The 69,684-nt window shown below is 37.5% G+C and overlaps 5 protein-coding genes and 1 non-coding gene across 11 annotated transcripts; 1 reads left to right on the plus strand and 5 right to left on the minus strand.

Annotated features, from left to right (window-relative positions):
• The first annotated feature begins 3,394 nt into the window (after window positions 1–3,394).
• Window positions 3,395–13,073, plus strand: LOC102614180 (DDT domain-containing protein PTM-like). Of its 5 annotated transcripts, XM_006484902.4 has the most exons (11): window positions 3,414–3,577; window positions 3,775–4,529; window positions 4,686–4,761; window positions 5,126–5,824; window positions 6,075–7,323; window positions 8,238–8,526; window positions 8,624–8,742; window positions 8,884–9,350; window positions 9,445–9,473; window positions 10,934–11,410; window positions 11,513–13,073. In XM_006484902.4, the coding sequence occupies exons 2-11, from the start codon at window positions 3,935–3,937 to the stop codon at window positions 12,508–12,510; spliced, it is 4,998 nt and encodes a 1,665-aa protein (XP_006484965.1). In that variant the 5' UTR covers window positions 3,414–3,577; window positions 3,775–3,934; the 3' UTR covers window positions 12,511–13,073. The 5 variants fall into 5 exon arrangements, with proteins under 5 accessions (XP_024956697.1, XP_006484965.1, XP_006484964.1 ...); XM_006484901.4 differs by having other exon boundaries at window positions 3,415–3,577; window positions 3,935–4,761; XM_006484900.4 differs by having other exon boundaries at window positions 3,417–3,577; window positions 3,775–4,761.
• A 130-nt stretch (window positions 13,074–13,203) lies between these two features.
• On the minus strand, window positions 13,204–28,083 carry LOC102613876 (AP-2 complex subunit alpha-1-like). Of its 2 annotated transcripts, XM_052432204.1 has the most exons (28): window positions 27,615–28,083; window positions 25,150–25,281; window positions 24,602–24,727; window positions 24,121–24,183; window positions 23,946–24,043; window positions 23,643–23,850; window positions 22,765–22,836; window positions 22,591–22,683; window positions 21,597–21,698; window positions 21,326–21,423; window positions 19,823–19,904; window positions 19,596–19,684; window positions 18,409–18,514; window positions 18,245–18,310; window positions 17,475–17,581; window positions 17,294–17,398; window positions 17,079–17,199; window positions 16,753–16,938; window positions 16,386–16,634; window positions 15,793–15,873; window positions 15,469–15,633; window positions 15,259–15,345; window positions 15,038–15,163; window positions 14,591–14,671; window positions 14,440–14,511; window positions 13,891–13,970; window positions 13,727–13,803; window positions 13,204–13,693 (listed from the first exon to the last, which is right to left on the minus strand). In XM_052432204.1, exons 1-28 carry the CDS (start codon window positions 27,744–27,746, stop codon window positions 13,653–13,655), a joined length of 3,045 nt encoding a protein of 1,014 aa, XP_052288164.1. In that variant the 5' UTR covers window positions 27,747–28,083; the 3' UTR covers window positions 13,204–13,652. The 2 variants fall into 2 exon arrangements, with proteins under 2 accessions (XP_052288164.1, XP_006484962.1); XM_006484899.4 differs by having other exon boundaries at window positions 13,204–13,803.
• A 1,825-nt stretch (window positions 28,084–29,908) lies between these two features.
• LOC102612997 (protein RETICULATA-RELATED 1, chloroplastic-like) lies at window positions 29,909–34,047 on the minus strand. Its single transcript, XM_006484896.4, has 7 exons — window positions 33,397–34,047; window positions 32,854–32,952; window positions 32,341–32,561; window positions 31,632–31,701; window positions 31,288–31,367; window positions 30,933–30,997; window positions 29,909–30,402 (listed from the first exon to the last, which is right to left on the minus strand). The coding sequence occupies exons 1-7, from the start codon at window positions 33,880–33,882 to the stop codon at window positions 30,209–30,211; spliced, it is 1,215 nt and encodes a 404-aa protein (XP_006484959.1). The 5' UTR covers window positions 33,883–34,047; the 3' UTR covers window positions 29,909–30,208.
• A 69-nt stretch (window positions 34,048–34,116) lies between these two features.
• TRNAS-GCU (transfer RNA serine (anticodon GCU)) lies at window positions 34,117–34,198 on the minus strand. Its single transcript has one exon. It is a non-coding gene; the product is annotated as a tRNA-Ser (tRNA).
• A 131-nt stretch (window positions 34,199–34,329) lies between these two features.
• Window positions 34,330–38,459, minus strand: LOC102613295 (BTB/POZ domain-containing protein At3g44820). Its single transcript, XM_006484897.3, has 4 exons — window positions 37,684–38,459; window positions 37,348–37,417; window positions 35,334–36,542; window positions 34,330–35,244 (listed from the first exon to the last, which is right to left on the minus strand). The coding sequence occupies exons 1-4, from the start codon at window positions 37,731–37,733 to the stop codon at window positions 34,675–34,677; spliced, it is 1,899 nt and encodes a 632-aa protein (XP_006484960.1). The 5' UTR covers window positions 37,734–38,459; the 3' UTR covers window positions 34,330–34,674.
• Window positions 38,460–41,343: 2,884 nt separating this feature from the next.
• Window positions 41,344–44,844, minus strand: LOC102613581 (UDP-D-apiose/UDP-D-xylose synthase 2). Its single transcript, XM_006484898.4, has 9 exons — window positions 44,394–44,844; window positions 44,189–44,281; window positions 43,935–44,042; window positions 42,913–43,027; window positions 42,689–42,822; window positions 42,493–42,594; window positions 42,314–42,406; window positions 42,069–42,204; window positions 41,344–41,976 (listed from the first exon to the last, which is right to left on the minus strand). The coding sequence occupies exons 1-9, from the start codon at window positions 44,667–44,669 to the stop codon at window positions 41,861–41,863; spliced, it is 1,173 nt and encodes a 390-aa protein (XP_006484961.1). The 5' UTR covers window positions 44,670–44,844; the 3' UTR covers window positions 41,344–41,860.
• Between the last annotated feature and the right edge of the window lie 24,840 nt (window positions 44,845–69,684).

Genomic DNA, 69,684 nt, shown 5'->3' on the forward strand with positions numbered 1-69,684 from the left:
TTTGATATTGAAACTATTAATTGAGATCTTTATTGTGTCATAAAAGAAATATTTTATGTCCTAAAAGATTACAATAAATGAGCTAAGGATACATACTGAAGGGATAAATGACTAATAAGTAGCTAAATATTTGAAAGAGTACGAGTCGACTTGTACTGATAACTTACGTCCAGTAAATTTCAAAAACTCAAGTTGAAAAAAAAATGTATATTCAAGTGATATTTGAATAGAAAGATCATTCACACATTTCAAAGTAGATCTAATATCAAAATTAAAAAAAGAAGAAGGAAAAACTTACTCTTGTAACACATACAGAAACTAATGTGGTAAGAATGTGACAATTTAAGCCAGAGATTGATTGTCTATTTTTCTTTAATTAAACCCAAAATACTAGTCTCTTGAATACTGATGGATAGGTCATAGGTGCCTTCAACAATGTTGAGGGTATTAGTTTAAATCCCACTAGACTGAATGTTTAATATTTCTCCCATAAATGTGAATAAAAATAGACAAATATATATTACTATTCTTGATATACTATAAGTTTGTAAATTATAGTTTGTCAAAATTTAGAACGAGGCATGTTTCCGTTTTTCACAACTAAAAAATATGCAAAATTTTATTATGAAATACTCTATACTTAGGGCCCAATGGCCCATTTAGGATTGTTTTTTTGGAGTGTTAAAAATGATTTTGAAAAGTTAAAACATAATTTTAGTATTTAGTAAATATTTTTCAAAATCATTTTTTTTTTCAAAATCACTTCATTCATTCTACGGTACATTTTGAAAAGTAAGAAAGGCATGACTTTTCAAATTCTAATTTTTAAAATTATTTTTATATTTAATATAATTCCATTAATATCCTCGTATATATTATTAAAAATCAAAATTATTCTTATTATTTAGAAAATAAAATCATTAATTATAAAGAGATTATTTTTTATCAATTATATTGAGATAATAAACTAAAAAATAATTTAAAAGTACAAATATTTATTTTAGTTATCAATTATTATATATAGACAATAAAAAGTACGTTATATACATGTTTATAAATGTGTAAATAAATTTTATTCAACATTATATTTAACTCAATCATTTGTATTTTTAAAGCAGTTTAACAATAAAATTTAACAAATACATATGACTGCTTTTAAAATTCACTGTACTTTTAAAAATAAATTTTATCAAATGTTTTACAAATTCTCTTTTTAGTTGATTATTTATACAGTGCAGCTAAAGACAATTATTTTAAACGTTACAATATTACCAAATTGGCCCTTAATAAATCAGTAATTTATCACATTATAATTCCATTAAAATAAAAAAGTTAAATTATTGCCTAAAAAAATTGTGGAATGACTTTACACATGCAGATTTGTTCTAAAACAATGATTTAATCTAACCTAATTTCGAATCAATCTAATTTAACCACACCAAAAATAGCAAACCAACAGATTCCCAGATCTACCCCCGAGAAAATGTACTGATCTATAAACCATAACAATATAACATGTTACAAATAAAATAGAAAGTGGGTCCATTTATTCATTGCAAAAATAGAAAAATAAAATAAAATGAAGAGAAATTAAAATAAACTCTCAACATATACGGCTAATTGTCAAAAAGTTTTACCCGGAGAAAATAATTTTAGGTTATTAATTAATTTCATGATCGTTCATGTACCATTTCAAATTGCGTAGCACAAGTGGCGAAATATATTATCAAAATTTATTTCCTATATTTTGAAGAAATTGGCGGGTACCTCCTAACAAAAATGAATAATTTTCCCGCCATTTTGTTTATATAATCTGTTCCATTTAGCTTATGTGAATGAATAAATATATCCAAATTTGCTTTACGTAAGTTTCAGCGAAAGAGCAGCTTAGAGCGTCACCCGGATCGGTAACGAACTCTGAGTTCACTCGCTACACAGCGAGTTGGTGTTCCGCTCCGGATATTATTTAATTTTCTTTTTAGGAATGCTTTATTAGTCGTTTCTCAAATACGTCGTTGACTCCTCTGTCGGAGAGGGTAAATCGTGTACAAGTGGACTTTTGTGAAATCAGTTTTGACCAAATGGTGTGGGCCCTACAATCTAATCCGACGTCAATATATTTTATTTATCAAGTTTGATTGGATTTATGGTTTTTGGTTAATCAAAGGAAAGGAAAAAAAAAAAAAAAACTTGTGCCAAGTTACCCCATACTTCATTTTTAAAGTAGATCTTTCGTGCGTCATTCCACCTTTAGGCGAGTGGTTGGGTTGCTGTCCTCACAGTTTAAGCCCCTATAAAAATATTGTGAGAACTTAAGTCTTTCTTTAATTATATCATTTAATCAACTGGAGGTCAATATTCTCCCTTATAAATGTGAGAGGATTATACATCATTCTAATATTAGTGAGAGTAAAAATATAGATAGTGTTTTATAAGAATATATGTAAAATAATCTCAATAATAGTCTCATTTATAGTCTGATTGTCATAGTAGATCTCATGCAAAATAATATATTTTCAAATTAATTTTTATTAAATTCTATTAAAATAGGATCCAATAAATTCTGATACAATTATCAATAAACTTATCACCTGACACAATACAAATAAAATATCATGAAGACAAATAGGTTTAAGTTAATAAATATTTTGATTTTTGATTTTTTTAAAACCAATTATGTACATAAATTAGAAAAATAATGGTTTATTTTTTGCCATTTAGATACAATATTTTAAAATTATTACTATGTATAGTCAGTTTGGACAAGTCCAATTGTAGATTAGTGTTATGAAATGCATAAGTTTGAATCCTCATGAGAAAATTTTATCTTTTCACAAAAATATGAAATAATAATAAATTTATCCATAAATACACTAGATATATTAATCTTTTAGCTAACCTTGGTAAATCTTTTAGAATATTATAAATATATATATATATTTTGATAAATCCCAATTATAATGTATATCACGTTAAAAAAAGAAGAAGGAAGCATCATTTAGATAAAAGTAGTTTTTGATAATAAATATCTCATTTAACTTATTTGTAAGTTACAAATATATTTACAAATAAGTGTGATTATGTTTATTCTTTTGTATTATTTGATAAAAATTAAATTTTTTGTAGGCAACAAACATTAAATTAAAGGAGAAGAATGGAGGACAGAGAATAATAAACTAAAAAAAGTCAAATAACCTATTATTTATTCTTTTTAAAATGTATATTCACTAATCCGTATATTATGAGAATACTTCCACCGGATTATAACCTTTTTCATTTTAATAATATATAGGCAAACGCCTCCATGTCATGTAATTAAAAAAATAATAATAATAATTTCTTATTCGACTCGAACGGGTCGAAATCCTAACTCGAAGATTCCGAGTTTCCAACTCAGTGAGTGAAAGACGAACAACTAATACATATTTAACTCGTTACATATGAAGTTATGGAGAGAGAGAAAGGGAGGCTTTCTTTTTTAGGGCTTCTAATCCTTCTCTCCCCACGAAACACACAACACCAGAAAAATCAGAAGAGGAAAAAAAAAAATCGATGACAATTTATAAACCCTAACTAGGTGCTCTTTTTTCCTCAAACTTTTAAAAATAAATAATAAATCAAAACTTCAATTCTATCTACTTATAAAAATCATTCAATCTATTACTTTATCTCTCCATTTTTAAAAAATACCATGTTTTTTCAAATTTTCTTTTGTCTAATTAACAGTTAGTACGATTCGTTATTGATTTTGTGTCGCGTGATTCGTTTGTATAGGATCTGCACGAACTCTGGATCTCTTAGTTACTTGAAAGGAAGCATATGTTAAAACTTCAGCAAATTATACGATTTTGTGGAACCCTAGAGTTATTTATGAATAGGTGAATCTTGGTTTTTGATTTGATTTGGTCTGATTGGTTCGTTATCGATCTAATAGATGGAGGCTAAGGTGAAAAGGCCAAGGGGTAGGCCGAGGAAAAGAAAGAGACCGGAGGATGAGGATGTTACCGATGGTGCTGGGGGTAAGAAGCGGGTTGTTGCTGTTGAGGCGAAACCAATTGCGTTAGTCGGTAGATATGTGTTGAAAGAATTTGAGAGTGGGATATTTTTAGGAAAAATTGTGTATTATGAAAGCGGATTGTATAGGGTGGATTATGAGGATGGTGATTGTGAGGATTTGGACAGTAGTGAGCTTCGTCAATTCCTTTTAAATGAGAATGATTTTGATGCTGATTTAACTCGGAGGAGGAAGAAGCTGGATGATTGGCTGGTGAAAAGGAGTCTGAAGAACGAGAAGAGTAATTTAGAGAAGAAAGATGGGGATGCAAAGAGTGAGGTGGATCGGATAGAAGCATCCACATTGAGCGAGGTGAGTTGTGGCCTGACAGTTGAGGATGTTGGTGAACAAGTTGAAGGTGATATGGACTCATCTAGTGATTCATGTGAGCATGTGCGGGAGACAGATGCAGGATTGGAGGCTGAAACCCCACTTCTTCCACCTCCACAATTGCCTCCATCTTCGGGGACTATAGGTATGCCAGAGGAATATGTTTCACATCTTTTTTCTGTCTATGGGTTCTTGAGGTCATTCGGCATACACCTGTTTTTAAGCCCGATTGGATTGGATGATTTTGTTGGGTCACTGAATTGTTGTGTTCCGAACACATTGCTGGATGCCATTCATGTAGCGTTGATGCGTGTCTTGAGGCGTCATCTTGAAACACTCTCTTTGGATGGCTCAGAGCTTGCATCAAATTGCATGAGGTAAAATTTTTATTGTCTTTGTTAGTGCATTATGGTGTAGAATGCGTGCAATACTAGAAATGATGTTTTTCATTTGTATCTATAGTTCATCATATTCTACTGGTGGTTGCTGCAAGAAACATGAAAATGGTTAGATTTTGAACCATTTTGTCTTAGGAAACAAGACTGTAAATCTTACTCGATGCAGTTTAATATGACTATTTGACTAATTGGATTTTGTTGTGTTTTTCATTTTAAGTGTGTAAGTAATTTTTTGGCATGACTATATCCTCCCTATTCATATCTATGACGTATGCATGTATGAAGATGCATTTACTTTTTATTTCACTGACATTGCAGAATCATGTTATTTTCTTGTACACAGGTGCATTGATTGGAGCCTGCTTGATACACTAACTTGGCCCGTTTATGTGGTCCAGTATCTCACGTCAATGGGATACATAAAGGGAACCCAGTGGACAGGATTTTATGATGAGGTTTCAGTGAGAGAGTATTATTCCTTATCTGCAGGAAGGAAGCTGATGATTTTGCAAATTCTGTGTGATGATGTGTTAGATTCTGAAGAGCTGAGAGCTGAAATTGACGCACGTGAAGAATCAGAAGTTGGATTAGATCCTGATGCAGCAAGCTATGGTTCTGAAATTGCGCGTAGAAGGGTCCATCCTAGATTTTCCAAAACTCCGGATTGCAAGAATAGGGAGGCTGTGGAATTTAATGCTGAAAATGATCGAATGAAGACTTCTTGTAAAGCAAAACCTTTGGGTTTTAAAGGTACTGAGATGGATGCTCCGGGTGTTGATGTGGATGGGAATGGTGATGAATGCCGCATTTGTGGAATGGATGGGACCTTGCTTTGCTGTGATGGGTGCCCATCGGCATATCACACAAGATGTATAGGTGTCTCCAAAATGTATGTACCAGAAGGGTCATGGTATTGTCCGGAATGTGCAATTAATAAAGTGGGCCCGATTGTCACAATTGGAACCTCACTTAGAGGAGCAGAATTATTTGGGATTGATTTATATGAGCGAGTGTTCCTGGGTACATGCAATCACTTACTGGTGTATGTTTCCAGAGCTTTCTACATCTTACTTTTCTCATTAACTACAATTTTTATTTTAACTTTTGGCTATCCACTTCTGGTATTCGCTCTGTAAAACTTGTGGTACTGAATTTGTAGTTTGTTACTGTTTGCCTTTTGACTGGAAAAATTATCTAAAACTTTGTTTTCATCCTTTATTATAGTCTCTTGGCTTTATTTTCTGGACGATGCCCAAGTGTTTTGACTGATTTTTTGAAATTGATTATTTCAGGCTCAATGCTTCCAGTAACACGGAACAGTATATCAGATACTACAATCCGATTGACATTCCCAAGGTCTTACAAGCACTTTTATCATCTGTGCAACACGTATCATTGTACTTGGGGATTTGCAAGGCAATTCTACACTATTGGGACATTCCAGAAAGTGTTGTCCCTTTTATGGGAATGGAAACTAATACAATAAATGCAAAGGCAGATGAAAAGTTTTGTAGTCAATCGCATCATCCTCCGATCAAGGAAAGCCAAAGAATTACAGATATGGTTGAGGCTGGGAATGCAAGTAGTAACAACGGAAGTAATGTGGATAATGTGGCTGTTTCAAGTCTACACACCTTTATGAATACAATGTCCCAAACTGGTGTTCCTTTTGTTCAGAGCAATGATATAACAGTAACAGAAAAATTACAGGATTGTCTCGTATTGAATGGGAAGCTACCTGGACATGTCAAAATGGAGTCTGCCATGTCTACTGGTTCGGTTAGCCAGCAAGCTGATCCATCTGATGTAACCTACCAAAGCTTGGTTGACAGATCAAGTGCAATAGACTTTATGACTTGCACCTCACAAATCAGCAATGATGGTAATAGCGGGCATGCAAGTTCCTGTTTATCACCAAATATCTCATTTCTGAGCAAGGAACGAAATCATGGAGGTCTTTTAGGAGTTGGAACAAACTATGCCAATAAGTGTGCATTCATGGGCTCTGTTTTCAAACCTCACTCATATATAAATCAATATATGCATGGAGAATTTGCTGTGGCTGCGGCTGCAAAATTGGCCGTTCTTTCATCTGAGGAAAGCCAAGCTTCAGAGATGCATAAATCAGGCAATACCAGAAAAGCTATGTCTGGTAGCATTTCACTGCAAGCAAAAGCATTTTCATCAACAGCCTCGCGGTTTTTCTGGCCCTGTTCTGAAAGGAAGCTTTGGGAGGTTCCAAGGGAGAGGTGTAGCTGGTGTTATTCATGTAAATCCCCACCTTCAAATAGGAGAGGATGCATGTTGAATTCAGCTATGACAGTTGCCACTAAAAGTGCTATGAAAATTCTCAATGGCCTTCTTGCTCCAAAGACTGGGGAGGGGAATCTCCCTACTATTGTGACATACATTATGTACATGGAAGAGAGTTTTTGTGGTCTTATAAGTGGCCCCTTTAGGAGCGTAAGTTATAGAAAAAAATGGCGTAAACAAGTTGCGGAGGCTTGTACTTTGAATTCGATAAAAGCCCTCTTGCTAGAAGTGAGTTCCCCCCCCAAAAACAATAAAGTTTGTTGGCATGTTTATTATCATGCATATATTTGTTTCAATTTGTTTATTTATTTTATTATGATTTGAAGTTCCTGGATTTTATATAAGTAGGTTTTGATTATTAAGATTGGTAGGACATTTCTTTTTCACATGATGTAGCATATGTTTGATTGTTGATTGTTGATTGTTGTAGATATACCTTGAATTTCTTGTATCTTAGTAGCTGATTCTATCTTCTAGATGCATTTAAAATGAAATAGGAATGCTTCGCACTGAATATATATATGGTCTTGCGCATGTATTATCTGTGACTGCCGCTTTTCCATACTCTTGAATGTACTTTAATGTTTTGTCATATCAAATTCATTGGCTATTTGTTTTATAATATGCTGAGGGAATGATACTTTTTGATTTTAGTGCTTCACTCATGATTAAGCTTGTTAAGTGGTCATGAGACCATAAGACATTTTTCTGGTCATTTCTGAGTTCTTCGTTTCATTCCTTCTTGGGTTGAGTTTTAATTAAATGGATCATTTAATCTTCCTGTGTTCACACTACTTCCCACCATTTCAGACCAAACTTTTGATAAACCTTAGATTTTGTTTCCTTCCTCCAGAAAGTATCAGGAACTTGCTGCAGTGGGGGCACACTTGTGTCCGCTTAATTATTTTAGCTAAATTGTATAAGATTTCATGAGCTATTAAAGACCTTGGAGATTGTTCAGGCATTCAGCTGTGGCCATAGTGTTTTTATGCTCTATATATGTAATTATGACCATTTCCTTAGGATGCATACAGTCTTTTATGTTCTGTTTGTGAATGTATGACTTAATTATTACAGAGTTTATCCATATGCTTATGTTATTTGCGTTGCGAGTCTTGTGACCTTGTAGTCTTCATTTTCAGCTTGAGGAAAACATCTGCCATATTGCTCTTTCTGGGGACTGGGTGAAGTCGATGGATGATTGGCTGGGTGACTCTTCTGTGATACAAAGTGCTTCATGCAATTTCGTAACTACCCAGAAACGTGGATTAAGTGGGAAGCGGGGTAGGAAGCATTCTGTTATTTCTGAAGTTACAGCTGATGATTGCAATGACCAAAGTTTCAGCTGGTGGCAAGGAGGGAAGTCAACAAAGCTAATATCTAAGAAAGCAATTTTGCCGCACACAATCATTAGAAATGCAGCTCGCCGAGGTATCATCTATGGTGTATACTTACTGTTATAATTTTTAATTTTAAGTTAAATTAGTTGAAAGGGGGAAAAAATATTCATGATTTTATGGCTCATCAGGTGGTTTGAGAAAGATCTCTGGTGTTAATTACACTGCAGAGATGCCTAAAAGAAGCAGGCAGTTGGTTTGGAGAGCTGCGGTTGAAAGGAGTAAGACTGTGTCACAGCTTGCACTTCAGGTTTGTCTAAATATATTTTACCATTTGAGTTATTATATTACCTTCTTTCTTACACTTTTAGCATATTTTCTTTTTGTTCTGATAATATAATGGGTTTCTGGTTTTATGATTTCTCAAAGTATTTTGAAATTTTTGCATCAGGTTAGATATATAGACCTTCATGTGAGATGGAGTGAGCTTGTTCGTCCCGAGCAGAATCTCCAGGATGGAAAGGGTCCAGAGACAGAAGCTTTTGCTTTTAGAAATGCAATTATTTGCGATAAGAAAATTGTAGAAAACAAGATTAGATATGGAGTCGCTTTTGGAATTCATAGGCATCTTCCTTCCCGTGTTATGAAGAATATCATTGATATAGAGCTCAGTCAAGATGGCAAGGAGAAGTACTGGTTTCCTGAAACGTGCCTTCCTTTATTTTTGATTAAAGAGTATGAAGAAAGTGTGGACATGGTGATTGCGCCATCATCTAAAAAGCCCTTAAATGAGTTGTCTGAGTTTCAGAAAAAGCAGTTGAAAGCTTCCCGAAAGGATTTATTTTCATATCTTGTGTGTAGAAGGGATAAGATTGAGAAGTGTGCATGTGCATCGTGTCAAATTGATGTTTTGCTTGGGTAATTACTTTTTATATTTTACATTATTTTAGTTTTGGGTTTTTGCACCTACTTGCCTCAGCTCATCTGTCTTTTCTCATGATGTGATCTTCAGGAATGCGGTCAAATGTGGTACCTGCCAAGGTATGCTAATCACCAACCTATCAGTTTTTTGTTTTAGAGATGTCTTAGGATTCCCAGTTGTTTACCTCCGCTTTTATGTCAATATCTATGTCAAAAATTTCACAGATAATATAATATTTTTGCGTATCCTGGACTTTGGCTTCCCATTCCTCATGTTATCTGATAATTACTACCCCTTTCTTTTATAGCCGCTTTATTGGCAGCCTAAGTTTCCTTCTTTTGGCTCTTTCAAGACACTTGCAGATGACGTATGCCTACATCCTATAATTGATATTATACCCCCTTTTTTAATTGAGTGTCTTAAGTTTACCTCACTTTCGTTCAACATCTTGTCTACAAAAAGTAAAACTTGTGAACCATTAAAAATTGAGATTGAGAAATTTTTTTTGCAGAAGGAAAAGCTGTCAAATGCATTGTAGATGTTCGTGTATGTTTTAGATGCTGTATTTTGGACCTCTAAAAGAAATATAGAGGAAAAAAGAAACCTGGTGGACAACTTGTCGTACTTGCTAAACAAAATGCCATATATTTCTTACACGCTTGCTCTTTTTTTTCCATTGAAAGTGGCTATTGCTCTTTGTAAAAACTTAAAAAAGTGATCAACCTGGTTAGAATTCAGCTGGTTGCTAAAATTGGTGGGACATAAAAAATGCATGGATAAAAAACAAAACTTTACCAATCCAATAATAAATTAGATTTGATGAATTTCCAGCCAAAATTTGAACCCGAAGAAGAATGAGAGGAAGAAAAAGTGAAGCAGAATTAATTTTGGAGCTTGTTTTCCAGGAATATTTTCCAATGTTCTCTTACTGCTCATATAAGATAAGGGTCCTTTGAGCAATTGGGCCCTCAGCAATTGTCAGAGTCAAAAGTTTTTGATTGCTTGGCAGTTGTGAAAATATTGAAGTCAGCTAAATATATAGTGATCCTGTCTCTCTCTTTCTCTCTCTCTCTCTCTCTGTTTTAATTTTTTTTTTCATAATTTAAAAAAGGAAAAGAAAAAGAAATCTGTTCCTCTAAGTAAAGGTGCCATGGTATCCTTTGAAATTTGGGAATGTTTCGGGGACTATAATTAAACATTCTGGAACTTTCAATTAGTGTAATTGAGGTTCACTATTTTCCAGGTAACTCACCTTGTAAATAATATGTTGTTAGCATGGAAAATTTACTTATTTTCTCTTGGAATGATTGAAACAATTGTTAGTCTACGCACATACAAATAGAATAGTACTGCAAATAAGTAATAATTGTGTTTAGGTGTTCTGAAGATATATAAGCAGTTCTTAGTTAAATGTTTAGCCCACAAATAAGATTATTACAATTGGCTATAATTGTAATTTCAAGTTAGATGACTTTAAAATGAGGAGAGTCTGTTATGTCATCAGAGATAGGATGCTTGCTGCTATATTTGTTGTTGCAGAATTGAATAATGTTGAAGTTTTGCTCTGTACTTTGGCAAGGTTATTGTCATGAGGGTTGTACATCAAGTTCAATGCATATGAACAGTGGAGTTGAGCCCATGATTGTCTGCAATCGATGTTACCTTCCAAGAGCTTTAGCTACAAGTGAAATTCGTAGCGAATCTCCAACCAGTCCACTGCCCTTGCATCGGCAAGAATATCATACTGCAGTAAAAGTCAGTAAAGGAACACGACCTAAAGGTTTTAATCAAGCATTGGCATCTATCAGAACTCAGGAGAGTTCTGAGAGCAAACAAACAGTTTCTGATTCTAGTACAGTGACGAAAACTCGAAATAGAACATTGTCTTGGGGAATCATATGGAGGAAAAAGAACATTGAAGATGCAGGTGCTGATTTCAGGCGTGCAAATGTACTCCCAAGGGGCAAGTCAGTTGCCCATTTGGAGCCTGTTTGTGATCTGTGTAAACAGCCATATAATTCTAATCTGATGTACATTCACTGTGAAACTTGCCAAAGTAAGCCACTTTGGATAGTTTTTGCTATTACATTTTACCTGAAGATATCAATTTTTTATTATACGTATCTTAATGACACTTTGGATCTCTGGTCATTTGCAGGGTGGTTTCATGCTGATGCTGTTGAACTTGAGGAGTCAAAACTTTCTGATGTAGTAGGTTTCAAGTGTTGCAGATGTCGTAGGATAGGAGGACCTGAGTGTCCCTACATGGACCCGGAACTGAAGGAGCAAAAGCGCAAGAAGGATCAAAAGCGCAAGAAGGATCAAAAGCGCAAGAAGCAAGGGTTGAATGCTCCTAAACAGGGGCAGGGATCTATGAGGGTAGATTCTGATGATGGTACCATTTATGAATCAAAGGAGTTTAAACTCACTACTCCAATGTATCCGATGGAGGAAATGTTTATGCCAGAAGACGATCCTCTTCTTTTCTCTCTTTCGACAGTTGAGCTTATCACAGAGCCCAATTCAGAGGTGGATTGTGGCTGGAATAATTCTGCACCAGGGCCACAAAAACTTCCAGTCAGAAGGCAAACGAAGTGTGAAGGGGATGTAGGTAGTGGGTCTGTTGGGAATAATGTTCCTAATGTCGACTTATCCATGAGTTTTGATGCAAATAATGTCATGAACCCTAAAGAGGAGCTTTCAGTTCCTTGTGTGGAATGGGATGCTTCTGGCAATGGCCTTGAAGGTGAGATGCTGTTTGACTATGACGGTCTTAACTACGAGGATATGGAGTTCGAACCCCAAACCTACTTTTCTTTTTCAGAGTTGCTGGCTTCTGATGATGGTGGGCAGTCGGATGGGGTTGATGCTTCTGGGGTTGTGTTTGGAAACCGGGAAGATCTTTCTTGTTCAATTCAACAAGATGGAGCCCCTCAACAATGTGGGTTGGGTACATCTAAGGATCCAAGCAATTGTACGGTCTCGACGGTTAATAAAATGCAGTGTCGAATGTGCCCTGATATTGAGCCAGCTCCTAATCTCTCATGCCAAATTTGTGGCCTTGTAATACATAGTCAATGTTCACCTTGGCCTTGGGTGGAGTCTTCATACATGGAAGGAAGTTGGAAATGTGGCAATTGCCGAGACTGGCGGTAAACTTGCAATGCCTGAAGGAGTAAAGGTTAAAAGATTGTGCCGTTTTAATTTGAGGGGGTGTATTGTTGAATGGGGATTTTATTTAGGGTCATTTTTGACAAACTTTGTGGATGGAATGGCGACTGAGAGTGAGGTTCAGGGTCTGCAAATTTAACATTCTTTTTTCGGTTGCCGGTGAAGGTGGAGAAATTCTACAGTGTAAAGGCCGAGTGGTTCCTGCTGCTGATTAGAAATTGCTGCTGCTGCTCAGTTGCCAATTTTGGTTATATGGTTGCCTCCTGTGAAGTTCCCTTTTGAGCAACTGGAATCAGTCAAGGTGTTGATAACCAATCTGATTCAAGGAATTCAGCAGAATTGGAGAAAGTTAGGAAATCGGTTATGGTGTAAACTGAACCGTAGAATTGATTTGCTGGTTTAGATTATTTACAGCGATCTAGAAAGATAAGCAATTTTTTTTGGTTGTGCTTATCCGGTTGCATTGCTTGTACAAATTAGATTTCTGTCACCATATTTTACTTGGAGAATAGCAAAAGATTAAAAGTGGAATCCTTTGTTCTTTTTCATATTTCTGTCTTTCGTATAAAAAAATAAATATGTATGAATAAATTGCATTTCTCAACCCAGTACATGTATGCATGTATATGCATACACACACAACAAATCTATTAGTTTTCAAGGAAAATCCCATTCGAGTAAATCACATAAATGCTCTATTATTTTCATCTATTAAAATGATTGATTGACAAACAAATACAATCTGTCTTAATTCACAACTCGATCTAGCTCATGCAATATCTTACAAACTGTATACATATTTGTACTACAGAAAACAATCCAGTGAAACTGGGAAGAGTAAGGGAAAAAAGAATGGAAAGAAATCAAAAAACCTCTATTCCAGAAGACATAAAAAGCTCACCCAGGCGCAGTAAAATTGTGCAGAAAAGAATCTCAAAATCCCGACCAACCCTCACTCAAACACTAAGCCGATCACAAATTAGGTCACCCTCAATTCCGCCAGCCCTCGCATCATGATTTTCCCTATCCACCTCTTAATTGGAAGGACAGATGGGAAGGTCGGTTGTAGAAATCAGGTTTACAAGTGTATATTGAACAAATATTCGCGGGTACTCACTGCTAATTTGTCACAGCAAACCTGCCAGCATTGCTCCAGGATCGTTTGACGGTGCTGCTGGTGGAACTGGTTGGGCTACTGAAGGTGTTGGTGGCACTGGGGCAGGTGGACGGGGAGCAATGGGAATGCTGACTAATTGTTCCTTGATGAACTCCTTTAACCTGCAAATCAAATGGTCTTATCAGTCTGGCAAGTTGTTAAAACTCAAATATAACTCAAGAATAGGCCTATGAGGCTGAATTTCATACTCAAATGTTAGTGTAGGGTCTCCTGAGGCAACCGTCATTCGCAGCTGCGTTCTATCTGCTGGATCTGTTTCAATTCTACTCTGAATGTCACAGAAGAAATATCTGTCAAACAGTGTTATTTCTTTTCACTAATAACAATGCATTATCTGCATCTAAAATTTAACAATACTTCAGGGTATTATTACCATAACAATTATTATTATTATTATCATTTTGGTTAAAATTTTCCTCCCCATGCAAGTTACAAAATCATGTGATGCTCATACGGACTTAAGCTAGATTCATTTTTAGAAGACACTGCCACTGAAGAAGCTAGACAGCGTGATCTCAATACTAAATTAAAATGAGAACACAATAAAAACTGACTCACAAACACAATGGTACTTGTAGAGCACGAGGACTACAGGCATTTGAACTGTAATACGGAATGAACGAGTAAACTTTAACAAAGGAGTAAAGGTTGCTTCCAGGTGTTATTCATAACATGCCCATCCTGAAATCATATAATTAGCCCAGATAAATAGCTAGAAGCAGATATTTCTTCCTTACCAAGCAAAGCATGGCTCGTGTACTTTCTGAGTAAAATGTTGTGCTTGCAACCAAATTGTTAGGATTTGGGTCCTAAAACACAAAATCAAACTATGAACAAAAATTATATAATTGAAAGATAAAGGTGAGAGTGAAAGGATGAAGCACTTACAAGCCCTGGACAGACCATCAAATGGCAACTGTTAAATAAATTAGCCATTTCAAGTAGTGGCATTGGGCGCACACCTCTAACCTGCACAATTAATAGAAAAAATATGGGTGTTTGAATGAGAAAAATATATGGAGCTTGCCATTTGATGTAACATTGCCTTAAAGGCAGATTATGGTCATTAAGCCAATTTCTTTTCACCTCAATTGCATTTTGATACTCATGAATAAAGAACATAATATTTGCAACCAAATTAATCCAAGACTAATGACTGCAAGAGGCTCTAACAAGTAATTTACTAAAATATAAAATTCACTTCAGTAACAAATCTAATTATTTTTGTTATTATCAACATCATTTAGTGCAATAAAAAGCAGAAAACAAAGAAAATGTATTGTTTTTATTAATAACAAATACGGTGTGTAAAAAGGAAAGGCAGCATGTACAAACCACTTCTTGAAGCTTTAAAGGTGGGCCTGAAAGTGATCTCCATTGTGGGAAAAACTCTTCAGCAGACACAGTTATAGGCTGAAGAAACTTATTCAGGACTGCAGGAAGGCGAAGCTTGACATTTACCTATATAAGGGAAAATTTGGATATCAACACTACCACATATTACTGAGGCCCGAGCACAAAAACATGTTAAACATGAATTTATTTTTAGCACATACCATATTGGTATTAAACTTGTAGGAGAAGTCAAGAACAGCTACATCCCTGCTTGGTCGGAGATTCATGACTTCAAGTGGGCATTGCACCTATACAAGCAAAGAGGAAAATGTCAAACAAGAAAAATTAAAACAAAAAAAGATGGAGAACAGACTGAGAGTGACAAGTATATCCATGAAGATGACAAAAACAATATAACTAGCAGCATTCACCTGTGCTCGAGGAGGAATAGTTTCAGGTACTAATGAGAGCTCCATCTTTAAATGGGAAGGCGGTAAAATTAGAGCTTGAACAGAAACAAGTGGAGAGGTATTCTTGTTTCCTAAGAATAGCACTAGACGTCCATGATGGCCTCGCCACTCAGCTTTAATACCAATCTGGGATAACATTTAACAAATAAATCATGTCATGCCTTGGTAAGAAACTGTAAGGCCATCCCAAAGAATGTGAGGGAGATATCGTCAAAATAACCATAAACTTAAATAGATGATGGCTAATAGGATAGTGAGGAAAAATTTTGAAGGAAAAAGTCAAACCTGAACATAAGGATCCTCATAGAGTACACCGCTATCCTTTAAGCATAAAGCATGAAATCTTTCGGCAATATTTCCTATTGGCTGCAAAAATAGATGACAGATGTTTAGATGTTAACAGAATGTCATGGTTTCAACATGAAGAGAATGTGCAAAAGAGTGGTATGCTGCAGGGAAAGTGAAAAGCTTTCAGGAAAAGAAAATTATAACAAAAATGAAAGAAAAGAAACATCTATATTAGGACTTCATAAAAGCTCTTATAATGTAGAAGGCCGAAAAACCAAGGAAATTTTTTCTTCAAAGTACTATAACGTGATAGAACTGCACACGCAACACAACCATAAGTACCTAACTCTCTGAGTAGTTGGGTATTATTCTCTGGGGTCTATTTATGCTACATTCAGATGCCTCTGTACTATATATAGCCAGAGCATATAGTCACTAAAACCAGCCCGATCTAGGAGGAACCGAGGGGAACCCATCCAGCAAGGCAGGTTCTACAGATATATTGACAATCTACTCACATTCAAATGAGCAAACCAAAGTCTACAATGGCATATATACACCAAAATAACAAACAGGTAATAAATACAAACCTCAACAGCATTTGTCTGCACTGTAACAGGTACTATGGCCGCTGCGTCCACAGCTGCAACTCCTTCCAATCCAGACACCACATTTTGCTCAGATTCACCGTCAACAGGAGGACCTTCGATAGCAAGTGGGCCCAAAAGATCACCAAGAAGATCAGGTGATGGAGAAGGAGAAGGAGGTTGAGGTTGAGGATCTACTTTGGTCAAAGTCCCATTTGGCTGGGCCATCCCTGGATCTGTTGAATTATGATCCTGTAAAGGTAAAAGCATGTCAGTATCCAATTACAGCCATAAATCTGATGTATTCAATCCAAAGGCAAAATTCATAAGGGAGATATGAACTCGATTTCATGAAGAGATAGACACCAACCACACTACTGCTCATGCTGGGAACTTTTACAAGACCAAGCTGGTTGACTGGCGATGTCCCATTAGCAGAGCTTTGGTCAGCTACAACCAATGCAGTTGATGTCTGCTGCTGCTGCGCTCGCAACTTGATGGCACTTTGCTCTGCAGTATCAACTTCAACATCTTCGGCTTTTTTGATCAATGAAGACTAAATGGTAAAGAGTAACAGTTAGTGTCAAAGATTCTGAATGAAAACCTCAATCAAACTTTTTGATGAACTGGTCCTCTGCATATAACTACTAGAGGAGGTGACTGATCTGATCACATTGTAAATTTAAATACACATACTTGGCGCTCAGGGAATTTAGGCATTTCAGCCAAGATATCCATCAAAGCTGCCCCTTTCCTACTCAATGCAAAGTACTCAACAGCTCGTTGTTGAATCTCAACTTCGATGCAACTCTCATATCTAAAACAATACAGGACTGCATTAGGAAATTCACATCATTTGTAGACAATTATGTGAAAACTAGCAAAATCCAAAATCCAATGGTAACTCTCACTTATTGAATATTGCCCAGATCTGATTCTGTAATTCTGGATCTGCGGGTTGTGTGTGCATTAAGATCTTGGCATATGTTGAAAGAAGAATAGCAACAGTGGACATCCTGAAAATGCAATACGCATTTTAACCAAGAAACAAAAGCTTTTTAAATATGAAGGAAGAACATGAAGTGCTCTTACGAAACAGTTGGAAGCTTCTCGTGAATGATGCTGAATATCTCCTTTGGACTACAGCCAGGTCGTCTGGCCAAAAGGTGGCTGTACTCTCCAAGAAGATAAGCACTAACCTATGGCAATGGCAAAATAAGTCAAATATGACATAAATAAAAAACTTTTAAGATGTAATGACATACTAAATTGAATAAAATATTCAGAATATTCTAAAGCTTCATTTTCAATTAATGTTTGCATGGTGAAATTGTACTCTAAAAAATGGAAAACTAGTCAGAGTGTTCATGCTTTATGAGGTATTGTACAAAATTGAAATTCTACAAATCCACAAGATTCATAAAGTATTCCAAACATATGAAATCTATTACCATATGCATAGAACCAGACTGCAAGATACAAATTTGGAAGCCAACTGGGAGAAACAAGTATTATAGCCTGTCTGAATATTTTTTTTTTTTTTTTTTGGGAAAAGTTGCCTAATTTTTGTGATGGAAATTGATCTCTGTATATTCTCATAACATATCGTTAAAGCCAATAATAGTATGAAGTCAATAAGAATCACATTATAGAGGTAAGTAAAAACTCGACCAACAAAAAATATGAGTTGACTTCATTGGACCACCCAAATAAAGCGTGAAGATTCCTATCCAATGCAAATATAGCTAATTTGGAAAATGAATGAAGGTCAGAAGTATAATCACCTTAACCATTGTCTCATGTATGGCTAATTTGGAAATATGGCTAATTTGGAAAATGAATGAAGGTCAGAAGTTAATCACCTTAACCATTGTCTCATGTATGGCAGGCTTGTCGAGATATTCTCTGGCTTTTGCAGCTGCATAAGGCTGATCAAATATGGATAATGAAGTCTCAGTCAATATTAAATGAGCAGGTCCACTAGATAAATGATTAACTGTGTTTAAATAACAAACGTGTAGATCACCTGTAGGTCCTCATTGTTTGTAACAAATTGCACAACACGGAACCATATGTCATCGCTGACGAAATCTCCAGCTTTGTCAATCAGCTGAAGAATGACATCCACATACCTGTGAAGAATCATAGGATATGATATCATATGCACAGCTTATACAATCTTGTTTCTTCAACAAAAAGAGTACTTAAGTGACCATAAAGGCAAGAAAGAAGGCAGCAGCTAGGAAAAGAAAATGCTAGAAAGCTCCATGATAATAAATAGGCAGGTGCTAAGTTACATTAACTGTAACTTCCAGCTGACCTAAAAGTAGTTTCCCACAACCCCTAAATTATTTGAGCGGCAACAACCTAGAGGTACAAAGAAACTATTTTTGGGTGGTTGTATGTTACAGCTAATGTACAGCAGGGCCCTGATGGAAGTGCTTATTAACCACATAATTTCCATCCAAGAGATACCAAAAGGACAAAAGAAAATCACCTGATAGTAAATTCGGCCCAGTTTGGCCACTAACCTACTTACTGTTTTACTAGATCCAGAGGACAAAAGCAATGCCCAAGAATGTCATATGGTATAGTTTTGGGTATTAGTCTAAGGTATGCAAATTTACTAGTGGCCCATTCAATGTCAGATATACAAAACTCTTGCATGTAGTAGGAGATAATTTCTCTAAAACCTGCCAAAGTGATGTTATGGTCCCAATTTAAAATATGATGGAGGTTTTGGCATTGTTCCAACCCCCCCTTTTAATTGAATAGCATATTGGGTTGGTGTAGCTCAATTACAATTTGGCTATAATGAAGACCAGCTCAGGGCTGCACTCAACGTCTCAGTACAGATAATTCTCTCACATCTGCCCCACATTTACCCCCACAGAGTGGCATAGCAAATGTTACTGTAATTTCAAGGGTCAGTTTATCACATCATCTTTGGTCATTTACCATACAAACAAGATCCAGTGGTTGAACTAGTTATGGAATTAAGGTCAAATGTATTAGTCTCTTGCACTACATCCCCCCATGGATTATCTCTAGAAGCAACCTTCATATGTAGCTATTCACCTCCTTTTTTATTACCTTAAAGACAGACAAGGAAATTTACATTTCCAATTGTCTGTCAACTGCAGGTATCCTTCTAGCTTAGGCCATCTACATTTCCATATATTTCCCTAAATTTCTAAAGTATAACATTCTCACCATGACAAATCAGGAGCAAATTTCTCAGCAAGAATAGCAGCTTTAAGGGAAAGTTCCTCACGCATTGCAAAGTCCGCTGTGCTAAGATACTGGAAAACAGATGCAAATCAGTAGCATGCTCACTTTGTGCTTGAAAACTCTTTCAGCAGATAGCAAGGAATAGTCAATAATATAAATAAAATGTCCCCTGAATCACGTAGAACTAGTCTATATTCAGCCATTTATACCTGCAACAGTTCTTCAACTATATCCTTTGCATTTGAAACATCACACATTCCATACAGGAGATCAAGAGCACGCCTACGAATACTGAGGGGTAAAGATGAACAAGAGTTAGTAAAAGTAAGTTCACAGAACAATAAGTGATAAAGACTTACCAAAAAACTAGTGGTGGCACAATTGAATCACTGAAAGACGACAAAAATTCAAGAAGAACGTGAAAAGGAAAGGTAAACTCATTTCTCTGCATTTTGATCTTTCTTATGTTAAATAGTCCATTTTAAGAGCAACTCTGGTGACAAGAATAAGTGCCTCCATTAAACGAATATGCTCATAATTTTACATACATCCTCAGAAATATTCTGTCCAACTCCTTGGGACGGAAATGCATATTAAATGACCTAAATTGGTTGGCTACGCTACTCAAATTTATCATTTATCAATAAGGGTTATTAAAAAATGTCATTGGCAAATTAACCAGATTCCTTAGATCTTCAGCAAGCAGGAACAAGAACCAAAAGTTAGAATCTCTAAATGAAGACTAGAGATCACTTTAGACTCTATTTCCAATGGACAGATGAAGACCATGGTATTAGCAAACACTAAGGATATCTTTATCTAATTATATAGCCATTAATATTTTTTGTGATCTTACTAAAATAAGACGTGTTTATGGAATGCAGGTCTAAATAAAATGGTGACCAGTACACAATTAACAAATAATTGTTGGAATAAAATATACTTTCGTTTGAAAAAAAAAAATCCACTATAACTAGATTGACTAATATCTTGATTTAACAACTTTGGTGCTCAACAATTTTTCTAACTCAGTCCTTTCTAAGAAAAAAAAAAGAAGAAAATAATACTTTGGAAATGCAATTGCAGCATGCCAACTCATGTCCCACAAACGGGAAATTTACAAAGTCAACAAAGTTTGCCCCAACAAATGCACATTACATCAAGAAGCTTCAAAACTGATATAAGTAGACAAATCTCAGTAGCTCAAATAACATTCAACTTTTGTGATATGAGAAATTTCACAATGAAAGAGAAAAGAGTTCCAAGACACCACTTTTTTCTTCATCTGTCTAAATTGGAAGGGGTTTTGGATAAAGTATTGGCTGGTTTAGCTTTGTATATGCTGGTCAGGAATTCACTGTAAATCTCATTGGAAAAACTTTTGTACAGTTTTTGAATTTTCCATTGGGTTTTCGACGATCCAGTGGACAACTGGTCCATAATACAGAGGCAAATCTTTCTACTTCTTCAGATAATACACTTTGTAATTTATTATCAAATTTTTTATTTACTTATTTATTTTCTTAAATCAGTCTGAAAAACCATGTGCCCTAATGATTACTTAATTCATGAGAAAATACATACTCTCCATAGAAGAATCACTACCACCTAAAAATTAATGGCTAAATCATGCAAAACTATGACCAACAACATCTGAGAGGCCTGCCATTCTCGACTTGGAAGTACATTAACAAAGGAAACTCGAATTGAACCTTATGTCAGGGTCCTTCAATGAGGTTATAATCTGGGCCTGATGTCTTTTGATAATATCATGCACATCTGTTACCATCAACATGCGAGTCATATTCTCCTGCAACATAACAATGTAAAGAAGTATAATCATAACCTCATAGAGTAGCAATGAGATTTACTATTATGAGTTTCGACATTAAAGCCCATTTTGGCATATATTGGTCATAAAATTTTATCAAGAAAATCTACTTGAAAGAAATAGTGAAGAAAGCTAGTGTTTCCATGACTTACCAACCCAAGATATCGAATGTTTGGCTCACGAACTGCAATAAATTTTCCCAGAAGGGCAATACACTGAGACATCATCTCTTTCTCGGCATCAAGATGCATGACCTGTGAGGGAGATGACAAGCAAAAATCCTAATAAAGAGCACCTCAAATTCTAAAATAAATGAAAAATGTTAATCATTTTAGCAGGAATTCAATCTCAGGCGAAACCCAGCCCCAATCAGACCATTTAACACCCCAAATAGCACATAAATTCTTCTTCTAATCAGACAAAGCATCTTTTGAACGAAAAATATAGCAGGCACTAAATAAATGCATTGTATTTCAAGCCCAACAGACATTGCTTCTTCAAAATGAAGAAATGACAGTTTCATAACCTGATCACACCCTCCAATCACACATACAGAGACTTTAAATCAACTGTTCTGACTTGAGGACAACAAATCCTGCTATATATTTCTTTTAATGTGTACAGGAGAGACACATAAACCACAATACAATCACCCATAAAAGATCACTTTCACTATTGTATATATCAACATACATGAATCCACAGCTTATCATATTGTTGAAACATAAGTTTGTTTCTCTTTGCATGAAACACATAACAATATTTGTTTTCAAGGAAAACATACTTGAATCCTACTCCAGATACAAAAACTTTTGAAGTTTCAGTTCAGCCAAATATAACAATATGCATCTATAAAAGAAAACACATAACATTATTTGTTTCAGGGAAAGCATACTCGAATCCTACTACAAATACAAAAACTTTTGAAGTTTCAGTTCAGCCAAATATATCAGTACGCATCTATAAAATGAAACACATAACATTATTTGTTTTCAACATACTTGAATCCTACTACAGATACAAAAAATTTTGAAGTTTCAGTTCAGCCAAATATGTTAATACGCATCTATAAAACGAAAAGCTGAAATGTCCCAATATAATTAACAAATTTCACAGACTAAATTTAAGTTTATGCTCCTAACTTACCAGAGCAAGGGCTTCAAAGAGAACAGCATGAGACGCATTGTTCTTATTAACATTTTTCACAACATCAGTTCCCATCAATATCCTTTGTAAAACCTAGTTCACCAGTTAAAATCCAATTAGAATAACTTAATCAGAGACACAAAAAGCAGTATACTTCTTGTGGATAAGTTGAACCTCAAACAACGATCTTCTGGTGTTTGGATCTTCAACAGTTGGAAAATACTGAAGTGCTCTCATTGTCTTGACCTATGCCAGCAAAATACTAAATAGCATCAACATCAACAGGATTAATGTACATTGAAAATTTACAAATTTCATAAGATCAGTCACAATTAAAGAGATACTGATAAAAATTCAGAAGTAACATAATTCCATAGCAAATCCAAAATTCAGCTGTAATAAGCAATTCCTTCAGGGACTGCAGTAACTACATTCTCCACTAATACTAAAACTGTTCAATGAGGTAGCATTCGGTAGTCACTATAAGATTAAAACAACTCATTTTTCAATACATCACACTTGGAGGTATAAATCAATCAGTGAACATACCAGCAAATAATGGCTTACAATTAATGTACACAACAGGTTCAATCATCAATGCTGACAAAATCTGACAGCTTACAGAAAGGCCATTCATGATGACTGTTAACTAAGAGAAAATTGTACATAAAACATCAATAGGATAATTTTGATTCCATAGGACAACTAAAGATTCCCTCACAATGTTGTCCCCGCTAATGACAGTGGGCTGGTGAGTAGTGATAAAAAATTATCATTGGATTAGCACAGGTATCCAATTTCAAAAAGGGCAATTACAGTGTCACTATTACTTGACTATATTTTCAAAGTACATCTCACTCTTCACTTCCTGATCGGTCACAGGACTATCAATTTGACTAGATCAAGTCCTAAGGATTTCGATATTCGGATCAACCCATTTAGTAAACATTCCAAAGTCCATTCAAACTGATTAGACAGGCCAGTTGAAGTGCATTTCAAAATTAGCATCCATGATGTGCAGATAAGTTGTAGGCGAAAAGCTGAATACAGACCTGAAGCCAGGGAGATGGAATACCATAGTAAGTGTATTCTTGTGGAACATCCTGGTTTCTAGCAAGCCGTTCCAATATTTTGACGCATTTCGGAAGACAACTCCAGTATGCTTCATGATTATTTGATACCAAAGCAACAAGAAGGCTCATAGATGATGTCAAAACGCCCAGGTCTCGTTCATCTAGCAGCTGTGCCATCCGATCCGCCCTACAGTGTATGGAAAACAAGACAAATGCAAATTAATAAAATTAATCAATTACTACAAAGCAGCCTGTTATAAATAAATGAAATATCAAACATACCAGCCATCTACATTGACAACATCAGGATTTTTCCTGTACAAGCGCAACAAACATAATGCAGCTTTTTTTCTCACAAGCGGTCTGCAGCTACTAGAAATCTAAAATGAAATAACTGGTTAAGGTCAGCTAATATCCAAAAATGCCAATTAAAGCTGCAAAATAGAGTTATTCTTACAATTAATTTTTGAACATCAGGTGCTAGTGATTCAGCAAACTCTCTTCCACCAATGTTTCCAACCTGCAATATTTAATAAAAACAGCAGAAGTACATAACTTGCTGAGTACCCAAAGCTCTTAAAATGGTAAAAAATGTGAATGCAAGTCTTTATTTAAACCAAAAAGAAGATGACTGCAAGAAGAAAGAGACCAAAAAAAAAAAGACAGGACCATAATCAGAAACTTATCTCATGAACAGAACTAGGCATATAACATTTGCTCCTAATAAGAAACAAAGTCAATCGTAGAAGATAAAGATGCTACCATCCACGACCAAAAGATTATAATATGCTGAAATTATTGAGAGCAACTTAAAGATATAAAACCATTTCTTTCTTATGAAATAAATTGAAAATCGCTCCAGGATAATGTATGAGTTGATGAAAAGGATAAATAGATTAAGGGAAAAAGAGGCTTCTATAGATTTCTTGCCAACATACCATAGTCAATGCTAGGCACTGGAAAGTTTCATTTCGTCCAATAATATCATTGCGTACAGTGTTTATCGCTAATCTCAGAAAATCATGGTTCTCATTGAGCAAACACGATGTCACAATGTACCCAACCTGCAGCCATTTAGAGCATGATAAAAAGTTAATTAAACAGAAATTCATGGGGGATATTTCTAAAAATAGAAAATGTGCAAAAACATTTGGCATTCCAGAATTAAATAGTCATATTGCAAGAAACATAGCTTTCAAACACAAGAATATATGATCTGCAAATGAGCTTTCCAGCCCCTGGAAGTAACAAATAGCATTATTCAGAGAGATCCAAATAACCTAGTCTTCAAAAATTATATCATTGTTTAAATCAATTTAAATATGCACTTTCAAAATTCGTATACATCACTTTGACTGTTGGTATCAATAATTCAACCTATACAGACAAATCACATGATTACCATACTGTTTGAAGACATAAGTGGAGAAAGAAATAAACAAACAAGTACAAATTATGGGAAAAACTGAAATGCAAAGGATTTTACCTGTTTCTCTGGATACTTCGGTGCAGATATTAAAGAAACAGCTTCCATGTGACCAAAATCTACATCGTAACCCAGCATGTAAATGTAAAGCATTTTCCAAACATATTTTTTCTTTTCATAAGGTGACAACCCCTGTTGACAAAGTGAAAAGTTTCAATACCAGTAGATCACTTGTCAGTGTGTGGCCAATGTTAGCATGCAAGGATAAAAAGAATCAAAATAAAACAGACTTATAAAGAAGAGCAATAATTTTTACGGCATTTTTGGTGCGCTGTATAGTTTCTGTGGAGGGTAAAAATAAACTGTATAAATTAACACAATATCGAGTTTGGTTGCTCTTTTGCACATGAAATCATTCCTTAAGAACAACTAATGCATATAAAGTGTAGAAATTATTCCATTACACAGGTGGCATTAGCTTGTCTTATATTGATCGATTCCTATTAAATCGTTCAAAATAAAGCTTGTTCACCTCTTCGAAAACTTTGGCTATGAGTAGTCTACCAACCACCCCATAAGCTTATCATTGTTATTTTTATAATTGTAATAAATTTATAACAATAAATTATTATAAAATAAAAACTAAGAAACAAAGCATCAATCATACATTCATCAAATTTTCAGCATTAGGGTGCGTTTAGGGCAGCTGCGCGGCACACGCTTAGTCCCAGCAAATAAACCTTATGAGTGACCTAAAAGTAAAATATACAGCCAAACTAATCCTTCACATGCTAAATGCCTAAGAAGCAAAGAAAGCTTAAGATTCAATGATGCCAATAAACACTGAACCATAATATCATCATTATGTTATAATTGTAATAAATTTATAATAATAAATGACTATAAAAATAAAACTAAGAAACAAAGAATCAATCATACATTCAAAAAATTTTCAGCATTAGTTCCAGCAAATAAAACTCATAAAAGACAAAAATATGATATATGGCCAATCTAATCCCTCAAAGGCTAAATGCCTAAGAAGCAAGCAGAGTTTAAGGTTCAATGATGCAAATAAACACTAATCATTTAACTTTGTGAGCATATGCAATGTGTGACAAAATTTGCTACTAACCCATAAAAAATAAAATAAATAAATGTTTAACAAGTAAGAGGCTTGTGACCTCTGGTATCCATTAAATTAGCAAGTCAGACCAGTATTTAATAGTCAGTCACGATAGTTTGACTAATTGATCCAAGGAATATCTTGCTCCCCTGGATTTTTTAAATATGGTGATAATACTTCACGCCTTATATATCTCAAGCACGAACATAAATAAGCCTTTGTGAATCATACTGTGCAAAAGAGTTATTTCTTTCAGCCAAAGAAATTTTCATAGGACAAACTTAATCCAATGGTTTTTATTTCAAAGAAATTACACTTTGAAATATTTTGTCATGGACTCATTTACTAAAATTGCATTAAGTTAATGATTTAATTTTCAAGCGCATCCCATATGATGTTACTAACTCATAAAAGTGCAAATTTACCAATTGCACTGCATATCAGAATAATTTCCTCTTGCTACTCCTGACATCTTTCGCACAATCCCCATAGCAGTTTCTAACATTATATAAGACTTATACTTTACTTTTCAGTAGCAATAATTTTGGAACACAACCTTGGTAAGGAGGTTAACTGTTATTCTGGAACTTAATAGAATAAATAAAACAAGAGGAAAACAAAAAGGAGAACAAATATGAATTTATATCTTTATCAGTCCCCCAACCAATATTGTCTAAATTGAGAAAAAAGGCTTCCTTGTTGACAATCACCAAGACTAATTTTGACAGAAACCTGAAGGAGTGTATAGGCAGAATCCCAATGAGATCGGTCAGTTCAAACAGAGGCCTAGTACATTATGCAAGGCATCAAACTCTCTTTCAGCTATAAACAAGTCTCTTCTAATAGAAAATCTATGTGTTTTATACTTTGATTAGTAAAGAAATGAGGATGTCCTTACTGATAACCCATAACTCTATATCAATCAAAATCATCACTTAGTGGTTATGTTAAAACATTAAGGAATACCAAAGACTGTATGCAAAGAAAGCCCCATTCACAAATTCTTGCCATAAACCTCTATCCAGGACTATCAAACTTTTGAACCATCCAGCCACATTGCTTTAAACCTTGCAACATGGTCAGCTAATGAAAAGTCTAAGAAAGATAACATATTTCTCTTCAATTTTCCATCAAAAAGCAGAATTACTTCAGTAACTTCAACGAACAATCTCATAAACAATTTACACAGGCCTACTGATCACCGCAGCACATCTACTAACTTAGCATTCTACCGTACATACAGCTCGTATAAGTCCAAAATTCTAGTAAAATCAAACTGTTTCATCATTTTCCCGATCAAAAAAGAAAAAAAAATCCAAAATCCAACTCGAAATTAAATACTAAACAAAATTCCACTGGTAACTAAATTAAACTCAAATTTACAGCCTCAGAAAACCCTAACCTTTTCGTTTTTAAAACGAGTACGAATGTTGCCGAGCTCTTTATCGACGCGGAGCCTCTCCTGCTCTTTGTTGGGACAATTTCGAATGTCGCTGATGAAAACGGAGAGACCTCGCATGCCAGACAACGCCATTTATATCGATCAGATCCAAAACCTAGACAGAGAAAGAGAAGCAATTCCTGTCTCTCTCTTTCTCTATCTCCTGTCTCTCGTGCTTCAGCTCACGAAATCTCAGATCCTCTCAGCCGGATCTAACATACAAATGCTGCCACTGCAAAAAGATCCTCGATTACTTTAAATTTGCTTTTTAGAGAGAGAGAAAGTTTAAGATAGAGAGAGAGAGGATCGAGTAGAATTTTGAAATGAGAAAAAATAAAAGTAGAGAGAGAAAGTAATGGGAAAAATTTTGGAAAAGCCGTCGAGAAGAGAAGAAGAGCCGCAGCGGGGAAGAGAGAGAGAGAGACGACTTTTTTTTTTATTTTAAAAAATTTTAGCAACTCTATTTCTTTCGTAATTAATTTAATTTTTTATTTATTTATAATATAATTTCTTTTTTTCGTTTCGTATTAATGGTTATTTGTTAGTATATGATGAAATGAACCACTGCCACTTTGGTGGTGGGAATTACTGTTTTTTCATTAATGGATGTTGAGACGAGAGAAATTATCGAATCTCGAGTTTCACATTTGTTTCTTTGTTTTTATTTTCTGTTTTGGGTCCAAGTTTTTTTAATAAAAAACAATATATGAAAATATACTTAATTTCTATTTTTTATAATCTTTTTAATATACCATTACTAATAATATATAATAATAAGAAGAAGAATTTCTTGAATCGCCTATGTCAAATTTAATGAGGTATCCTTCCTGTAATTTGAGTTTATGTTATACATATGTATTTATAGAAGAGTATGATTTAGTTTTAATTTCTTTACATTTTTAGATGATAATTAATAATTACACACTCGTTCTTTGTCCATCAGAAGCTTAAATCATAAGAGATTACCAATTTAAAAACTCAAATCCCCTTTTTATAATAAGGAAAGTGGTTTATCATTTGCTATTACTACTCTATATAGTATAATACAAGTTTATAAAATTATTACATTAAAAGTCTCGTCAGAATTTAAAGTCCGATCTAATATCCGAATGTATTATAATTGAAGCACAACTTAAAAAAAATCATAGGTACAACATAAATTACATCCAAATTTTGAAGTCTAGTCCAATACTAATCGAGACTTGCTATGATTGCAGTTCAATATAAATTACATAATTAAAGCTTAATTAGGAAACTCTTGCTATGAAAGAAGGACAAAAGTTACTCTCACAGCATACATCATGAACTCTCAAAATATCAACGAAAGGGCAAGGAAGGTTTTATGACAAATACAGTGCTATGCCCGAGAATGGTTGGCCCAATTGAATACTCTTTCAGAAGTTTTTTCTCTCCTCCCCCTCCCTTAAACTCGAGACATATTAATTGAAAAATAATAATATCTAATGCGCATTCTTATTTTCTCTTACGAAAGTTTTATGAATATTTTTTTTCCATTTATTTTATGGTGGGGGGGTGAATTGTTTTTTTGTTTTCTGTGTTGACTTGAGGGCAGATATTATCAACCGGGGTCATCAACAACCATCGCGATGAATCAATCATACGAAAGACAGCTGTAGTCAAATTTCTTCAGTCATTTTGAAAATTTCCCTTGGCCCAACCTCCCCGCAACCACTAACTCCATTATTGATTCCCATAATTTTGCAAATTACATATGGTTATGGTTACATACGGTAACCTCTATAAATTAATAAAATTTTAATTATTTGATAAATTAATAATTTATTAATTTATAGAGTTATCTATAATTCAATTAACATACTTTAACAACACTTCATAATTTCTTATTACAATTTAAGAAGTCAACCTCATAGTTTCTATATGCAATAAAAAAAAAAAAGATCTAACCAAATTTAAATTTAAAAATAAATAAATAAGACTATAATCATATTTTATGTAAATAAATAACAGTAGAGTTATAGTTTAAGTAATTAAAATATCATAGTTAATTACATTTGTAATTTCAACAAATTATTAATTTATGATTTAAGCGAAACCACAAAATTATATAATTTTTTTAAAAAAATATTATCTTATTAATTTATCGTTACTGCAATGACCTTAATTGGGATCGAAAAAATTTATTATACAGTAAAAATTATTAATTTAATGAGTATTAATTTATAAAAATTTTACTTGTAATTATAAAGATGATCGATAATGTTTTACAATGGCAATAAAATAAAGGAGTACTCTTCCGGAAAGCCCTTTGCCATTTCCACTGGAAGAGGAATTTTCCCTTTCTTTTTTTAAAAAGAGATCACATATTTCTTAGGAAAGCAACGTGTAAACACACTTTGAAAAGAAAGAAAGAACATTCCAAAGAAAGAAATTGGAATCTCGAAAAGTCCCATCAAAGTATCAATGCCATTGGCTTGTAAGGTAAGAAGCCAAACTGAAAAGGGGGGCTTCTTCATAGAAAGCTCTGGAGAAACCAAACCTACCTCATATTTTCTTTTCTAAAACAAACAAGAAATCTACTGCACTCCACTCCACCTTGCCCAGTCAACAAACTGCATGCCGCCATAAATATTATTGGCAAATCGCACACCAACTGTGAAAGCCATTGCAACAGGTGGAAGCTGCTTCGCCAAAGGAGATGATTCAACAATTCTTTCAAGTCCATTGACAATTTGGTAACGAATGTTGGAAGACACAGCTAGGAAAACACCTGTTTATGGAGTCAAAACAGGATGCAACATTAGAAAATGGAATAATAATAATACTTCTCCAAGTAGTATCCCAATATTGTCATCCTGAGTGCTGAGATGGCACTCGTTCATTGGATGAACAATTTCATAACTTGTAAAATTATTAATTTCCCTATCCCATCATCCAATGAATAAATCACCACCTCACTTGGGATGGCAAAGGTTGGCATATGACGTGAACCATGTAGAATCAATTAAATGGGAAAGCAATTTGTGTCATTTTCCATCAAACAAGTTGTTAAATCTGGCCAGGAGGCAAAATATCAAGTCATGTGGCCATTAAAAACATTGGATAGGCTGAAATAGGAAAGACTGAAATATCTATGTAGCTCTAAATTGAATATGAAAAGGGTCAGAAAGAATTTAAGGAAAAGTTAATGTGAAACAGTGCTTCAACAGAAAGAGCAAGTCATTTTGAAATCCACACAACAGAGCCAGAGAAGTAGTACTGAAGAACCCAACAAATAATAAAGAACAGAGTTAGGTATACCCCAAAGAGCAGCACTTTTCACAAGAGGTGGCACAGGAATATCATCTTCAGATTTTTTTATGTTCCTGAACATATATAGAAAGATTAACAGAGTGAGAGATTGCCTGCCTTTGAGAACAGAGAAAATGTGAGTCATGCACCATTCATATTGAATATAGTTAGAAAATTTGAGAGATGCTTATCGAGCAACAAAGAAAAATTTTGATTGCCATAGCTCAACTTTTCAGTGTATCAATATTTACATTATCACTTCTCCAATCGGAAGAACTCTTAAACAGAACAAGGTCCCCAAAACAGAAAATGAAAAAAATTTATTGTAAATACTAATTAAGGGATTGGCCAAAAAGAACTGTACCTTTTAGCAGTCATGATCAAATTTGCTATGCCTTGGCCAATTATACCACATACAAGCCCAACTGAACCATATAACACACCCTGAATCCAAATATTGTGAATCAATCAGTTAAATAGCAGCAAAAGACACAACAAAGTACTAATACAGTAACCAAAGGACTACGGTAGGCAAAACAAAATAACATTAAAACCAATTCTTAGAAAAGTAAAGCACAGGATACGATATCAGAACATGAACCAAATAATGGAGTTGAAAGGCTGCCACCATTTGTCTTTGAGATCTCTAGTCCAGAAGGCATTGAACTCGTAACCAGCAACCAAATGGGCCTAGTAAACCTGTAATACCTTGTAAAAGTAGGTGGCAATTCGCTGCTTTACCGAGAATCTACATCCTGGCCTTTCAGCTTCAAAAACACTACGAAAGAGGAACGATTCCAGTGAGTGTAATCTATGCTCTCATGATCATCTAAAGCTGCAGGGAATGAGAACAGTGGAAGCTTCCTGGGTGCTTGGAATATATTTAGAGAGAGAAAAATAAGTGGAATATGAATAGAACTTCATCTCAGTTTAACCCCATGCCCTGCTATCTTAAAAGTAAAGAGAATCAGGAAATAAAAAATGTAAATGAATATGGGTAGACCACCAGAATCTTAAGGAGTAGCCTCTGGTTTGGGACAGACCATAGGTACGAATCCCATGACCAGATCCTATGACATCAATCAACCTCTTCAAAGTTAGGTCTTGAGCTAACTATATTCCAACCACTGCCTCACCCTTCTTTATTTTCAGAAGTTGTCTAACACTAAACATCCAAATTAGTCATCATGTGGCCAAGTCCATCCAACCAAAACCAAACTAAATGATTACAAGGTCTCTCTACATCTAAGCATCTTGTAATTCATTATGGAACCTGTCTATCACAAGCAGCAAGAGCATATAGCTGAAACCAAGAAGATGAATAACATCATATAAAATCTATGCAGAAACTGAGGAAACACAATTTTATCTGGATACAAAAGATGAAAAATCTAAAATGTTTGTGTGCTTTGCCAACCTGCTGGGAAGTGACCCACATGCATTTTGTATACGTCCAAATAAACCGCTTGAGGCAGATGGCTGCCCAATACGAGCATAGGGTGCTAACATGCCAACCAAAGCAATGTCAACAACAAGACCAACCAAAAGATCAGCAAGGTACAACTCAAACTCTGACCAGAAATCCTTTCCCCTTTTCTGAAATTCCGCAAGTGTTGCACAACAAGAATCTATGACAATCTGGAATGCCAAATCAATCATAAGACTTAAAAGCTAACACCAATTCAACACAAACTATATATGCAATAACTAGTGATTTAGATACATCATTTGATGGGAATTGCTTTACTCTACAAAAGAACCTGTATAGCCTTTAGTCCTATCCCAATGTGAGCAACAAAAACATAGCTCATGATAATGTTCATTTCATGTACAGAGCAATGTAGGTTAGGGCTACAACTTCCAGTGAGCAACACTCAGCGACAAACCATTTGACCTTATGAATTTGAAACAAAAATTACCCTCAACAAACCTCTGTTCCAACTTTGAAAAGGAAAGAAGGATCAGCCAGCATTCGGTCACGAAGCATAGAGCAGTATCTCATCAAAAATCCCAGTGGCCAAACTGACCCCTGCAGTTCCATCCATTGTCAAAATGAGAATCAATCAATATTTGATCAACAAATAACAACATTAATAAATGAATAAACAACTTAAGCCAACTATCACTAGTTGTTTTTCTTACTTTAAAGCAGGAATCATTCACCACCACCAAGCCAAACTCAGCACTTAAAAACCACTTTTTTTGGATGAAATATTTCTAGAAAAAGCATTTCTTACATAAGAAAGCGCTCTTAAATGCTTTTCAGAAAAGGGAGGTTTTATAATCACATTTCATCACTTGTCAATTCTTCATAAAGAAGCCCTTTTTACATTCAAAAAGCCTTCGAACTGCTTTTCACAAAAGAGCACTTGCACAAAGCACTTCACAAAAAAAAGTGATTCCGATCAAGCAAATCGCACATTCACAAAAACAACAAATAATTTGATTAAAATAATAATAATAATAAACGAACCTGCAAATCCAAGTATCGAAGCAAAAACATTTTACGAATCCCCACAGTTTTAGCCGCCTCCATCATGTCATCAGGCAGACCTACTCCCTTCAGTTCAATTTCCTTCATCACTTCCTCAAACTTCAATATCGGCCCAAACTCTTTCTCTTCTCCGTCATTTCCTTCTCCATCACCGCCTCCTCCACCACTGTCGCCGCCGCCGCCGCCGCCGCCACCAGGCGAATCACCAGCGCCTCCATCACCTCCGCTGCTGTGAATTCTCGGTTCACAATCGGCAGATTCCTCCGTTATCTTACCAGGAATCTCGATCGTTTTTGGCGTGGAATCGAAGTTATTGCCCACGCATTGGAGTTTGCATAACGCGGGGTTTGTTGCCGTCGAATGGCGCAAAGACAGAAACACAGTAGTGGGCATTACGATATTGTGGTTTTGCGGTGAGATGTTTGGGAGATTCGGTAACCTGAAGGTCGATGAACACGCAGACATATTGTTTTCTGTTTTTCCGGTTTCTTGTTTTCGTTTTTGGCGTTTTAAAAAAAATGAAGAGAATCCAACGAAATCAGAAGTGCAGGCGTTGTGTACTGTTTCGTAGTGCAAGTCAAGTTCTGTTTTTCCCCCGGGAAGGTGGGGAAGGGATTTGATGTGTGTCCCAGAGGTAATGCAGGTGTCACGAGATGATTGGTTTAATAATTTTTTAAGGGGAAAAAGGAGTTTTTCACACGTCGCCTGAGAGATTCGAACTCTCGCGGGGAAACCCCATGTACTTAGCAGGCACACGCCTTAACCACTCGGCCAAAGCGACGATGATGTTGCAGCTCCCTTGCATAACACTAACTAACATGCTACATTAGCGAAAACGTTTCGTTAAGGCTCTCGAAATGCTGCTAAATCAAACAATAGCTCAAGATGGACAAGACGGGAGTTCAGACAAACTGGAGAATGAAATTTTCTTATGCTTTTCCAATGTTTTAAGAACATACAACATGATGCACAGAGCTGTACACGTATACACTTTTCATATATTAAGGGGGAAAAAAATCGAAAAATGAAAAATTAAGATAATTTACATTTCCTGTAACTGAAAAATGATGTATGTACTGGCATGGCAGCCTTCACGACGAGCACGCACCTGTAACAACAAGTCTTAGATTGGCTCTGTGTTCCCCCTTCTGACTTTGCCGGTAAACTTTAAATGAAGGAACAGCAATCTTTTACAATGGTTTCTTTTGAAACAAACGTTTTATGTCAAGGAGAGACTCTGGTTTACTTGCTCAGTTCTCAAAACAAAGAGAAACTTTTCCGGTGTCTGGAATGACGGGACGATTGTGGTTGTTCAACTGATGCTCTGGGAGTAGATGCAGTGCCTTCAACTTTATCTGCTTGAGCATCTGAGGACCGTGGAAGAAGTCTACACCCAATTTTCTTGGCAACCAATCGGGGAGAACTAAGAGAACTATGTGATTTAGTCACCCTTTTCATCTCTTGCTTTATTTTGCCAAATTCTTCTTCAAGTTCCCCAACTCGTGACCTCATTTTATCCATATCTACCTTCAGGCCATGGTTCTCACGCGCAACTGTCACCCACCCATCCCTCTGCACAATCTCTCCAGCCATGTCACTTGGGCCGGTCAAGGGACCAGCAGGGGCACTTTCTGTGTCCAAGGCATTAAGACAACTCGCTAGAGCAGTTCTCAGCTGCAATTGCTCGAAGAACAGGACTTGAAGAATAACTCTAAGTGGCAACCTCTCATTATGGGAAGCATGGGTACAAGCATCAATGGAGAGTTTCTGGTAATCTATGATGTTGCAAAGTTCTTCCTTATCTCTCTCCGAGAGCCAAGGGTGTGCCTGCACAAAGATGGTAATGTTAAAAACCTCCAAAAAAAATAAAAAAATAGCTAGTGTTAATTTCAAAAGTTGGTCGAATGAATTCAAACCTGGAAATATATATCTAGCGCCCTGTATAGCCCGTCATGAAAAGGTCTTGAAGAATCTGGAAGGGCCACTGCAAGAGAACGTATCTTTCCAGGTTTCAAATTAACATCAGAAGCAACCTCTGCGATATAACTATCTATCAATTTTGAAACTTTTCTCAGAGATCCTGACGATGATGATGTTTCCACATCTGCTGAAGCTGGAGAAAATGATGTTATTATTGTTTCAGAGGTCATAAAATGATGGAAGATTCGTTCAACACAGTCAGTGTTGTACAAAGTATCAGAGTCTGAATAATTAGGAATCAGAAGACAATCTAGGGTTGCCAGTTCCAGTTGCATCCCGATTCTTCTCTCCAAGGACTCCTTGCATTTTTCATTGACACCCAGTATCAAGGCAACGCGAAGAAGTCCAACTAAAAAACGGCAAAAGGATTTCCCCTTCTTTTCTGGGAGAAGATTCTCAATGGTTTCTAATAGAACCTTCTGATCAACAGCAGCAGGTGTCAGGCTATAGCTTGTAACTCTTCTAGTGTTGCTACTTTGTCCACCCTGCCATCTGCCAAGACCTGGCAGGTACTTTCTGGCATAGTACATTATAGCACCAGCTAGATTTTCAGGTCTCATACCCCTTGCTTCCATTGTCTTTATGAGTCTTTCAAACAAACCCACACTGAGATATGAGAGGTCTTCAAACCACCAATCAGATTCTGAACTTCGGATTCTTGCGCCGGTGTTTATTCCATTCCACAGGATGCTTCCACCAGGGCTCTGTAAGCTACCGTACATCATCATGGGCCACCCAAACAAACTAGGATCTGTACAAGCCATCATAGACAGAGCATTCAAACATTTGCTCAAAATTTGGAGCCTGTCAGCCCTTGGCAGCACAGATTCTGAGCTTTGAAGAGCCAATATACAATCTTTCCAGGCTCGAAGCACGTTCTTATGAAAGAAACTCTCTGACTGAGCAACTAGGTTATCTTCATCGTCTTCATCTGTCATTTCCAGATAGTCAGCTGCAGCGTACACCGTTACAATGTTTCTAGGTGTAAATTCCACCCGATGACCATAGCAGAACTTAGCAGCAATCAAGAAAGTGCCAGGGCCACCAGGGAAATCTTCAAGCTCAGTGGTGAAAGTCTTTATATGGGTACTTTGAGATTCCTCATAAATTCGAGCAATCTTCGCACATTTCGACACTAATGGAAACTGCAGTCATAAATACATGTAAATCTTCTTTAAATTACAATGCAACAACTATGTACAATTTTTTCCCTCATATGGGCACTATTCTTCAGAGTCTAAAGAGAGCACTAAACTTAAGACTAATTGCAGCACCTGCAGTGATACAGGGTTTATTCTGGTGGCAGACAATGTAAGCAGCCTATAATACTACAAGTAAAAACAAACTAATTTCATTTAAAAGAAAAATACCTCATCAATTTCTTTTTAAAAAAATGAGCGTAACCATAAAACGTATTTCTAAATCAGTAGAATGGCACTTTGATCTAGCAATAGGATAGTAAATATTAAAATGACATGATATATTGATTGCCTTTAAACTTTAGCAAAAATTTGTGCATGCCAAATTTAAAAAACAAAGGTTTTCAAGACTTCATCAAACAAATTCTCGAGCAGAGCTAACAGCAAAGGGAATTCAGCAGAAATTGTCTCAAAGAAGGGAAGGGAGTAAAGATGGTTATTTCAAGGTGGAAATAAATGGAATTGTGTCTCCCCTGAGCAAAATTTATGTCACGCTGAAACCAACTTGAAAAGTCCGACACTCCAATTGATATCAAGATTTCACAACGAAAAATGCTTTCACAACAACTGACTAGATTCTCTGACACTAATAGAATCCAAAAGCTGCCTCAAACTCTTAACAATTTATAGGTTCAAAATAGCTTGCACAATATTCAGGTCAATACATTTAGCAAACAAGAGTGAAATAGACAATATTAATGCCAAAGACTGACAAATTTCTCAGATTCTTAAACCTGGTAACATATTTTACCTTATGAAGATGGAAATTTATTCCCTCCACAATAACAGTTATATCACTTGGCAACCCGGCACTGCAGTACCTGCAAACGCAAATGAAAAATTATATTACATACACGTCCGACACAAGTAATAAATTCCCCCACTCAATTCAATTCCACATTACAATCACCAGATACATAACAGTTATAAACTCTGCATTCTATAAAGCCTTAGAAACAAAGAAACCATCAAATTGCATAAAATAGAATCAACACCATCAAAATTGTGCAAAAATGAAAAAAAAAACAATAAAAAACCAACATTACAAAGAATAGAGAGAAATGGGTTTTGGAGAGAGTAAGCTCACCAGTCGTTGCCTTCTCTATGGAACCCAGAAACCTTCCCTGCAGGGGCCATGATTCAAACGAACCAAAAAAGAAACAAACCCTTTTCTTCTAGACAGCCCAATTTCAATCGGGTGCCATTTAAAAAACCTTTTTTTCCCTTTTTTTTCCAAATTTCAAAATAGTAAAATAACTCCCACCACTACCACCACCAACACCACGCCCCCACTAAACGAAAAATTATAACTTGAACATCAAGATTGAAACTTTATGGTTCCACTGAGTGAATTGCGAACATGTGGGCACTGGGCAGCAAGCAACCAAGCAACAATATGGCTCTTTCTTTCTTTCTTTCTTTACAGCTCAGCCAAGGCTCCAAGCTTTGTAGTGTTTTTGTTGAAGCAAGCGTGCGTGTAAGTTGGTTCAACAAAAGCCTAACTACATACATACAATACATATGCCCAGTTTATTATTTACAACAAGCATCGACCATTTGTTTTGTCTATTCCAACTATGCACAGATCACGACGTGGTCGTGAAACGAAAGTTTGTAAAAGGAAACAAAGCGCAATAGTTTAGATTAGTTTAAGCTATGGCCGGCAAAGAGACAAGGGGAATGATTAATATTTTTAAAAAGGAGGACAATTTTTAAAAATAAAAATAAAAATCGGTGTTTCTGTTTGGAATTTTTTGTTTGTAAGTGAATTTTGGTTTCATGATTACTGGAAACCGCGTGTTTTTTCTTTTTTAATTAAAAATATATATATATTTTGCCTTGAAAGAGAGGAGTGAAGAGAGAGGTTCTGGTCCTGGGCTGATGGTTGGTGTTGAGAATTCTACTACCCACTTTAACTGCTCAGTCAATCAAGATTTTAAAAATTTTGAAATACACGAGATATTATATAAATCATGCAATAAGTGAATAATATTATAATATATATTTTATTTATTTATTTTTAAAAATTATTATATAAGTAGTGATTATATTAAATTTAATTATATTTGTCATATATATATTAATTAGTTGTATTATCTCTAACATATTTTAAAATTCCTCGTCAAGATTTTGAATATTCTAAATTTCTAATCAACTTAGGCAGCGTTCGTTTTTTTTGTCTGAAATCTAAATGAGTCTGAATTTTTCTAAAGTCTGAATAGGTCTGATTACGAAAATATGAATGACATGTTTGTTTATCTTTTTTAAATATATGAATATAAGTGGCATCTAGTTTGTTTTCACAATAAAAAAAATCTTAAATTTAGTTATTTGACATTTATGTTATTGTAAATTAAAACAAAAAAGTGGATTAAATTTTATAGTTTAGAAAATAAATTATTTTATAGAGATATTTTTATAATATAATATTTACTTCTTATTCAGACATTTTCTATTCAGATAAAAGTCATAAAAATTTACTTTTTATATTCAGATATAAATGTCTGAAAATCATACATAAGTTCTAAAAAATAAACAAGCATATTTAGACAAAGTCTGAAATTAATAAAATTTTAAATTTCAGACATTTAACAAACAACTTCTTAGTCAAATTTAGTGCCTAAATTAGTGTTTATTTTTTAAAAGAATAAATTATTTTATTTTTTAATTTAAAAAAGATTTAGAAGTGAGTACAATAACTTGAAGAAAATCTTAAAGAGTGCTTCGCAGCAATGAGGGAGTTTGTCGCACTTTATCGGCTGAGGATATTCACAGCTTAAATTTAATATGAATTTGTAGACATATTTTGACTAAGATATGCCAGTCAAATTTGATTTTACTGTTTTTGGGAGAAAAAAAAAAAAAGAAATCTTATCCTGTAACTACATAAAGTATTGAAATTTCGTGGGTATATTCAATTATAGTCCATTAATTTCTTACCATAAAAATTGTTATGTAAAAATAAATGCATCTAGAATTTTATTGCTGGACGATGAGATAAAACAGATTCCAAACATTAACATAACAACTTCACATAATGCCTCTGCTTATATATATGTATATATACTCGTGCGGTTCCCGCTAATGACTTGGCAGGTGAGTTTACCATCTTGATGGTGCCTCCGTACTGTGTTGCCTTGAGGCCTAGACGCTTGGTCTCATTTTCAGAGATGAAGTTGTGCGTTGCTCCAGAGTCGAGGAGCGCACGAACGGTATATATATATATAAATATATATTCAAGGTAATGTAGTGATGAGAGTATGTGAGAATCGATCTACAACTTGTAATTACTAAAGTTGTTTATGGAAATGCTTTTGCGTGGACAATATTTATATTCAAAACCCGAAAGCGTTGTCCACGTGGTCTATTTCATTGTCGTTAAAAGTAAATAGAAAAAAAAAAAAAAAAACGCTTTTTATATAAAAGTGGAATGCAATGTGAATCACGACACTGTTATAACAAACACTTTTGCTTTTTATTTCTAAAGTAAGTTGAGAAACTAGTCGCGAGCCAAAAATTGTTTTGAGTTAATTTTTTGGTGTTTGTGATTTGAATAATACTAATTGCTAGGCTGCGTTCAGTCGTCCAAATTAAAGAAGACGCAGAATCCTTTCGGGACGGATATAAAAAGAAGATTACAAAGGGATTTTAACTTTTAAAAAAGCCGCAACTCTGGAAAGTTCTCACGAATTTTGTAATTGATTGGCTTTTTCATGTGATTTAAGCAGCATCTAATAATTATTATTATTATAATTATAATGTGGGTTATGGTTACGAAAGAGGGTTGTGGAGACAAAGATTCAACGATACCGGAAAAGAAGTGATGTGTGTGAATCATTAATCTTTTTCATGCCAATTACTCTCAGGAGGGTCAACAGCAGCAACTTATTAAATTTTAAACAGAAAAGAGTAATGCTTTTTACACCCATATTGATATCCTTTGAAACCCATTTCACATTTATAGTCGTAATACTTCTACCGCAAAGGCACAAATTTGATCTACAAATGAATAATGATGTTTCAGCCTCTCAATTTATTTCACAAATTGTTTTATTAAAAAATTAAAAATTAATTAAAAAATAAATTTATTTTTCCCTATCTTTCAAGAGATAAACTTCTTATCGTCGCTATCTCTCATATTTTTTAATTGATTCACAATTTAAATCAAATATTAATATTTAATTATATCCTAAATTAATAAAATGACAGATTATCACACATTCAAAATTAATATCGTTAATAACAACAAAACTTAAATAGATATAAAAAATAAAATAATGATTTTTTATTTTGATAAAGACAATTTTAAAAAATAACAAGAAAAATTAACAAATAGAACTGGTGAAATGATTTGAAAGAGTCAATATCATTTCTTCTTTTACCAAATCTTAAAGACAAATGCTAACACGGCCCGACACCTTCACCAAATAGGACTGCGACATAAATAAGATAAGAGCGAGCTTATCATTATATATTATTGAACTATGAACTTTCAAAACGTGGTGAAATGTAACATGGTCGAGCTAAACACTTCCCTTCATAAAGGCATATACCATGTGGCCATAAGATCTTTTAATAGTAATTCTAATGCCACTATGATAACCATGTCCAACGAATCACGATAGTTGTTATTTTAGATGCCGTCAAGAAGCTCCATTACACTTTCAAAGCAAAAACAAAATCCACCCGACAAAACCATTCTAGCGCTACAACTAAAAAATATCGGCAGCAACCAAAAAACAACTGCTAATCGTAAAACTCTTTCATCATTTACCGGTTGAAGAATTTTATATGCTCTTAAGAGTTGATAATTTCAGAATAAACAACAAATCTTACATGCATAGAATTAATAAATAATAAAAAATAAAACATGAGCCTGAGAGGGTCAAACAAATTAATACAACACACCCCAGGAGCGAGACCAAAGATTTAGAGAAAAGCCAGGCCAAGCGAATCAAAAACACCTTTTCCTTGTATACTGCCCCCACCCCAGCATGCGGGTAGCCCAAGCTCTGGCAACAAATTACAGTAACAATATGGTAACTGATTTTATAGTTCCCTAGTAGAATCTAACGCTTCTCAAAGTAGATATCCAAAACACTGAAGACAGCTTCCTGAGCTACAGCGAGCTATATATTGACTACCAACACTGGAGGAGAAAAAAAAAATGTAGAGTATATTCGAAACAACCGTTCAGATATATTCAAGACTAACTCAAAAAAGAATTTAAATGTTTGCCACAAGCATCTGAACACTATATCTCCTCAGCTGGATGCAACTGGTTTTGCCACGGCCTGCTTTATGGCCTCCGCATATGTCCTGTGCTGATAGGTAAGGGTTGATTCAAGCAAGTCCCAAAGTGAGGTCTTCGGGTTCCAACCTGGTGCACACAAAATCCTTCTGGTAAGAATCATAATTATCAAGGGCAGAAGAAATAAAGGTAAACAAAACACGCAAGGAACAAGTTAATACCAAGCTGTTGATTTATAATGGTCATGTCTGGAATTCTCTTGTCACTATCATCATATCCTTCACCATAAAATTCTTTGGAGCTGACATCAACTGTTGGCTCCTCCAAAGCAGCCTCTCCACTCACCTTTGCATACACCTGTTGCAAGAAAAAAAATTAACTACTGAATCCAATAAAAATGTGACAAACGACTTCAAGAATTATAAAAAAGAAAGTAAGAATTATGAAAAAAGGAAAAATCTTTCACCTCAGTCATCATCTCAGCAAGCTGTCGAACTGTAACTTCATTGTGGGGGTTGCCCACATTGAAAATATGACCATTGGCCCTTGCTGGATTTTCCTGCATTTTACATCAAAATAGTTAGCTACTTGTTTCACCTGTCATTCATGAAAAACTGGACAATGGATTAGATAGTTACAACATACAATCATTAATAGAACAGCTTCAATAGCATCCTTTATGTAAATAAAAGTCCTCTGAGATTGGCCACCGTCGACAAGCTTGAGTGGCTGCCGGCGAAGGAGATTCTGAGGTAGGCAATAGAAGGAAGAACATTATTACAGCTAAAACCACAAAAACTATTGTGGCAAAATAGATGTCAACTTCAAGGCTTGAACATACGTTACTAAAGCATGCCAGAACCCTTGGAACACCCTCACTTGGACCATCAATGCCGGGAATGAAGTCCATCCTCGGACCAATCCAGTTAAAGGGCCTCACAATGGTGAACTCAAGACCATTCTCTGCACCCTCAGCTGCAATCGATAGGGAAAAAACTCAAAACTATGTCCATGTATTGCCAAAACCAAAAAGAAGAAAAAAGGATGAATTGACAGAATTCTCACCATAAATCAGCCTTTCAATCAATTGCTTTGCACATGCATACGACCACCTCTGCTTCTCAATAGAGCCAAAAATGCAGGGGGAGGCATCTTCTTTAAGAACATAGTAAGCAGGATCCTGTCATCAATTGCATGGCATTTTAAGTTCTAAAGTAATATGTGGTCCCAACCTAAAAGATAACTAACTTATCTGCAACAATATCCAGCATGCATGCAACACAGACATCATTTTCAAAAAAAGAGAGAGAGAGGGTGTTGTTGTTGGAGCGGGCGGGTTGACATTTTTGGCATTTTAAACAAATAAAAAGTTTCACAAACCAAGCAACAAAGGAATTTTTAATCTAAAGTTTACTGACATAATCTTGTAGAGGTAAAGAAATAAATTGAGAGAAGAAGAAAAAAAAAAAAAAGAGTTCTATGCTGCTGCAAATAACCAGCTGTAGATCAGTATTGATTTGAACTAAGGTTTTTTAAATGGCAAACTTCAAATCTCACCATAAATATTAGATGTAGAATACTACTAAATCCTACAACTGTTACACATCATAAATATTATATCATAAAAAAACATATTATCTTAGCTGCCTCTTCTGGTTCTCAGAAATTCTACAGGTTGGCCTATAAATACTCAAGCTAACAAAAATTAAAGCCTTAATCTCAAATGGTGAACAGGCATTCACCTAAACAGGCATAATTCCTTAAAAAACAGAGTTTACATCAATGCATAATCCGCATTTACCATCTATTTGGCACCAATTAAACTCCAACCTGACTTCTCAATCCCTTTGTAGGTTATAATACTAATTAATTAATTAAATAACCCCACAACTCGCCCCCCCCCCCACCCCCCCAACCCCCCACCCCCCCCCCCCCCAAAAAAAAGCAAACCAAAAAAAAAGAGTCAAAAGAAGCCGGTCAAACCACAGTACATTAATTAATCATTATAAAGTAAATGCCCAACTAACAAACAGATCTTGAATCATAATTTGGTTCTTAATTGAAATAAATTGAAAATGAAGTGCTACCTGCCGAAGAGGACTATCTTTAGGAAGAAAGCTTCCAATGGTCTTTCCATATACTTCACAAGTAGAGAAGTGAATCAAACGCTTGTTGTTCTCCGAACAGTACTTGACCTTTCTCAATCAAAAACAAAATCCACATCAACACCAAATTAACGTCAACAAATCTCACCAACCATAACAAGAAAAAACGACTACGTCTCTTTTTTTTTTCCTTTTAAATAACAAAATTAACATAAGCACATGCACACGTGACGTACCACCGGAAGCGCGTCAATAAAGTTGCTGTAGATCGTGTCCAACGGCCGCGTGTTGTAATCCGCCGGCGTACAGATCGCCGCCAGATTTATCGTCTAAAAATTATCCAAGAAATTCACTTATATTTACAAAATGCCACTGCATTGAGAAGCACAAGTAAAAGGAAATGCGAGAAGATAAAAGAGCGTAAGAAATGGTGGAAATTACCAGATCTGCCATCTTGATGAGGCCTTCGAGGCGAGAATCGTGCTTGATGTTGAGTCGGTGGAACTGGATCCGGCCGGCCCCAGTCTGTGACTCCGGTTCGAGCAAGTGCTTGATCTTGTCATTGTAGACGTCGAGTGCTAGAATTTTGTGAGGGGTCTCAAGGAGAATCTTTTCGCAGAGATGAGAGCCGATGAAGCCGCCGGCGCCGATCATACATATCGTCATCGGCTTTATCGGCCTCCCATCCAGATCCAATCTCGCGCTTGCGCCTGCCATTTCCGTTTCCAGAAGTAAAACTGAACTTTAGATTTTGCTTTGTTTCGTTCCACGCGAATTGAAAATGCGTTGTATTTGGCGAGGTGGATGCTAGCGTGCACCGGGTATGTAGGGTAGAGAGAGAGAGAGAGACAGACAGAGAGAACAGAGACAGACGAGTGTTTGGATTGGGAATAAAGAGATGGGCGAGGTATATTTAGAGAGCGAGTGAAAATAATTAAATAAAAATATAAAAATATAAAAATAAAAAGGATTTATGAGAAATATGAAATTATTTGATGATACAGCCCCGGCTATATTAATTGAAAGTGGAATAGACTCCACTCTCTGGGTTACATCTGTCTCACGTAGTCGCTGTATTTAAGCGACACGTGTAAATCGCTGAGTGTGTGTTTATGTTAAGGAAAAATAAAAGGAGAAACAGGATTTATAGATTGGATCTGATGGGTAATATGTGCAAGACGGTGACGAACGTGATGATTAGTAATTGGAGAAAATAATTAAAAGTTAAAATAAAATAAAGGCACTCGCAATGTGATGTGATTAATTTACATAAAATATTTGTTACAAAGTGATGATATTAACAAATTTTATGTAAATTTTGTATGCGTATTTTGACAGTGTAACAACATTGTTATTTAATGACGGTAATTATAACATAATATTATGAGATTTTATTTTATATAAGACTGGATATACGATATTTATGGATTATTTTATTATAGGACTTGAACATCGTTGAATAATTAAATTTTGTTAATTTTCTAATTATCTAATAGTGTATCGACTATAGAATATAGTAATTTTGGAAAAAAATTATTACAATTGGGTCCATCATATAATTCCATGATTGATTATAAATGCGTAGTTGTTGTATTCAATTTTTCATCTGTTGCTAAACTTTACTACCCATGCTATAGTGGATGAAGTACTTCATTTTTTCATCTCTATTTTGGTATTGTATCCATCTTAAGGTCAATTTTTGGGGGTGCTTTAGTCAATGTCTTCATATGGTTACTAAAACAATATGAGTTCCCAAAATTATCCATCACATATAAAAATGGAAGTTGCAAATAAAAAGAAAGTAAAAGGCGAGGATAATACTAACATTTTAAAAGGAAATAGTTTGAGTTTTGACTACTGAAAATAATTTTTAAATATTCAAAAAATAAGAAAATATTTGGATAAATGGATTTTTGAAATATACATTTATTTTTTAAAAAAAGTCACGTTTATAATGTCTTCTAGATGCGTAATTTGAAATAATCATAATGAGAGAATACATTATTGCATTTATATTTTTACAAATAAAAAGTTGTGGAAAGCCTTTTGTATTTTAAGAAATTAAAAAAATTGAAACACAAAATAATTAGTACGTTTCAAGACCAAATAAAATGAACTAATTTTTATAAAAGGGAAATAACAACTTTGAAAACCATAAAAAAAGGAATAAACCAGCTCAAATTTTATAGGATAAAAGTAAACTCCTTTCTTATTGAAAAACTTGTAAAGTTAAGGTAAAGCATTATAATTTTCAACTCCAAAAATAAAAACAATTTAACTCACTTCAATTAAATATTAACCATTTTGAAATTCAAAACTCTCACATCTTTATATATATATATATATTTATAAACAAAGCAATAACCAATATACCACAAAAGGAAAGAAAAAAGGGGGGAAAACGTCAAGGGATATTACCAAAAATGCCTACCTAATGTTTCTAGCATATATTATTATCACCAAAGTTTTCTAACAATTATATTTTTTCGCGTAATATTTCAAGTTTTATCAATTTACCGTCAAATCATTAACAATAACAAAGTATTTAACATAATTTATGTTAAAATACTATTTTATACCTTAAATTACTTATGTGTAAAGAATAATGATTTTGTCCTCTAAAGTAAAAAAAATCCAAAACAAATATTTCAAAAATCATTTTTTAATGTTATCTTAATTGTAATTTCAATATTCATATTTGTATCGTTTTTAATAAATACATATCAACTAGATCAATAAATTTAATGAAAACAAATAGTTATTTTAAGAAAACAATTCTATCTTAAATGCTTATTCTTTTAACATTTGTATTCATATCAATTTAATAAATACATACTAATTATGATATTTAATTGAATAATAATAAGTACTTTATTTTTATTGAAAATTTATCAATTTACCACATGACTTTTTTGTTTTATAGACAATTACCACTGTTATTTAAATTTAAAATATTTTAAATGTCCGTGTAACGTCAGTGTATTTTAGATGGAGTTAATATTTGATGATAAAATAATAAAAATTAAATCATTTAAGTGAGAAGATATTATTGTCATCAAATTTTAATAGTAAAATAATACGTCGAGAAATATTAACGAGCATATGATAATATTCGATACATCAATTTTACTTAGGGATGGCAAAAATCCCCACGGGGATGGGTACCCTCGGGGATTTTTCCTATTCGGGGAGGGTATGGGGATAATTTTATACCCAATTTTTTTTTCGGGGAGGGGACGGGGAAAATTTTTTACCCAACTTTTTATTCGGGGAGGGGACGGGGATGAGGTGGAATCCCCATCCCCTACCCATTTCCCCATTTTAATTTTTAATTTTATTTTTATTTTTAAAATTACTAATAAATAAATAACAAAATTATAAATATTGTTAAAAATAATAAATATCAAAATAGTTGTATGTTGGGAAAGTGGTCACCCTTTGCCGGGAATTAGTTGAAGAGTATTAATTGAAGTTTTCATCAACTGTTTATTGCTTTGATTATACTGGTAGTAGTTCTTCTACTAGATCTGCAGGGGATTCTTATAAGAAAGCAACCAAATGGATGACAAGTTTTGATGATTATGTAAACAATGGAGATTGTGCAGTTGTTGCAGATGAATTAGATTCATATTTGGATGAGAAAGTTATATCTCGGATGGAAGATTTTAATATTTTGAGTTGGTGGAAGACAAATGCTAATAGGTATCCTACATTAGCTCGAATTGCTAGAGATATTTTGGCAATTCCAATTACAACAGTTGCTTCTGAATCAGCTTTTAACACTAGTGGTAGAGTTATGAGCTCATACCATAACAAACTTCATCCAAGCACATTGGAGGCCTTAATGTGCTATCAAAGTTGGTTACGAGCTTACAATAGCGGTATGAGTTTATTTTAATATGATTAATTTAAAATCGAAAATAAAAAAATGTATTAGACTATTAATTATTCGGGGACCGGGGACCCTCGGGGATCCCCTGTTATTATTCGGGGAGGGGATGGGGATTCTCTCAAGCAATTTTGACGGGGACGGGGAGGGGACGGGGACATATGCAAAACATCGGGGATGGGTATGGGGAGATTGGTCCCCTCCCCTCCCCTCCCCATTGCCATCCCTAATTTTACTGGGGTATCAACTACCAATAAATAAATAATATCGGAGCATTTGATATTACCAAAATACCCTCGTAATCTTGTTATAACTTGTAGGAAAGAAGCTTGAAGTTTCCTTAGATAGATAGCAAATAAAGAATATAAATATAAATAAACAATAAAATGAGGATAAAAGAGGTGACGTTGAGCGAAACGAAACCGCGTCATGTGAGTGGGTTTGTTGCCATGAGCTGTCTATCTTCCACGCTCACGTGGTTCATAATCTTTTATCAAACATTTTTCGTCCCACGCGCTTTTGGACGCTCCGATCCCCAAAAGAATCTTACGTGCCTTGCTTTTCAGTCATTAAAGTAATTTAATTTTATTCTCTAAAAAAAAAGTTATTTTATTTTATTTTGTTTACCATTTATTCCTTTCTTTGTCTTGAAGAGAATAACAGCGAGAGTAATGCTAGAGAATAGAGAGCTCATTGTGTAATTCTAAAGATTTGTTGAGTCCAACGGCTGCTTGTCAATTAATATTTAGGGCAAATTATTATTATTCATAAAAATTAATAAATACTAATCCGATGTGGTAGTTATAGGTAAGTGTTACTAAGATAATAGTTGAGATTCCCAATATTTCTAATAATATTACATCATCTTTATTTGGCTCTAAAATTTGTCGTGATTGAACTAAATCAAACTAGTTAAATTGAATTGAATTATTTGGTGCTAGGGATTGATTATTGATCTAGTGTGTTTTTTTTTTTTAAATCTAAACCAAATCGAACTCGTCATTTTATGATTTAGTTCAAAATCTTTTAATTTTAAGTATAAAGTAATTCAGATATATGAGTATTTATTAGTTGGTTCAATTGATAAAATTGTTTAAGTCAATACAAGTGATTTAAAAATTGAATGCTACTCAAAGAGAGAAGCTTTAGTTTCAAATTAGCTAAAAATGATATTTCAATACATTATGTTATAGTAAGGAATATGAAAAATAAAAAAGAGAAGATGGTGAGTGTTTTTTTTTTTTGGACAAAAAAATTAATCCAATTTTAGGTGTGTTTGGTTGTAAGAACTAACTAATTAGTCAAAAAGCAGTGGAACTATTAATCCTTATTTCAAATTTGGGTTTAGGTAAGATAAATCCTCTTTAATCTTTACCACTCTTTTCCTTTTTACTTAAACTATTATTTATTTAAATTAAATATAATAAACTAATTTCGTAATCTAATTAAACTATAATTTTATATTATATTAAATATAAAAAATTTAATGCAAAATTTATTTTTACTGGTGTTTAATATAAGATTCGATACCCAAATTTTTTATTCAATAGTTTATTTAAAATAGTATTGAATACTAAAAAGAAGAATTATTTAATTAATTATTTACAATCATATTAAATATAAAATTCAACAATTAGTAATATTATTTAAAATAATTATACTATTTAAATGGTTATTTATCTTTATTAAATTACATTTAGCATAATCCTATCGGTACAAATAGATACAATATTATATATAATCTAATCTAATCCTAAAATTTAATCTATTCCAATCCTACCTTCCAAACATAGACAATAGTAAAAGAGAGCATAAGCTATGAGATTATAAATCATGGACCAGGGGACTAGAGATATGGACCATGAGATCATAGATCATAGTGGATCATAAGAGATTAAATACTACGGACTACCGTAAAAGTCCAAGTTCATAAACGATGGAATTTTAGTCTAATGTAGGAAATTCAGCAAGTTTAAGGAAATAAGTAGAGATGCAGCCATGTTTGCTTCCAGGGGTTATATTGGCTTTAGGTAATGTTATTCGAGACTCAAATGATGCATTTGTGGCAGCTAGGTGTTGCAGCATTCCTGAAAGATTTAGTGCTCGTGATGCTGAAGCCCTTGATGTTCGAGAGGCCCTTAGTTGGATTAAGCAACTACAACTGTCTAATGTTACTATTGAGATGGATTGCTTAAATGTGTACAATGCTTTAGTTAATCATCTCTCGGGTCCTAGTAGTTTTAGTCTTATTATTGAAGATTGTTGTGCTTTGTCTAATTCAATACGAGATGTATCTTTCTCTTTCGTTAGACGGTCTGCGAATTCCGCTGCTCACTCTGTAGCTCAGACGGAGGATTCTTTGTCAGGCCACGGAGAGTGGAGGGCTATTCCACCTCCGTTCTTAATTACTGATTTGTTTGGCTCTTCTTCTTAATGAATATCCAGTTTCATAAAAAAAAAAAAATAGAGATAGGGACGAGAGATGAAATTGTAAACTCAACCAAATCCTAAGTGATTTAATTCAAGATGTATGTTATCTACAAGCACTATAAGTATGGTAATGTCCCTCTTAACGGAGGGGACACAACACAATCACTTTATTTTCTACCCTTTTTAAAAATTGCAATAATGTGTACGCGTTACATGTACATGCATCACAATTTGTGAATGACTTCTTTATGAGCTGCGTGCATCGATCATCGATGTGATACTGACAATAAATTTCTAGTATAATAAAAATCATTGTTTTTAGTAGAAGAATAAAAAAAATTTTAATTAATAACCATTAGAAATTAAAAATTTATGCAATTGATGCAGATAAATGAAATCAAGTAGTTAACATTTTCCTTCCCATTGAAGAGTGGCGGGGGCAAACATGACAATAATTTTCTTCTGCAGATGCATTGATAATTGATACACCCACTGGCCACTGCGTCTAATTGTCTAAATTCTCCAACTTATCAAGCATGCTAAATAGCACCGACAGACATTTGAACATGTGAGATTAATCCCCACTCGTAATATTAGGCGCGTGAAGGAAACATTCAACCAATAATTTATAGCGGACAGTAATACTATTCCCGATGCTGCACGGAGGAAAAGAGCTGGATTTGCGTAAGTTAATTGACTTGACTGAAGAGAGTAAAGAATGGTGTTGATGGTGAGTGCTGTTGGTAGTGAGTACTTCTGGCGACTGCTTGGCTTACACGTAGTTCTTGGTGTCATTTTGACTGTGATATAAAATTTTGGCTTTATTAATAGGCAAGTGTTGGATTTGGAATTTTGGATGGCTTCGTTTGGACCATAAGACGCTATCTCATTCATAACACGTCAGCAGTCCTTCTCACGGGAGAAAAACTTGGGTGGGGGCAGATGCACCATCTCAACTGCCATTTGGCAGTTTATATACGTCCTGGAAGCGTCACTTACAAATTTTTAATTATAAATGACTGTTAAATAATTAATCAAAATTTTATTATTTATGATTATAATTAGAATGATAAAAAATTAATTCGATGTTAGTCTTTGTGTCTATGCTTAGAATATTAAAAAATCAAGTCGACTTACTTATTTTTATGTTGATCATTATAGGTCTTTTGAATTTTTTACCTATTTCATTAACTTGTTATTTTGAGTTGTATATAATATAGCTTTACTTTTTTTTTTTTTGAACTTTACTTTGGTTTTCTCTATAACTGATAGAAATTTTCTTGATAAGACTTTATGAACCAATTAAAACTTCATATTCATACTAGAACTACGATGATTCAATAAAATCTTCAAACTAAATCCACAGAATCCATGACTGAAAACCCTTGGATCAAATTTGTTCAAGTTTATGCTTTGAGTAAAATAAAAGTAGAAATAGGAATTTGAAAGAAGAAATTTAATTATAAAAAATTGTCAAGTAATTAATTGTTTGGCATTTATTTTATGAGTCCCAACCCATGTGAGACGCCTTATGTGATTGGGTGTGCCATGGTGCGCTAGCCTCATGTAAGTTTCTCTCTTCTTATGGATATAATTGTATGTGGGTGGCGTTGTGTAGTGAGCCATAGGGGCTCTTTAAAATTATTTTATGTGCATTTTAAACGTTCCCTCGTTATTGATTTGAAACACCTAAAATATCTCTCTTAAATTTTAAAAATATATAAAAAAAATTATGTGTTAAAAGAATGCTTTATGTCTCTAGCCTAATGTTGCGGACCGCCCAATTCGCTAGCCCAATTGCCCACAATTTCGGGCTAGAGAGCCAACACAAGGCCAAGAGTGCTAGCTTGGCCCAATTCCGGAAGGTTCTAGGCAACTCTAGCACATGTGAACATGTAAATATTCTAGAATACTTTATACAATTCCAGCACATGCAAATAGCTAGGAAATTGTAAAATACTCTGGAGTTTGACCAAGTTTGGCAAAGTTAGGTGAAGTTAGGCAAAGTTAGGCAAAGCCTCCCCTATAAATATGGGATGGCATTAAGCATTTGTATCCAACAAGCATTGTAATCTCTCTTTGTGCAATACAAGTTTCTTTGGCTCAATTGCTCTCTTCTCTTGTTCGAGGATCTCTAGGCTTACTTAGCAATATTCGGCAAAGTTGTCTAAGTGCCGCACGGGTTAGCTGCGCAAAACACTCATCCCGTGACAAGTGGTATCAGAGCTAAGGTTTGCACGCACGCAAATTAGCTCACGAAGCAATGGCCAACCCTTCGAACGTAGCACAAGAGGGTGTTGTTGGTGTGGATGTTCCACCGGAACCAAGCCGTGGCCGAGAGGGAGAACGCGCCCAAGGCAAGACTCACGGCAAGTCCAAGGCCCTATCCGTGGATGCGTTGGAGCCTCGTGTAGGCACTCTCGAAATAGCATTGTCCGCCGCTCAAGATAGCCTCGTGGGATTGGAGGAACGAGTGGATGGTCTCGAGGGAGAATACGCCGAGTTCACGGTGGCCACAAAAGCTCTCATCCATGAGCAAGCGAACATTCTCCGAGGTGAGTTTCGTTCTTTCCATGATGAGTTGTTCAAACTTCGTAGTTTTGTTCAGGACGAACTACGTACTGTCCGTGCGGAAGTGGATGAAGTCCGCTCGGATTGGGCATGGCACAAGCGCACACTCTCCACAAGTCCAGCTTCCGCAAACTCGAGTGATGCGCGCCGCATTGACGTGCCAAAGCCTGACACCTACGATGGCACACGCAATGCCACCATCGTGGACAATTTCCTCTTTGGGCTGGATCAATACTTCGATGCCATGGGTGTCCGAGATGAGGCATCGAAAGTGGGCACTGCACCCACCTATCTTAGAGGCGCTGCACAACTATGGTGGCGTCGCAAGCATGGCGAGATGGGCAAGGGCATTTGCACCATCAACACTTGGGCCGACTTCAAGCAAGAACTCCGAAAGCAGTTCGCCCCAAGCAATGCGGAGAAAGAAGCGCGAGTGCGCTTACGTCGCCTCAAGCAATCGGGTAGCATTCGGGACTACATCAACGAGTTCACTACCCTCATGTTGGAGATAAGCGACATGTCCGACAAGGATTCACTCTTCTACTTCCAAGATGGCCTCAAGGATTGGGCCAAGACCGAGCTTGATAGGCGTGGTGTTCAAACACTTGACGATGCCATTGCCGTTGCGGAGTCGCTCACCGAATACTCTACCCAATCCAAGGACAAAAAGGCCAACCAAGGCAAAGGTGGGGGAGAGAGTCGCAAGGACAAGGGCAACAACCGCAAAGATTGGGGGCAGAAAAAGCCGCCTAGCAACAAGAGTTGGCAAGGAAAATCGGAGGGCAAGAAGGAGGCGCCAAAGCCGCGAAGCCCATACTTCATATGCAACGGACCTCATTGGGTACGCGACTGTCCGGAGAAGAGGTCGCTTAATGCTCTTGCTGCCCAACTCAAGAGCAACCCCACAATGTCCACGGAGGAACCCCAACTCAGCATGGGTTCTCTCCAACGCCTCGGCGCACTCAATCGCCAACAGCCCACACTCGTCAAGAAAGGGCTCATGTATGTAAGCGCAAAGGTAAACGGTCAGTCCGTTCGCGCGTTGCTAGACACGGGAGCAACACACAATTTCATGTCCGTAGATGAGGCCAAGCGTTTAGGCCTCAAGGCCACCAAGGAAGGAGGCACAATGAAGGCAGTAAACTCACCCGCCAAGCCAATTGCGGGAATTGCACAAGGCGTACACATCACACTTGGTACGTGGAGCGGAAAGCTTGATTTCTCCATTGTGCCCATGGATGACTTCAAGATGGTCCTCGGCATGGAATTCTTCGACCAAGTCCATGCCTTCCCGCTGTCCGCTACAAACTCCCTAAGTATCCTCGACGGGAGTAAGGCATGCATGGTTCCCACGGAACGAGGCAAGTCCGAGGAGAAGACACTCTCCGCCATGCAATTCAAGAAGGCTTTCAAAAAGGACCCAAGCTTCTTAGTCTCCATTCGGGAACTAAATGAGGAAGGAAATAGCGGAACTTCGCCAAGCCAAGTCCCTCCGCAAATTCAAGCTGTCCTCAATAAGTACAAGGATGTGATGCCTCCAGAACTTCCGAAGAAGCTCCCACCTCTGCGAGAGGTAGATCATGCGATCGAGCTGGAACAAGGCGCGAAGCCACCAGCCTTGGCGCCCTACCGCATGGCGCCACCCGAATTAGAGGAGTTGCGGAGACAACTCAAAGACTTGCTGGACGCAGGCTATATTCGCCCCTCAAAGGCCCCATTCGGTGCACCGGTCCTCTTCCAAAAGAAAAAGGATGGATCGCTGCGGATGTGCATCGACTATAGAGCGCTCAACAAGATCACCATCAAGAACAAGTATTCGATTCCCTTGATTGCGGACTTGTTCGACCAGCTTGGTAAAGCGCGGTACTTCACCAAACTTGACTTACGCTCTGGGTACTACCAAGTGCGCATCGCCAAGGGAGATGAACAAAAGACAGCGTGCACAACAAGGTACGGGTCTTTCGAATTCCTTGTGATGCCTTTTGGCCTTACTAATGCACCCGCCACATTTTGCACACTCATGAACAAGGTGCTCCAACCATTCCTCGACCGCTTCGTGGTCGTGTACTTGGATGACATAGTGGTGTATAGCACCACGCTCGAGGAGCATACCCAACACTTGCAACAAGTCCTCCAAGTACTTCGAGACAATGAGCTCTTTCTCAAACTAGAGAAGTGCTCGTTTGCCCAACAAGAGGTGGAGTTCCTTGGCCACAAGATTGCGGGCGGGAAGATCATGATGGAGAATGACAAAGTAAAGGCCATCCTCGATTGGGAGCCTCCCTCAAAAGTACCCGAGCTTCGCTCATTCCTTGGGCTGGTGAATTACTACCGCCGCTTCATTAAGGGCTATTCAGCCAAGGCGGCACCCTTGACAGATATGCTCAAGAAAAACAGAACGTGGCATTGGTCTGAAGAGTGCCAACGTGCATTCGAGGAGTTGAAGAAGGCAATTTCGGAGGAACCAGTCCTTGCTCTTCCAGACCACACCAAGCCCTTCGAAGTTCAAACGGATGCCTCAGATTTCGCCATAGGTGGAGTCCTTATGCAAGAAGGCCACCCAATAGCGTTCGAGAGTCGAAAGCTAAATGACACGGAACGCCGCTACACGGTGCAAGAAAAGGAGATGACAGCCATCATCCATTGTCTAAGAGTGTGGCGACATTACTTGCTTGGCTCACACTTCACGATCATGACGGACAACGTGGCGACAAGCTACTTTCAAACTCAAAAGAAGTTGAGTCCGAAGCAAGCACGGTGGCAAGATTTCCTTGCGGAATTCGACTATCGGCTAGAGTACAAACCGGGGAAAGCCAATGTTGTTGCGGACGCTCTAAGCCGTAAGGCGGAATTGGCAACACTTAGCATGAGCCAACCGAAGTCCGACCTTGTCTCACGCATCAAGGAAGGCCTCCAACAAGATCCGCTAGCAAAAGATTTGCTGGAGAAGGTGCTCGAAGGAAAGACAAGGCGGTTTTGGCAAGAGGAAGGCATCCTCCTCACCAAGGGAGATCGGCTGTTCGTGCCAAGGTGGGGAAACTTGCGGAAGGAAGTAATCAAGGAGTGCCACGACTCTAAGTGGGCTGGTCACCCAGGAATCGAGCGCACCACCGCACTAGTTCAAGCCTCGTATTTTTGGCCGCACATGAGGGACGACATCGAGGCATATGTGCGAACTTGTCTTGTGTGCCAACAAGACAAGGTGGATCATCAACTTCCAGCGGGACTGTTAGAGCCGCTACCACTAGCAACAAGGCCATGGGAGAGTGTCTCCATGGACTTCATCACATCGCTGCCCAAGTCCGAAGGTTGCGGTAGCATCATGGTCGTTGTCGACCGATACAGCAAGTATGCTACATTCATTGCCGCACCCGTCGATTGCAAAGCGGACGAGGCAGCCCGCCTATTCGTCAAGCACATTGTGAAGCTTTGGGGAGTTCCGAAGAGCATTGTGAGCGACCGAGACCCTCGGTTTACTGGGCGGTTTTGGACGGAGCTCTTTAAGATGTTGGGGACCGATCTCAAGTTCTCGACAAGTTTCCACCCACAAACGGATGGGCAGACCGAGCGCATTAATGGCCTCCTCGAGATGTACCTAAGGCATTATGTGAGCGCTCACCAGCGGGATTGGGCGAAGCTACTCGACATCGCCCAATTTTCTTATAACTTGCAGCAAAGCGAGGCTACAGGCAAGAGTCCGTTCGAGATCATCATGGGATTCCAGCCCATGACCCCCAATGCCATAGCCTCGACTTACGGAGGGAAAAGCCCCGCGGCACACAAGCTCGCCCGCGAATGGCATGAGGAAGCGGACATCACGCGAGCCTATCTCGACAAAGCCGCGAGGAAAATGAAGAAATGGGCTGATACAAGGAGACGGCATGTTGAGTACAAGGAAGGAGATCAAGTCATGATCAAGCTCCTACCCCAACAATTCAAGACTTTGCGGAAAGTTCACAAGGGGTTAGTGAGGCGCTACGAGGGACCCTTCCGAGTTGTTCGACGTGTAGGCAACGTCTCGTATCAACTCCAACTTCCGCCAAGACTCAAGATCCATCCGGTCTTCCATGTGAGCCTTCTCAAGCCATATCATGAAGACATGGGAGAACCAAGTCGCGGAGAATCGAGGCGCGCGCCAACTGCCGTTGTCACCGCGTTCGACAAAGATGTGGACTACATCATTGCGGACCGAACGGTTTCGAGGAGGGGCGTGCCAGCACATAGCGAGTACTTGGTGAAGTGGAAAAACCTCCCCGAGAGCGAAGCCACTTGGGAACGGGAAGATGATTTGTGGCAATTCGCTGAGCACATCCAGCACTTCAATCACGAGAGCGCGACGAGGACGCCGCGAGCTTAGGTGGGGGAGGATGTTGCGGACCGCCCAATTCGCTAGCCCAATTGCCCACAATTTCGGGCTAGAGAGCCAACACAAGGCCAAGAGTGCTAGCTTGGCCCAATTCCGGAAGGTTCTAGGCAACTCTAGCACATGTGAACATGTAAATATTCTAGAATACTTTATACAATTCCAGCACATGCAAATAGCTAGGAAATTGTAAAATACTCTGGAGTTTGACCAAGTTTGGCAAAGTTAGGTGAAGTTAGGCAAAGTTAGGCAAAGCCTCCCCTATAAATATGGGATGGCATTAAGCATTTGTATCCAACAAGCATTGTAATCTCTCTTTGTGCAATACAAGTTTCTTTGGCTCAATTGCTCTCTTCTCTTGTTCGAGGATCTCTAGGCTTACTTAGCAATATTCGGCAAAGTTGTCTAAGTGCCGCACGGGTTAGCTGCGCAAAACACTCATCCCGTGACAAGTGGTATCAGAGCTAAGGTTTGCACGCACGCAAATTAGCTCACGAAGCAATGGCCAACCCTTCGAACGTAGCACAAGAGGGTGTTGTTGGTGTGGATGTTCCACCGGAACCAAGCCGTGGCCGAGAGGGAGAACGCGCCCAAGGCAAGACTCACGGCAAGTCCAAGGCCCTATCCGTGGATGCGTTGGAGCCTCGTGTAGGCACTCTCGAAATAGCATTGTCCGCCGCTCAAGATAGCCTCGTGGGATTGGAGGAACGAGTGGATGGTCTCGAGGGAGAATACGCCGAGTTCACGGTGGCCACAAAAGCTCTCATCCATGAGCAAGCGAACATTCTCCGAGGTGAGTTTCGTTCTTTCCATGATGAGTTGTTCAAACTTCGTAGTTTTGTTCAGGACGAACTACGTACTGTCCGTGCGGAAGTGGATGAAGTCCGCTCGGATTGGGCATGGCACAAGCGCACACTCTCCACAAGTCCAGCTTCCGCAAACTCGAGTGATGCGCGCCGCATTGACGTGCCAAAGCCTGACACCTACGATGGCACACGCAATGCCACCATCGTGGACAATTTCCTCTTTGGGCTGGATCAATACTTCGATGCCATGGGTGTCCGAGATGAGGCATCGAAAGTGGGCACTGCACCCACCTATCTTAGAGGCGCTGCACAACTATGGTGGCGTCGCAAGCATGGCGAGATGGGCAAGGGCATTTGCACCATCAACACTTGGGCCGACTTCAAGCAAGAACTCCGAAAGCAGTTCGCCCCAAGCAATGCGGAGAAAGAAGCGCGAGTGCGCTTACGTCGCCTCAAGCAATCGGGTAGCATTCGGGATTACATCAACGAGTTCACTACCCTCATGTTGGAGATAAGCGACATGTCCGACAAGGATTCACTCTTCTACTTCCAAGATGGCCTCAAGGATTGGGCCAAGACCGAGCTTGATAGGCGTGGTGTTCAAACACTTGACGATGCCATTGCCGTTGCGGAGTCGCTCACCGAATACTCTACCCAATCCAAGGACAAAAAGGCCAACCAAGGCAAAGGTGGGGGAGAGAGTCGCAAGGACAAGGGCAACAACCGCAAAGATTGGGGGCAGAAAAAGCCGCCTAGCAACAAGAGTTGGCAAGGAAAATCGGAGGGCAAGAAGGAGGCGCCAAAGCCGCGAAGCCCATACTTCATATGCAACGGACCTCATTGGGTACGCGACTGTCCGGAGAAGAGGTCGCTTAATGCTCTTGCTGCCCAACTCAAGAGCAACCCCACAATGTCCACGGAGGAACCCCAACTCAGCATGGGTTCTCTCCAACGCCTCGGCGCACTCAATCGCCAACAGCCCACACTCGTCAAGAAAGGGCTCATGTATGTAAGCGCAAAGGTAAACGGTCAGTCCGTTCGCGCGTTGCTAGACACGGGAGCAACACACAATTTCATGTCCGTAGATGAGGCCAAGCGTTTAGGCCTCAAGGCCACCAAGGAAGGAGGCACAATGAAGGCAGTAAACTCACCCGCCAAGCCAATTGCGGGAATTGCACAAGGCGTACACATCACACTTGGTACGTGGAGCGGAAAGCTTGATTTCTCCATTGTGCCCATGGATGACTTCAAGATGGTCCTCGGCATGGAATTCTTCGACCAAGTCCATGCCTTCCCGCTGTCCGCTACAAACTCCCTAAGTATCCTCGACGGGAGTAAGGCATGCATGGTTCCCACGGAACGAGGCAAGTCCGAGGAGAAGACACTCTCCGCCATGCAATTCAAGAAGGCTTTCAAAAAGGACCCAAGCTTCTTAGTCTCCATTCGGGAACTAAATGAGGAAGGAAATAGCGGAACTTCGCCAAGCCAAGTCCCTCCGCAAATTCAAGCTGTCCTCAATAAGTACAAGGATGTGATGCCTCCAGAACTTCCGAAGAAGCTCCCACCTCTGCGAGAGGTAGATCATGCGATCGAGCTGGAACAAGGCGCGAAGCCACCAGCCTTGGCGCCCTACCGCATGGCGCCACCCGAATTAGAGGAGTTGCGGAGACAACTCAAAGACTTGCTGGACGCAGGCTATATTCGCCCCTCAAAGGCCCCATTCGGTGCACCGGTCCTCTTCCAAAAGAAAAAGGATGGATCGCTGCGGATGTGCATCGACTATAGAGCGCTCAACAAGATCACCATCAAGAACAAGTATCCGATTCCCTTGATTGCGGACTTGTTCGACCAGCTTGGTAAAGCGCGGTACTTCACCAAACTTGACTTACGCTCTGGGTACTACCAAGTGCGCATCGCCAAGGGAGATGAACAAAAGACAGCGTGCACAACAAGGTACGGGTCTTTCGAATTCCTTGTGATGCCTTTTGGCCTTACTAATGCACCCGCCACATTTTGCACACTCATGAACAAGGTGCTCCAACCATTCCTCGACCGCTTCGTGGTCGTGTACTTGGATGACATAGTGGTGTATAGCACCACGCTCGAGGAGCATACCCAACACTTGCAACAAGTCCTCCAAGTACTTCGAGACAATGAGCTCTTTCTCAAACTAGAGAAGTGCTCGTTTGCCCAACAAGAGGTGGAGTTCCTTGGCCACAAGATTGCGGGCGGGAAGATCATGATGGAGAATGACAAAGTAAAGGCCATCCTCGATTGGGAGCCTCCCTCAAAAGTACCCGAGCTTCGCTCATTCCTTGGGCTGGTGAATTACTACCGCCGCTTCATTAAGGGCTATTCAGCCAAGGCGGCACCCTTGACAGATATGCTCAAGAAAAACAGAACGTGGCATTGGTCTGAAGAGTGCCAACGTGCATTCGAGGAGTTGAAGAAGGCAATTTCGGAGGAACCAGTCCTTGCTCTTCCAGACCACACCAAGCCCTTCGAAGTTCAAACGGATGCCTCAGATTTCGCCATAGGTGGAGTCCTTATGCAAGAAGGCCACCCAATAGCGTTCGAGAGTCGAAAGCTAAATGACACGGAACGCCGCTACACGGTGCAAGAAAAGGAGATGACAGCCATCATCCATTGTCTAAGAGTGTGGCGACATTACTTGCTTGGCTCACACTTCACGATCATGACGGACAACGTGGCGACAAGCTACTTTCAAACTCAAAAGAAGTTGAGTCCGAAGCAAGCACGGTGGCAAGATTTCCTTGCGGAATTCGACTATCGGCTAGAGTACAAACCGGGGAAAGCCAATGTTGTTGCGGACGCTCTAAGCCGTAAGGCGGAATTGGCAACACTTAGCATGAGCCAACCGAAGTCCGACCTTGTCTCACGCATCAAGGAAGGCCTCCAACAAGATCCGCTAGCAAAAGATTTGCTGGAGAAGGTGCTCGAAGGAAAGACAAGGCGGTTTTGGCAAGAGGAAGGCATCCTCCTCACCAAGGGAGATCGGCTGTTCGTGCCAAGGTGGGGAAACTTGCGGAAGGAAGTAATCAAGGAGTGCCACGACTCTAAGTGGGCTGGTCACCCAGGAATCGAGCGCACCACCGCACTAGTTCAAGCCTCGTATTTTTGGCCGCACATGAGGGACGACATCGAGGCATATGTGCGAACTTGTCTTGTGTGCCAACAAGACAAGGTGGATCATCAACTTCCAGCGGGACTGTTAGAGCCGCTACCACTAGCAACAAGGCCATGGGAGAGTGTCTCCATGGACTTCATCACATCGCTGCCCAAGTCCGAAGGTTGCGGTAGCATCATGGTCGTTGTCGACCGATACAGCAAGTATGCTACATTCATTGCCGCACCCGTCGATTGCAAAGCGGACGAGGCAGCCCGCCTATTCGTCAAGCACATTGTGAAGCTTTGGGGAGTTCCGAAGAGCATTGTGAGCGACCGAGACCCTCGGTTTACTGGGCGGTTTTGGACGGAGCTCTTTAAGATGTTGGGGACCGATCTCAAGTTCTCGACAAGTTTCCACCCACAAACGGATGGGCAGACCGAGCGCATTAATGGCCTCCTCGAGATGTACCTAAGGCATTATGTGAGCGCTCACCAGCGGGATTGGGCGAAGCTACTCGACATCGCCCAATTTTCTTATAACTTGCAGCAAAGCGAGGCTACAGGCAAGAGTCCGTTCGAGATCATCATGGGATTCCAGCCCATGACCCCCAATGCCATAGCCTCGACTTACGGAGGGAAAAGCCCCGCGGCACACAAGCTCGCCCGCGAATGGCATGAGGAAGCGGACATCACGCGAGCCTATCTCGACAAAGCCGCGAGGAAAATGAAGAAATGGGCTGATACAAGGAGACGGCATGTTGAGTACAAGGAAGGAGATCAAGTCATGATCAAGCTCCTACCCCAACAATTCAAGACTTTGCGGAAAGTTCACAAGGGGTTAGTGAGGCGCTACGAGGGACCCTTCCGAGTTGTTCGACGTGTAGGCAACGTCTCGTATCAACTCCAACTTCCGCCAAGACTCAAGATCCATCCGGTCTTCCATGTGAGCCTTCTCAAGCCATATCATGAAGACATGGGAGAACCAAGTCGCGGAGAATCGAGGCGCGCGCCAACTGCCGTTGTCACCGCGTTCGACAAAGATGTGGACTACATCATTGCGGACCGAACGGTTTCGAGGAGGGGCGTGCCAGCACATAGCGAGTACTTGGTGAAGTGGAAAAACCTCCCCGAGAGCGAAGCCACTTGGGAACGGGAAGATGATTTGTGGCAATTCGCTGAGCACATCCAGCACTTCAATCACGAGAGCGCGACGAGGACGCCGCGAGCTTAGGTGGGGGAGGATGTTGCGGACCGCCCAATTCGCTAGCCCAATTGCCCACAATTTCGGGCTAGAGAGCCAACACAAGGCCAAGAGTGCTAGCTTGGCCCAATTCCGGAAGGTTCTAGGCAACTCTAGCACATGTGAACATGTAAATATTCTAGAATACTTTATACAATTCCAGCACATGCAAATAGCTAGGAAATTGTAAAATACTCTGGAGTTTGACCAAGTTTGGCAAAGTTAGGTGAAGTTAGGCAAAGTTAGGCAAAGCCTCCCCTATAAATATGGGATGGCATTAAGCATTTGTATCCAACAAGCATTGTAATCTCTCTTTGTGCAATACAAGTTTCTTTGGCTCAATTGCTCTCTTCTCTTGTTCGAGGATCTCTAGGCTTACTTAGCAATATTCGGCAAAGTTGTCTAAGTGCCGCACGGGTTAGCTGCGCAAAACACTCATCCCGTGACACTAAGCTGCCTAACAGATAGCACACGTATTGTACACTTTTGCTTTTTTCTTCTCTGAACTTTCACTCCTCTTTTCTTTGATTCTTCACACTTCACTGATCTTTTATCTCTAAAAAAATTAAACTATCTCTAGAAGCTTATTACCAATTTTCTGATCTAATTATTTATATAAGTATTCTTAATTGATTATCACTTCTTTAATTTTTTTGGGGGATTTCTCTTAGATGAAAGAATTAAGGTTATGTTCTAGGAAATTTTTAACTCCCATGTTATAGTTTTGATAATGAGATTATCCTTGAATTTTCAACATATAAAAGTATTTTGAAACAACTATTAATTCGTTGAATGAAATATCCTAATGAATTTAGATTTTAGTACTTATTACTTATTGAACTTTTTCTTTTAAATTACATTACTATTTGAGCTTTGTCCTTGTGACATTAAATTCTTGATGGCGCCACTAAATGTAAGTTTTAAACTCATGTTCTATATCTCCCATGTGCAAACTCTACCTTTAATTTATATTTCAATTTTGTGGGCTATTTTTGAATTTCTAATTTCACATAGAAGGCATGTTAAACTTACCTTAGATACAATATTGGACTTATAGACGCGGTCTATGGTCTCTAGTCCAAATGAAGAAATCAAATTCACCATGTGCGCGGAATGCGGAATCAACGCACCAAATTACTGAAAAATAAAGGACACAAGAATTTACGTGGTTCGGTAATTAAACCTACATCCACGGAGGCAAGAAAGAATAATTGTTTATTTAACAATTAATAGAATACAATATTTGAGTAACGAATCTCACTTTCCAGAAACCCAAATATACCCAGTACTCTCATACTCTGCAGGAAAGATAAATTCTCCAGACACACTTCTCTTACTTCTCTCAAAAGCTTAGAAACTTATAAGCTTAACAATTTTGGGATGATTTAGAATGGAAGAAGTGCCATCTATTTATAGGGAAAATAATGGCACTATTGCACCAACCCCTTTACTATTCCACCTAACCTAAGCCAATAGTCAATGGTGTCCATTTGACAAATTTGACAAATTTGCCAACTTTCTATTTTTTCTTGAAATGTTTGGTAGCCATTTGAAATTTTGCATTCATTTTTGAATTTCAATGTCACGTGCATGACTTTTCAACAATTCTCCACTTCGGCGAAAATTTGTCCAAATCTGAGCCAACTACCAACGAACCCTTATCCCCAAAGTGATCCTTCAATAAGGATCCAGAATGGCTGTGTCGTTTCGACTGCCTACGTACCCAAAATTTGGGATCAAGCCAACCGTAGTTCAAAATTCCCGAAGGACATATCTTTAACACAATCGAAGGATTTGAATTAATTTCAAGCAATGTTGAAACTTAACTCCATAAACTACCTTCGTCAACATATCTGATGGATTATCTTTGGTATCGATCTTTCTCAACAACACAACACCGCTCTTGATAATCTCTCTCACATAATGATATTTCACATCTATGTGCTTCGTCCGAGCGTGATATGTTTGATTCTTCGCAAGGAATATCACACTTTGATTATCACAGAAGACTGTAATGTTCTCTTGGATTACTCTCAAATCACCTAACAAGCCTTTCAACCAGATAACTTCCTTTACAACTTTAGTTGCTGCCATGTACTCTGCTTCTGTAGTGGACAGAGCAATTGTCGATTGCAAAATTGACTTCCAGCTAACCGGACCTCCACCCAATGTGAATACGTAGCCCGTTGTTGATCTTCGCTTGTCAAGGTCTCCAGCGAAATCAGAATCACAATACCCAACACATTGTTGACCACAATCCTTCTTGAACAATAACTCAACATCAACTGTCCCATACAGATATCGAAGAATCCACTTTACTGCAAGCCAGTGACTTTTACTCGGATCGTGCATGTATCTACTAACCATGCTTACTGCTTGAGATATATTCTGCCTTGTACATACCATAACATACATAAGACTACCCACAGCACTAGCATATGGAACACGAGCCATGTAATCGCGCTCCTCTTGAGATTTAGGACATGAAGAAGAGCCTAATTTGAAATGAGGAGCTAGAGGTGTACATACCGGTTTCGTTTTGCCATCCATACCTAATCTTTCTAGCACTTTCTTCAAATAAGACTTTTGAGTCAACCATACGCTCCCATTCTTCTTGTCTCTACAAATCTCCATCCCAAGTATTCTCTATGCATCATCCAAGTCTTTCATCTCGAACTCAGAAGCCAGCTGCTTCTTTAATCTTTCGATATCATCTCTATTCTTCGAAGCTATAAGTATATCGTCAACATAGAGTAGCAAATAGATGAAAGCTCTATCTGGTAGTCTTCTAAAGTAAACACAATGATAGTGTTCACTTCTGGTGAATTTCTGCCCTTGTATAAATTGATCAAATCTTTTGTACCACTGCCTTGGCGATTGCTTCAGTCCGTACAAAGATTTAATCAACCTACTCATATGATTCTCCTTTCCAGCAACTCTGAAACCACAAGGCTGAATCATATAGATTTTCTCCTCCAAATCTCCATGTAAGAACGCCATCTTAACATCCAACTGAGCCAACTCTAACTCATATTCTGCAACTAAGGCAAGTAGGATACGAATGAAAGTATGTTTTACAACTGGAGAGAAAACTTCATTGTAATCAATACATTCCTTTTGAGCAAAACCTTTTGCCACGAGCCTTGCCTTGTATCGAGGAGTTGTTTGATTCGGAGATCCTTGCTTTTTGGTGTAGACCCATTTATTGCCAATAGCCTTTTTCCCCTTTGGTAACTTTACAAGTTCCCAAGTTTGGTTTTGAATGAGAGATTTCATCTCTTCCTCCATGGCTAGCTTCCACTGATTACTTTCATTGCTGCGTAATGCTTCACCGAAAGTATTGGGGATGTCATCATCAATAACTGGAAGTGCATAGGCTACCACCATATCTTTAGCAAGCCATCCGGGTTTCTTTATCTCTTTTCTTGGCCTCCTTGTTGCTATAAAATCATCATCATCTACATCATCAATTGTTTCTTCATTTTGTGGGACATAAGAAGAAACAACCTCTTCTTCAACTTTAGGTGTCACCTCCACAGTTGAACCATTCTTTGATGTAGAACTAACTGGTACATATAGAGTTGCATCAAACTCCACCCGCTGCAATACCTCTGTGGTCTTGTTCTCCACCTGCTGAGAACTTGAAGCTTTTATCATTGAAGCTTCATCAAATGTGACATCTCTGCTACACACAAACTTTTTGTCTTCGAGATCCCAAAGCTTGAATCCCTTTACTCCACCTTTGAATCCCACAAAGATAAATTTTCTAGCACGAGTATCCAGTTTACCATCTTTGACATGATAATAAGCTGGACACCCGAATACACGAAGGGAATTATAGTCTTGTGCATGCTTTCCAGACCACATTTCCATAGGAGTTTTACCTCCAATTGCAGCAGAAGGCAACCGATTTACCAAGTGACTTGCGTAGCTCACAGTTTCAGCCCAAAACTTTTTATCTAAACCAGCATTAGATAACATACATCGTACCTTCTCCAGTAAAGTACAATTCATACGTTCAGCCACACCGTTCTGTTGCGGAGTATGTCTCACCGTGAAATGTCTTTTAATACCCTCGTTCTGGCATACTTGCAAGAATGGATCAGAAGTATATTCACCCACATTATCAGATCGTAATACTTTGATCTTTCTGCCAGTTTGAGTCTCCACCAATTTCTTCCACTTCACGAAAATCTCTAGAACCTCATCTTTTGCTCGCATGGTGTACACCCATACACGTTTAAAGAAATCATAAACAAATATAACAAAATAATGGCTTCCACCAATTGATGCAGTCTTGGTTGGTCCCCATACATCACTATGAACATATTCAAGGATCTCACGAGTATCGTGATTAGCTGTACTAAACTTGACCCTTGTTTTCTTGCCTACTACACAATGCTCACAGAAATTTAATTTACAGGTTTTGGTGCCTTTTAAGAGTCCATGTCTCATTAGAGTTTGCAAAGACTTCTCTCCTGCATGTCCCAGTCGTACATGCCATAGCTTGGTGGTGTCACTGTGCGCCTCAACAACATTTGCTTCATCAGTTGTACCTCCCTTCAAATAGTACAGATTGTGACGCCGAACCCTTTGCAGAATCACCATAGCCCCATGTGTAAACTTCATTGTGCCATCTTCAATGGTAACTTTGTAACCTTTAGCTTCCAAAGCACCAACAGAAATTAGATTTTTCTTTATCTCTAGAACAAATCTAACCTCTTTGAGTTCTCTGACCATTCCATCAAACATTTTGAACCGAATTGTTCCTATCCCCATTGTGCGACAAGGTTGATTATTCCCCATCATAACTGCACCGGATTCCAGATTACGAAAATCCGTAAACCATTCCTTAATAGGACACAAATGATAGGTTGCTCCAGTATCAAGTATCCACTCACTCGAACTAGCCACGTATGCTACAGGAGTAATACTTAGTGAATAATCAGAGTTTTCATCTTTCTGTGCCATGTTTGCTGCTGCTGGTTTCTTCCCATCTCTCTTTTGAGCCTTTGGACAATCTTTTCTCCAATGGCCCTTTTCATGACAAAAGGCACACTCATCTCGAGCTATATTTCTGCTTCTCGATTTGGATCGAGAATTCTTTCTACCACACTTCTTCTGTTTCTCCATCGCCCAATCTCTGCTCACCAAAGCTTCAGACGATGCTCGTTCAGAATTTTTATCATTATTCCAAATCTCCAAACTAGTCAATGCTGTGCAAACATCTTTAAAGACGATTACACTCTTCTCATATATCAAAGTAGTCACAAAATGGCTATATTCCTCTGGTAGTGAGTGTAACAGAATCATAGCCTTGACTTCATCTTTAATATCTTCATCAAGATTCTTCAAATCAGCAAGTAACTTTTCAAATCTTGAAACATGATCGTGCATTGACACCCCAAACTTCATTCGAAAGCCATATACTTGGTTCATTGCATGAAGACGATTTTTAGGACTTTTCACCAGGTACTTCTCTTCCAATGTACGCCACAAAGTCACTGCACACTCCTCATCTTTCACCAAGTATTTCACCTCCTTGGTCAAACAAGATCTGATCTAACCACAAGCTTTCTCGTTCATACGATCCCAAATTTCTTCATCATACAAGTGTCTTTTATTTTTCAGAACAACATCGAGATCGATTTGAATAAGGGCATCCATAACTTCGCGCCTCCACATGCCGAAGTTGATTTTCCTATCAAACTTTTCAACATCGATCTTTTGGCCTCCTATAACAGGTGCTGAATAGCGATTTGACAAATCTCGCCTCCCACTTGAAATGTCTCCTGAAATAGTCTCGGTAGATCTCTCCCCAATTCTGGAAGTTTCACCTTCTACCATTTTTCTTAACGAACTATTTCCACTTGAAAAACAGCCTCTATGATGTTAATTTCGCGTGAATAAATACACCAGGAAAGTTCACAGGAAACTGGACGGGAACTCGGTCCCAATTAAAAACCAAAATCCTTAGACTCTTATCGCCTTTTTTGACAGAACTTTCCTAGACATGCAAAAATACACACTACTTACAATAGACTGTCTCCCAAGTACAAATGGCCGTCTCCACCGTATTCGTGAATAGTCACGTATACGTGAACAGTACCGTATACGTGAACAGTACTGTATCCCTCCAAGTACGAACCGTCGGCTCTGATACCACTTGTTGTGCGCGGAATACGGAATCAAGCGCACCAAATAATTACTGAAAAATAAAGGACACAAGAATTTACGTGGTTCGGTAATTAAACCTACATCCACGGAGGCAAGAAAGAATAATTTTTTATTTAACAATTAATAGAATACAATATTTGAGTAACGAATCTCACTTTCCAGAAACCCAAATATACCCAGTACTCTCACACTCTGCAGGAAAGATAAATTCCCCAGATACACTTCTCTCACTTCTCTCAAAAGCTTAGAAACTTATAAGCTTAACAATTTTGTGATGATTTAGAATGGAAGAAGTACCATCTATTTATAGGGAAAATAATGACACTATTGCACCAACCCCTTTACTATTCCACCTAACCTAAGCCAATAGTCAATGGTGTCCATTTGACAAATTTGACAAATTTGCCAACTTTCCATTTTTTCTTCAAATGTTTGGTAGCCATTTGAAATTTTGCATTCATTTTTGAATTTCAATGTCACGTGCATGACTTTTCAATACCATGTGCATTAGTGTTTTGTTTATGTGGTTGGGGGGGTGATCCAAGCTTTCAATGTGATCTAAAGATCTCATAGCTACATTCGAAATTAATAAATGATCTCTAAGAGTTACGAAAATGATATCAATGAAATTACAAACTCTTAAGAGTTTATAGAACATTAATTGATGCAAATCCAATACAAACTGCTTACTAGTACAGCCTCAAGAGAGCCATTTATTTTTCAGTAGGCAAATTAAGCAACTGCAGCAGTCACTAGCAGCTTGCCAAGAGCTAGCATAGATCAATTGTTCATCTACTAACCAATTGTGAATTTTTTGCCTGATTACTTGAACATATTTCTAATCCAATCGTGGCTTTATTTTGTTCACTTCATAAGCTTTCTTTGAGAAAGTTTCAAGCTTCTTTGGAGTCATTACATCGGCTGTGTTCTCGTTTTCGAGCATCGAATAAACTTCCAGCATAATCGTTTGGGTTCTCTTGAACACATACCAAAGCTATTTGCAGACATGTCAATAATTTCCATAAGGAATGCGTATCATCTAGTGATGGATCTATTAACTTCATGCCTTTCCCATCCTTCCACAACTTGTAGGACTGAAAACATCAAATATGTTATCGAGTTATAGA

Source organism: Citrus sinensis, chromosome 8, assembly GCF_022201045.2.
Source record: "Citrus sinensis cultivar Valencia sweet orange chromosome 8, DVS_A1.0, whole genome shotgun sequence".
Taxonomy (NCBI): domain Eukaryota; kingdom Viridiplantae; phylum Streptophyta; class Magnoliopsida; order Sapindales; family Rutaceae; genus Citrus; species Citrus sinensis.

Coding starts and splice junctions, on each gene's coding strand:
- LOC102613295 (XM_006484897.3), bottom strand. CDS start 37,733: ATGGCCCCTGCAGGGAAGGTTTCTGGGTTCCATAGAGAAGGCAACGAC. Junction 36,543..37,347: donor TAAATTTCCATCTTCATAAG/GTAAAATATGTT, acceptor TTATGACTGCAG/TTTCCATTAGTGTCGAAATG. Junction 35,245..35,333: donor CGCTAGATATATATTTCCAG/GTTTGAATTCAT, acceptor ATCTTTGTGCAG/GCACACCCTTGGCTCTCGGA.
- LOC102613581 (XM_006484898.4), bottom strand. CDS start 44,669: ATGGCAGGCGCAAGCGCGAGATTGGATCTGGATGGGAGGCCGATAAAG. Junction 44,043..44,188: donor TTATTGACGCGCTTCCGGTG/GTACGTCACGTG, acceptor TGATTGAGAAAG/GTCAAGTACTGTTCGGAGAA. Junction 42,823..42,912: donor GATTGAAAGGCTGATTTATG/GTGAGAATTCTG, acceptor TATCGATTGCAG/CTGAGGGTGCAGAGAATGGT.
- LOC102613876 (XM_006484899.4), bottom strand. CDS start 27,746: ATGGCGTTGTCTGGCATGCGAGGTCTCTCCGTTTTCATCAGCGACATT. Junction 18,515..19,595: donor TTTGCTCCTGATTTGTCATG/GTGAGAATGTTA, acceptor GATTCTTCACAG/GTATGTGGATGTCATTCTTC. Junction 14,672..15,037: donor CTTTAAAGCTTCAAGAAGTG/GTTTGTACATGC, acceptor TTAATTGTGCAG/GTTAGAGGTGTGCGCCCAAT.
- LOC102612997 (XM_006484896.4), bottom strand. CDS start 33,882: ATGTCTGCGTGTTCATCGACCTTCAGGTTACCGAATCTCCCAAACATC. Junction 31,702..32,340: donor TGTGGGTCACTTCCCAGCAG/GTTGGCAAAGCA, acceptor CCTCTTTCGTAG/TGTTTTTGAAGCTGAAAGGC. Junction 31,368..31,631: donor TTGCCACCTACTTTTACAAG/GTATTACAGGTT, acceptor ATTTGGATTCAG/GGTGTGTTATATGGTTCAGT.
- LOC102614180 (XM_006484901.4), top strand. CDS start 3,935: ATGGAGGCTAAGGTGAAAAGGCCAAGGGGTAGGCCGAGGAAAAGAAAG. Junction 8,527..8,623: donor TAGAAATGCAGCTCGCCGAG/GTATCATCTATG, acceptor ATGGCTCATCAG/GTGGTTTGAGAAAGATCTCT. Junction 11,411..11,512: donor TCACTGTGAAACTTGCCAAA/GTAAGCCACTTT, acceptor GGTCATTTGCAG/GGTGGTTTCATGCTGATGCT.